Raw genomic sequence first — 72,089 nt, 5'->3', positions numbered from 1 at the left:
GGAAAGTCGATAAGCCTTTAAAAGAATTCTTCATTATTCTCAAGAAAAAGAATGAAAAGGAGAGATACCCTATGCTTTTCAACAAAGATGGCATCAAAGTTGAAACCCTTGAAGAGAATCTACAAATAACCCACAAATTCTACACTGATATATTTATCTCCCCTCCTATTAGATCTTTAGAGAGGTCAGAGGCCTGTGCTCGTATAGCCAGATGTAGAAAAAAAGTTATCCCCAAGTCCATAGTTGCCATGTTAGAGGGGGACTTCACCATTGAAGAGGTCAGCACCGTCATCGACTCTCTCAAGAATGGAAAGAGCTCGGGGCTCCTAGTTGAGTTTTACAAAACCTTTAAGGAGTGGCTTCTTCACCCCTTATTGGAAGTATGGGAGGAAGTAGTACATTTTGGTGGCCTCCCTCTATCCAACAATTTAACTAATTTATAAAAGAGAGGAGAAGGACATCCTAGCCAATTGGAGGCCTCTCACCATGTTATCCACAACCTACAAGAAAAAGAATGAAAAGGAGACTGTTTACTTACATGAATTCATGGATTGAGAAGGAACAAAAAGTAGGTTTATATTAGATGCCATCATAGCCGTGTGGGGGAAGGATTTGAACATGCTCAAAAATCTAATCTCAAGATTCTTCTTCAAAATTGATTTTGATAAAGCCTATGATAGACTTGAATGGATTTCATTCTTCAGTCCTTCCATGACATGGGTCTTGGGCACCAGTTCATTAGATTCATCAAAACACTGTTTGACAATGCTCGTGCTAGGGTTGCCATTAGTGGTCACCTATCGGAGGCCTTTTGCCTTAAGAGATCGATTAGACAAGGGCGCCCTCTTCCTTCTCTCCTATTTGTCATAGGTAGAGATGCTTAGGTAGAGATGCTTTATGGTGGCTAGTGGAGATGATGCTTTATGGTGGCTAGTGGAGATGATGCTATCAAGTCAGGATCCGTACGGCTATCCACCTGAATGAAGGACAACTTTGCCTTCAACAATTTGTTGATGACACCAACATATGGTCCACAATGATCATCAATCCATTTCCTCTCTTTGGAGTTGCATGTCCACCTTCTGCCTTGCTTCAAGTTTTGTCATCAACCGTAGAAACTGGTATCAAAACTCTTCTCAAATAACCCCCTACTTGGCTTTTAGAACAAGGTTGCATAATTATCCCTGACCCCATGGGATTTGGAGTTTCGATTCACCAAAGATGGCAATGGGCGCTTAAGAAGGTTCAACAAAGGTTTGATAGATGGAAAGCATGTCAGCAAAATCTAGCTGGTAGACTGGTGGTCTTGAAGCGCATTCTTCAAGTTTTGCCATCAACTGTAGAAACTAGTATCAAAACTCTTCTCAAATAACCCCCTACTTGGTTTTTAGAACAAGGTTACATAATTATCCCCGACCTCACACTCGATATTGTTCTCTTTGGCTCTAAAAACTTTATCCAACCTCACCTCTTTAAAAAGCTCATGCACTTTCTAAGAAAAGCATCCAGACTTGGGTTGATATCTGGCTCTAAAAGTTTCATCTTGACTCGATATGGTTCTCTTTGGCTCTAAAAACTTTATCCAGCCTCACCTCTTTAAAAGAGCTCATGCACTTTCTAAGAGAGGAGTCAGGACTCGGGATGACATTTGGCACTTCGATCACAAAAGATGGCTTACTAGATTTGAAATCCTAGTAGTGTTCAGGGTAAATGCTCAGGATTTGGACCTTATCCAGGATAGAATGAACTTTTGGGATCCTCTCCGCTGCCCTCTCATCCAGGTCAGAGGTCCCCCTGTCCTTCATTCGCTTAGCTGGCCCCTTCAATCCAATTTGCTGCCCATTCCTTCCTTTCCTCCTCCCCCCTATCTCTATGTCAAACTCAATGATAAATGGTTCATTAACTCGCATAGAAGTTACTAGAAATTCAGGCTTCAATATATATGGCCTAAAAGGATAGCTTCTAAAAAGTCATGCTTCATGTGGCACAAAGCTCTCTAGCCAAACTAGCATGCTACTAAGATTAGTATAGGGTTTGACCTCTATCCCAGATGCAAAAGAGAGGAGGAATTTGTAGCCCACCTTTTCATTAACTGTGAATGGAAATCCACCATATTAGATTCCGTGTGCATTAAGCATGTCCATCCTAGTGCTCTCAATTGGAAAGAAATCCTATTGGGTGAAGCTAATGGTTGTTCTACTAAACTGTGAAATATCGAATTTTTTGTATTTTTTTAGATAAAAGAATTATTGGATCTAAAGAAGAAAACGTGCTTGGCCACTATCTTGTCACTCTTGAGAGTCAAAGAATTGCTGATACGTTGGAAGCAGGCTAGGCCTACATACGGCAGAAGGAAGTAATTGAGGATGCTGTCTCCTCCTTGATTATTAAAAGAAAGAAGCTATTGTTTGCTGATCTGGATGCTCACGATGAGGAGCTTGCACAATACATTTGCCAACTAACCAAGGTTGCAGAGAGTATCGACAAAGAGTGAATGAAGCCTTCTGTTTTTTTTTCTGTTAATGAAGTTTAAGCTTCTTCGTTTAAAAAGCTTTATGTGTTTTTTCTCTACTTCTATTTTCTAACTTTAAAAAAAAAAGCAAAAGAAAAAAACTAAATACTCTTTTCATGGCCTTAAAAAGGAAAAACAAACGCAAAGGCCTATCCATGGCAGCGTTTTGCAGTAGCTGCAGCGGCGGGCGCGGGCGCGGGGGGGCGGGGCGGGGCGGGGCGGGGTCCGGGAAATCGAATTATATTATGACTCGAATCTTCTCATTTAGCGTGCGATGAGCCACCAACAGCAGCCAGTCGCCGGCTGCTGCGCCACCGCAGAGCTGCGCGTGAACAGAGTCGCTCAGCATTTGCCGTCTTTCTGAAATATTTTCTCCCCCGTTTTTCTGGGCTCTTCTTTGTCGAAGGCTAAATGGCTTCTGAAGCCTTCAACTTTCTGGGCTTTGCAGGATCAACAATGGCAAGAGCTCCCTGCTCCCCTACACTAGCGCGGATAAAAAGCCATGTAGCAGCAGACCTATGGAAGGACTCCTTCACGGACCCCTCCGAGTGCTGTGACAACCCAAAAAGCAAAGTAAGTTTTGCCACTTCATCATTTCTGCACTGCACAGAGATGGGGAAAGGAAACGGAGCATAGCGGTGCCATTTCATTGTTTGATATCAGGCTGACCAGTGAATTGTGTGTGTGCGCATGTGGGCATGAACACACACACGTGTGTGTGTGTGAGTGATACAGTCAAGTCCAAGGTGCCCAGATTTCAATCCTAAAGTGGAATCCCTACGGATAGACGGCTTGTACACTCCGAGTTGGGTTAAAGACAGACAAGAACTCGAGAAAACAGAAGAGTCTTCTATGGGGATGCGCAAAGGAAAAGAAGAAGAAGATGGTGGTTGGGAGTTGTTTAGTTCACTAGAGGAGCCTTCAGTTGAGAACGTTGCATGCCTTTTGTACAAGTACACAAAGGAGAGAAACCTGGCATATGCGCTCCACTTGCATGCCTACATGCACAAGAGTGGGCTAGAAGCTCACAGATTACTTGGAAATTTGCTTGTCTCATTGCTGGTGGAAGTTGGAAGAATGCGCGATGCTCAACAGGTTTTTGACAGGTTGGTGTATCGGAACAATTGTTCCTGGAACTCTCTCATCACAGGATATGTTAACCATGGCGAGTCATCGCAGGCTCTCATCCTATACCAGACAATGCAACATGATGATTCTGTACATCCTAGTGGATATACTTTTGTGGCCTTATTGAAGGCTTGTGCTCAGCTCAAGGACATGGAAAGAGGCGGCAAAATACATGCAGAGATTGCCATAAAAGGGTTGTTGGAAACAAACATTTTTATTGGCAGCTCCTTGGTCCATATGTATTCTAAGTGTGGCTTGCTTGCAAAAGCACAGGAAGTGTTTGACAAGCTTCTAGTTCGAGACACAGTCTTGTGGAATGCACTGATCACAGGGTATGCTGAGCATGGGCATGGTGAGGAAGCACTGAACTGTTTTGAACAGATGCAATTGGAGGGCGTCTTTCCAAATGATGTTACCTTTGTTTGCAGCTTAAAAGCTTGTGGCAGCATAAGAGCCACAGAGAAGGGCCGAGAAATACATGCTGAGATTGCCAAAAAAGGATTGTTGGAAAGAGATCTTGTTGTTGGCAGCACTTTGATTGATATGTATGCTAAATGTGGCTTGCTTGTAGAAGCACAGGAAGTTTTTGACAAGCTTGCAGTTCGAGACACAGTCTCTTGGAGTGCGTTAATGGCTGGATATGCTGAGCACGGGTGTGGTGAGAAAGCACTTAATTGTTTTGAACAAATGCAATTGGAGGGTGTCTCTAGAGATGCTTTTGCATTTGCTTGCAGCTTGAAAGCGTGTGGCAGCATAGGAGCTATAGACAAGGGCCAAGAAATACATGCTGAGATAATCAGAAAGGGGTTTGAAAAAGATCTTGTTGTTGGCAGCACGTTGGTTGATATGTATGCTAAATGTGGCTTGCTTGCAAAAGCACATGAAGTGTTTGACAAGCTTCCAGTTCGAGACATAGTCTTGTGGAGTGCGCTTATTGCAGGATATGCCGAGCATGGCTGTGGTGAGGAAGCACTAAACTGTTTCGAGCAGATGCGACTAGAAGGCATCTCTCCAGATGTTGTCACCTTTGCTTGCATCTTGAAAGCTTGTGGCAGCATAGGAGCCACAGACAAGGGCAGAGATATACATGCTATGATTGCCAGAAAAGGCTTGGAAGGAGATCTTTTTGTTGGAAACACCTTGGTTGATATGTATGGTAAATGTGGCTTGGTTGCAAAAGCACAAGAAGCATTTGACAAGCTTCTGGTTCGAGACAGGGTCTCATGGAATGCACTAATTGCAGGATATGCGGAACATGGACATGCTGAAGAAGCACTGAACTGTTTCAACAACATGCAGCTGGAGGGCATCTCACCAAATGCTATTACCTTTGTATGCAGCTTAAAAGCATGTGGCAGCATAGGAACTACAGACAAGGGCCAAGAAATACATGCTGAGATTGCAAGAAAGGGACTGGAAAGAGATCTTGTTATTGGCGGCACCTTGGTCCATATGTATGCTAAATGTGGCTTGCTTGTAGAAGCACAGGAAGTTTTTGAGAAGCTTCCTGTTCGACACACAGTCTCATGGAATGCACTAATTGCAGGATATGCCCAGCTAGGAGAAAGTGAAAACGTTTTCCATGCCTTTGACAGAATGATAGGAGAAGGTGAAAAGCCAGATTTGGTCACATTCCTTAGTGTTCTCCATGCATGCTGTCATGCAGGTTTAGTGGATCAGGGCCAGATGTATTTTGTGGCCATGAGCAAAGACTATGGCATCATCCCAAGTATTGAGCACCACACTTGCATGGTTGATCTCCTTGGCCGTGCAGGGCAATTAGGTAAAGCAGTAGTGATGATCAAGAAGATGCCATACCATCCTGATCGTGCGGTGTGGCATACTATGTTAGGTGCTTGTCAAAAGTGGGGCAATGTGGAGCTTGGGAGACTGGCCTTTGAACATGCAGTGCATTTGGACGAAAAGGATGCGGCAGCTTATGTTTGTATGTGTAACATCTATGCAAATGCTGGCATGTGGGAGGATGCAAACAAGGTTGAGGCAATGAGAGTGAGAAAACAAGCATGGAAGCAGCCAGGACATTGTTGGTGGACTGATGCCGAGGGAACTGTGCGCTCGTTTTTTGTTGGAGATACAAGGCATTCTCAAAGCAAAAACTTGTATGCAAAGCTAGAAGATCTTTCCTCCAAAATGAGGGAGGAAGGCCATGTTCCAGGTTTGCGATGGGTGTCACAGCATGTTTCTGATGGTGCAAAGAAAGATGTGTTATGTCAGCACAGTGAGAAGTTGGCTATTGTGTGTGCCCTTATTAATACACCCAAGGGGACACCCATACATGTTGTCAAAAATCTACGGGTTTGCAACGACTGCCATTCAGCCATAGCGCTTATATCAAAGATAGAGCAGCGAAATTTTTTTGTTAAAGATGCAAACTGCCTTCACGTTTTTGAGCAGGGAATGTGTTATTGTGGGGACTGTTGGTGACTGTATTGCAACTGCGGTAACCTATGCCCCTCTTACTTGAAATGTTGATGCCAGCATTATGGAGAGGCATGTTGCATCATGTGAGGAGGATGAAAGTGAGCTGGATCACGTGTATTGCCTGCATGGGACGTCCATCTTGTCGTTTGTTTTGACCCACTCACAGGTGCTCAAGCCCATGGTATTTTCAGTCAGCCCATTCTGAAAAGTGATGTAGAATTCATTGAGCCATATCTCACCAAGCCTTCTCAGTCTCCGTTCTCTTGAAGAGTTTATTGAAGGAGATCTGCTTGTTGGGTGAGCCATCATTGAAGTCATCTAGGCAGTGATTGTTGTGTGTGATGGCCTGATGAAATCTAGGTTGAAGTTCTCATCCAACAGTGGCTTAGCCACAAGGCAAAAGCACATGAGCTATGTTACTCCATTTGTCATTAGGACAATTGAGACAGTGAGGATTCAGATGGCTCAGGTCGGGCAGCAGCATGCAATGAAGTACCAACGTATCCAACCAATGCCATGTTAACAACTGAACGGCTCTTATTGGTGGTGTTCCTGTCACCCTCAAGGAGAGCATTATCAACGAATACCTACATCATCCAAACAAGGATGTAGGCACAATGAACGCTGGCCAAGATGCACATGTCCTCCTCAACATCACCAAGAAAAGGCTACACCATCTCCTTGATAGCTGATGCAAAAGTGGTGCCCTTCCTCTACTGCATGATTAACCTCAAATGCTCTAGTAGCTATTGCACGTGATGAAGGGTGGATCCACAAACAAAGTTAGACTGCATGATTAATAACTATTTGTGTTAAGATTGTAAGCAACAAATAAAGATTAAAACAACAAGAAATAAACAACAACCTACTGCTTTGATTTACATAACCTTGTTGCTCACAACCTTGCTCCTATGAAAATAAACATCAACACATCAAGACAAAACATAAACAAACCTTAAACTTATGATCATTACTCACATAAAGACAAAACATAGATAAACCCTAAACCTATGATCATTACTCGCAAGAATTTGATGCGACTTTAGATCAAGATAGCTATCTATGGTGTAGAGAAGATTGTAAGCAACAAATAAAAATTAAAACAAGAAGAATTAAATAGCAACCTACTACTTTGATTAATACAACCTTGTTTCTATGAAAATAAACAGTAACACATTAAGACAAAACATAAAAAAATCCTAAACATATGATCATTACTCACATCAAGACAAAACATAGACAAACCTTAAATCTATGAACATTACTCACAGGAATTTAATGCCACTTCAGATCAAGATAGCTATTTGTGGTGTAGAGAAGAGAAAGTTCATGTGAGAAAACGGACATAACTCACTGAGGTTTTATTGAAAAGAGATGAAATTTTATGAGGAGAGATCTATGGTGGAGAACAACATACCTGTAAAATTTCACGAAGAAAGAACCAGAGTTGCAAAAAATATGACGAAATTGAATTCCTCTAAGAAAAAGGGGAGAAATGGACAGGTAGTGAAATGCAAAAGGAGGGAAAGTAGAAAGTTAAACAGAAAAAATAAAATTCGGTTTTCAAACTTCCATGTGCTGACCACAAGGTACATCTGACATAAAAGAATAGTTTATGACAAGAAATATGACATTTCTCTATTTTTAAAAGTTATGGGCTCTATTATTTTATTGTCCTAAGAGATTTGGGCAAAGATATGACAAAAAGATCCATGTTACATGGATCTAGAATCCCAGCTCTCTCATTGGTCAGGTCAATCTTTCTTTATTCACTCCTAAAGGGAAAAAATAGAGAGTCCATATTTCTCCTAATGTAAAATGTTCTTCCAAGTTGTATGGCTCTAGTACTTTTATTATCTCAACCATCAAAGGTCATATTAACAATGTGAGTGGAGACCCTCTTCTCTTGGATTTATGAATAGATGTTGGCTCTTCTCTGATTGATGATGATAGAGCTTTCTCATATAAGAGATGCTTTACCCATTTTTAGGATATAGCCCCTTCTATGGCGTTGTAGGCTTCTCTTCTTCATCATCTAATAGTTGGTACTATCACTGGTGGTTGTGTGTGTTAGGCTACTTCTTCATTGAAGGATAATGTGGACAGATCCTTCTTCTCCACGTGATGAGATTGTTCCTTGATCACCACATCATGACTAACATTTATCTTCTTTGCCTCCATGTCCTCCAGGCCATATAGTCATCAGTACTCCTTTGACTCCACGTGATGAGGTTGTTCCTTGATCACCACATCACGACTAACATTTATCTTCTTTGCCTCCATGTCCTCCAGGCCATATAGTCATCGGTACCCCTTTGACTCCATGGACATGTTGGATCTAGAGTAGGGCTTGTGTTCACATCAACCCCTATTGCAATTATTCACAATGCATATGCATCAAGAATGGACCTAATCTTTAACTTCTAGAGAGTGTCATTTGTCCCATCCAACTTTCCATCACCAAAGGGAGGATGGGCACGACAGCTACGTCATTTGCAAGTTGGGCCATCTCTCCAAATCAGCCTTCGAATAGCAAATTATCAAAACAAGCTTTACTTAGAGCCTAAGCTCTAATACCATGTAAGAAAACACAATAGTGGAAGTAGGATCTTCACAATACAAAGCACTGAATTACCAAGAAAAAAGTGGAGAGTAAACAATATTACTACTTGCAAACTTTGATTACAAATTGATGGCACATGTGTGTTTTGCATGCAAGGAGCTTTGATGGCACATGTGTGTTTTGCATGCAAGGAGCTTTGATGGCGATCTAGATAAACTTTGGATGGAGGATGTTTTGCTTACAAGAGTGCTTGAACCAACGAAATTAATGATGCACAAAGGCTGCCAAACTGGTCTATATATAGTGCCCAGGATTGGCATGGACATAGGATTGGCCACGTCGACCAACCCATGACTTGGTCCAAAATGACCAGCTGATCGACTGGGACCATATTAGTTTATAGCACAGTCTTGTAAGGCCCAAAAAGACTGCACAATTCCTTTGGCCAACTAAGACCATTTGGATCTTCAAACAAGCCTCACAACCCGAGAACAATGTATTCTCGGTGAGTGAGTGCTCACTAATGCGGTCACATAGCCTGCACAAGCATGCATCCTACTTGATAGAGTACCAAGTCTACATAAGCCACATTTGCATCCAGTGTTTAAACTGGAAACTTTCAGATGCCTGAGTGCTCATCACAATGGTTACTCCTTATAGAGGGGAGCTTACAAAATAGAGCACATCCATCACCTTGCACAGTAACAACACGAGGTGGAGCGTTGAGCAATGTTTTTCCAACAACTTGTACCACAATGGCCAGCTTTATCTTTAAGCTCTTTTCGATGGTGGTGCACATTCTCTATGTGGTCTTAATCTTTGTTAATCTTAGGAGTGGGTGTCTTAGTTGGAATAATGGAGTTGTGGTTAGATTTTAATGCGACCAAGTTCTCGTGGGAGTTTCACGGTCAAGCTCAAAGATGTAACAAACCCTAACAAACAATGGAAAGGAAGAATCATAGAGTTCAGAAGATGCACCAATAGTATGAGTACAATAACAGAGGCTTTCATTCAACATGTTTATATGCAAGAAGATATTCGAGTACATCATGACAACTTCAGTGCAAGAAATAAGCCTAACAATAAGTTTATATCTATGTGCTTTGTGTTCTTGTGCTATGAGTCCATGGTTATTAGATAGAGTTTTAATACAAGCATGTTTTTTGCTTGCAGCTTTATATCCATCTACTTTGCATGAATGGTAGATTGTAGAGTGTTTAAGCAGAAAGCTAACTGTTTTACATGCAAAGATAGGTGCCTTGATCTATGACAACAAGAGTGCAAGTGAATTGACATCTCAGAATGTTTACTTTTATGATTGATTGTATGTAGTGCAGAGACATAGTTTGGAGTACATTCCACTACCACCGTTGTCTAGCCAGGAATGGTATAATTCTACCCTTAGACATGTCAGAAGCATGTAGGGTCAATATAAAAACTGATGTTCATGGTGCCATGAAAACCTCCACAAGCTTTAGATTAGTTGGTTAATTTGTTCCACAAATTGATGTTCATGGTGCCATGAAACTCTCCACAAACCAACTTTTGTATGATAGGTACTTCATTGCAAGACAAACTTTGTGCATTTTCTTCAAGTATAGGAGGTGGCGACTTCTACAAGGGGAGTGGCTTAGCTTGGACCAAGACATCCAAGATGGCACACATTCAGCACTCATTGATATGGTTATTCTTTGGGAGTGTCATGACCCCTTTTAGTGTTAATGTAAAGAGTCATTGGCCCCTTAGTTTTTTGAGGCAGGAAATCCAACTAATGTCCAATGATCCCCCTTGTAACTTCTATTTCAAGTTGGATGGTAGGAAGGTTGGGAGTTGGAGTGAACATTGCAAAATATGCAAGCAGTGTGTTGCTCCACACATCCTTGAGATTGTGGAGTTAATGTAATTCTTATTCTTCCAAGTGAATATAAGAAGCTGTTTCTCTAAAAGTGTTGTAAATTTAATTTTAATTCATTTTAATAAAGTCGTGGTTTTTTAAGTCTAATGTGTTTCAAAGCCATGAATATGTAAGAAAATAATGATAAGCATAAGTAAGTACAAACGTAAATATAAATATATATTTAAGTACAAGTCGGATAACATCTCTGCAAGCACTACCATTGTCCTGACCTCCTATGAAGAGCACATCCCTTTTGCTATTTACATTTTGAACTCTATTGTTGAAGAGCCTGAGGATAATGACACCCATGTTCTCCCACTGGTGGAATACATAGACAGAGAGCCAGAAGAGACCACTCTAGACCTTGTAGTTGATTCCAGAACTAGATCTGGAGGCACCCTTGTAGAAGGAGCTCGAAGAAGCAGAGAAGGTAACTTCCTTTTACCAGATGCTTCCCAAATTTGATATATAGAGCCCTCTATGGCATGTAAACCCCACACATGTGATCCCATGCCCATCAAGGCCTGTAAGGGCACTATCCAAAGGCTCACGTGAGAAGGCCTGGTTTTTGCAGATCCAAGCCTCCTCACGCGAGCCTTTGGACAGTGCCCTTACAGACCTCTGATGGGCATAGGATCACATGTGTGGGGTCTACATGCCATAGAGGCCACATATATCAAATTTGGGGCCATTCTATAAAAAAAATCTTCCTCTCCCATGCATTGCATGATTGATGCTGACATTAATTTTTATTGGTGCGTAGGAAATTGTGTATCTTGATGAATTTGCATCGACGTAGAGTGGAAAGTCTGGGGGCCAAGGAAGGGTTCAAGACTTTGCGCTAAAGGAGTACATTGGCAAACTTGCCAATGATGTGTTAGTCTTCCACAAGAGTTGCTCTCCAGGGTATGGGGAGAACTTTTTGAAGCTTAAAGCACTTACAAGGGTGCTTCATTCAAACTTATTCTAACTAATTCAAGTTTGGAAAAAGTTGTTCTACTTCAACACTCAAAGTTGCTTTATTTGTTCTCGACTCAAAGGTGAGGCCCCTCACATTCTGTGGTGGCCCGTGGCATTATTGCGGGGGTATAGGATCCCACCATCATCAGGGCAAAGCTTGAAGGGTTCCATGTTTTGATTCTAGCCATCAAGGCAGCTTCAGAGTCTGGAGAGCCTAGTAGTAAGAAGCCTAGGATATAGCCATGATGACTATGTAACTTTGATGACTATGTAATTTTTTATGCTATGAATGGAAATTTGGGTTGCGGAGTTTTTTTGTTTAATATGTGTCTTGTAATGTATTTTATTAGTCGACTCAAGGAAATAAATTCAAATTACACACGTAACTTAAATGAAAATTATAGCCATTTGAAGACACAAATAAATTAACAAATTATATAAACTCAAATTAAAAGAGACTTATTTGCAACACAAGATAAGAGCAAAAATTTTGTATATTTATCAAGATATACATCGAGCTTTACATAGGTTTTGAGAATTACATTCATGCGAGATATATAAAAACATAACTAAAGATCCTAGGCCAGAGGACCTCTCTAGCGTCACATGAATCGCACCAACTGCATGTCCTTTTCAGTGATGTGGTGACCCTCTTCACACGAACAGCTGCAAACACCATGTCAGCAAAAATATCCACTAAGTATGCCTCCGTAGCCTCCTAGAGTGCCTCCAAGGCCTTACCTATCCACCACATAGATAGTGGTGGGCTTGATGCTGCGCAAACCCAGAACCTCCTGTCATGACAGAGTTGCAGATCCTGCAAGATCTCTCACACCACACATTGGAAGGACAACTTCGGCATGAGCACCTAGACCATCTTTTGGTATTGCTTAATCTCACGGAGGGACATAGTGCCAAGCCTCCACCTGTGCTTGCGATGTTGCCATTGGATCAACTCAAGAGACTTCTGGAACCTCCTAATCTCATGAAGAGTGGTGGTGCCTGGTCTCCATCTTCTCTTTTTATGTGTAGGTGGAGGAACATTACTAGTTGGAGCAACGAGAGCATCTTTCCTATTTGGAGAAGCTTAACCTTCATCATTGTTGATGTTAGTACGTTCACTAGATCCAAATGAATGAGCTGGTGTCTTGGTAGGCATCCTCTTTGCTCTTTGCTTAGTACGTGCCATAATCACAAGCTAGAAGGAATGGAGAAAAATGGAGGAATGGAGAGAAATGAAAGAAGTGCCTTCATTTATAAATGGAACTTACTATAAGTTATTGACACTTACTTTTTAAAAATAGCAAACACTCATTTTGAAACTCTCTTTTGGGTTGTCAACCATTCTGTATGATATTCTCTAGCCATGCTATTTTCATATCTTACTTTCCTCACTTCATATATTGTCCCGCGAACAGCTTCACGAACAGCTTCTGTACATTGGATTTGGACTTTAACACTTTGTCCTCATACCTTATCTATATTCTCCTATACCATCATTGGAGTAACTGCCTCATAGGATTGGAATCATTGATGCCACCTCCATGCGCTGGTGCTTTTTGGAATCCGCATATCAAGCTTGCCAATGAGATTGCTCCATGACTTAGGTGGACCATATCACCATACTTCCTTGCTCAGCAAAGTATGGACCATGAGACTCAAGTATGTGCTGCATTCAAAAACACACGATCCACAGTTAAACTCAAAATATTACATTCACATTTTAATTGTAAAAACAAAATGGAGACCACTCTGACCATAGTGTGTAATGCAATTTGAAGTCCATGCCTCTGTCATTGAGTTATGAAAGTTTACAACCGCCTCTTTAAATGCATTGGCATCATCAAAATTGAATGTCATCTTTTGTAAAAGTGGTGCCAATTTATCGAGTGCAATCCACACATTTGCCTTGCTATCCGCATCGATCCTCCATTTCTCCGATCAAGGACAGCCATGTGTAGTTTTTTCCATGCTTCGTACTTCTCTAGTTGTTTTACAAGCAACTTACCATCTACATCTCGTGGTGGAGACAAGAATTTCCTAGCCTTCACTCCCCCAAAACACGGTTTGCATGGCAAATTTCCACTCTTTCCTGACTTTTTCTCATCCTTTTTTATTTCTACTTGGCCCCAGTGCAACATAAGACTTGTTCTACCTTCTTGCATGTTGCATCAACATCTGAAGCAGGTTGCATCCTGTAGGCAAAACACACGTACTCAAACACCAACTTCTATGTTATCTTAACTATACAATGCAAGGTGCAAAACTGGACCCTTGTTAAGGGTATTTCTAAAATAGGATCCCACTAAGGATTTAATAACACCAACATTCCATTCCTTTGAACACATTGGTCACGTGTTGGAGCACCACGTTGTCCTATCCTTGCAATCAATTGTTTCTTCCCATCCTTGCCTTTCTTTCTAGATTGCATGCAATATAAGCAAGGGAACTCAGTTGGTGTGCTGAATTTGAAACACCAAATATACATTTCATTCAAATCGCCAGCAAGATGCCATTCTACCTCATATTCACCAAATCCATCGACATGCAAAACTTCACCATCTGGTATCTCTGTTAGGTTTTAAAAAATCTTAAGTACTTCATGGTCCTCCTTTGGTACCTCAAATGCAGCAAGGATCCAATGCCCTATTTATTAGTGTCAAGCTAACATGTTCAAGCTTTTGGCCCTTTAACGACTTCACTCTCATCAAGCTTCAAAACAAATTGAAGCTTACCTCTGCACTCTTCGATAGACATGTTGTAGAACTTCACCATTGCTTCTTGTAGCTTACATACATCTAATATAAAGTTATTGTCTACATGCAATTTGAAGGGCACTTTCTTTGATCCAGACTTAAGCATCTGTGTCTATTCCAAATGTATTGGCTCACCAATTGTGTTTAAGACTTTTGCATTAAGATCTTTCCATGCCTGTTTCACATGGAACGGTTTAGGGATGGGCACCACCCATCTCTTGTTAAGAACAACCTTAAACCCTACATCCAATTACTTATAAATCATAGCATAGGATTCGGAGCTAATCCCTACCTTGTCACATATGCCTTGAGCATGTAGTTGTGAAGGTATTGCTTACTTCCTTCAAGTGTACTCTTGCAGCATCATCACCAATGGTTTTGAATTTGGGGTTTTCCAATGCAGACTTCACCATACCTTTGCTTAGGACCTTTGTAATTTCATCATCAATCTCTTCACTTGGGTTGAAAAACATATTCTTCATGTTTGCACATTGTGCATAGACTCGTTGATTATATTGCCCACTCCCTTTGGTCAACCCATGAAGTGGTTTGAGAAACCTCACATGCTCACATGCTTCTTTGGTTTTCGTTGAGGTTCTAACAACAACAGTATTTGTGCAAGCATTGCTACCATCTTTTTTTTTCTCCTTCTCCAAACCCTACATTTTGCAATGCAGCTCTTCATTTTCTACCTCGACAACATGCACCACATTTTCCATAGCATGCATTGCATCTTGTAGACTGTGATACTCTCTCTCCTTTTCACTTAGTGATTTTGTGAGCTCCTTGATTCTTGCATCCATGCCCATCATGGTGCACTGATGAAAAGGTGTGTAAACACTATGAGCTTACATTGCTAGCCTCTTAGTGTATCCCTAGCCTCTTAGTGTATCCCTATAACCCTGCATTGCCTTCACACACATACTTAATGAAACATGTAAGCCCACTAAATTGTCGAGGTCTTTGGTGGTTAATTGGATCAGGTGGATAAAGATGTAAGCCCACTAAATTGTGGAGTTCTTTGGGTAATTGGATTGGGTGGATAAATACACCCCTCAACCCAAAGATTGACTGTTTTTTCCCTGCATTTCTCTCTTGTTGCATTATCTCTAGTTGCTTTTTAGTTGTTGTCGTTCTCTTGTATATAGCGGTGCATACTCAGCCTCCAATTGGAAGTGAATGTCTCTCTTCCTGTTCCGACCAACATCCTAAAATTAGCATTTGGACAAACCACAGTTATTAACAAAAAATTAGCTTTGGACAAAACACAGCTATCTATTAACAAGAAATTAGATTTTATACATTTGTACAACTCAAAAATTTAACAAATAACACAACTTTAACAAAAAATAACGTTATTGAACACAACGTTAACCATATATAACCTACAACTAAATCATAACTTTTAATCAAAATAACACACTAGTTTTAGCAAAAAACATAGAAATAATATCATGATACTCAACTATTGACTTCAATTTCACATATGACTAAATTACATTTAGAATAATAAGATAGTCAATAGGAAAGCAAACTTTATTAAACACAACCATTAACCCCAAATTAGCTTTTATACATTTGTATAACTCAAAAAAATAATAAATAACACAGCTTAAATGAGAAATAACATTATTGAACATGATATATAGACTTCAATATATCCCAGAACTAAATCATAGCTATTAATCAACAATTATATTTCACCACTTTTCCTTGATTCATGGAAGAGACAAAAATCCCTTAAGGGGCAAAATGGAGAGTCCATATTTCTCCTAATGTGTTATTTTTCCATTATCAAGTTCTTTCCATTATTACGAGACATTGAAAATAAAAGGGGCCTTGTATTAAGAGAAAAATCATTAGCACTAATTCAAAAAAGGACCTAGTATTAAGAGGGAAATCATTAGCACTAATTGAAAAAAGGACCTTGTATTAAGAGGGAAATCATTAGCACTAATTGAAAAAAGGACCTTGTATTAAGAGGGAAATCATTAGCGTACTAATTTAAAAAAATAGACCAAACGGGAGGAAGGATTGACCATTTTTTTGCTACCTCTAAACTTCACCTCTCCTCCACCATATCCAACTTTTTACCCCTTTCTAGACCCACTTTCTTACACCCACTTTTATACAATTATGACTGTCACACCTTTTTGTCACTTTGTAAACGAATTTTTGGATGGGTTCCAAAAATAACTTTTTGTGTTTCTTTCCCAAAAAATGATACTTCGTATCATATGATTTTTTATTTTTCACATAGATTTAATAGTTTGTTCTCTTTATACAGCTCACCCTCCTACATTAGTCTTTCCATGATCTTCCATATTAGTCTTTCCACAATCTTGCATATTAGTCTTCTACAATCTTCCATATTAGTCTTTCCACACAATCTTCCATATTAGTCTTTCTATAATCTTCCATATTAGTCTTTCCACAATCTTCCATATTCATATTTCACACGGATCACCCTACATTAGTCTTTCCACAAAATTCCATATTCATATTCATAATGGCTTCAATTCACAACAATGTTGGCTAAAAGTTATATCAACAAACAACTATGTTCTTCACAAGATAAAACAAGATTTTAAGGTGGTTCTTAGATCTTTATGCAACCATCAGCAATCAGACCACATAAAGTTCACATGAGGGTAGTATCAAATGTGCAATAGAAAGGACAACTTGGTCACAAGAATTAGACCGCATAGAGTTCACGTGAGGGTACTATCAAACATGCAATGAAAGGACAACTTGGTTTTAAGTAAACAAAGGATTTGTTAAGGTTGGGTGGTAAGTCTTCTACTTTAAAAACTTGTGAAATATGAAAAATGTAAACATAATTTAATGGGGTGGAGGACAACTAGCTAAAATAAAGACCAAAGCATACTTTAAAATAAAAGGCAAAGAAAGTAAAGATTAGAGTATACCAAAAAAAGGTAAAATAAACGGGTCCTTGGCACAACATGACCACACAAATAGGGAAGATGAACCCCCTTGAGATTTAGCCTCAACGCCGATGCATTGTGTATGCCAAATGTGATGTGTTCCAAATTGTTACTCATAAGCTTCCACTTGTGGTTGATGGACGTACAAGTCTTGCATGGTGGTGACCCCCTTTGTGATGTTGTAATCTAATGATGTAATAATAGGGACACAATCTAATGTAATGTACACAATCAAAGGCCAATGGGAAGTAATATAACCTTTGCTACTAGGAATTCCAACCCCATTGATTATGCCACCATTAGAGTGCTCCAATGGGAAGGAAGCTAACCTTTGCTACTAGGACTCCCAACCCCATTGATTACACCAGCATCAGTGTGCTCTTCTCCAATGTTGAGTACTCCATCGACTCTCAATCCTTGATTAATAAACCCACTGGTACGTGCACTTATAGCATTGCCAATACCAACATCAAATTTAGGTTTCACATCAATCATTAAGAAATTATAGAATTTTTACCTACCATCATGGACACTTGCATGTTAATAGGGTTCCTCGGCTCCTCACAACAACCCACAATGCCCTTGTTGCGCCTCCCATCATCAAAGGGAAATTTAAACATAAATAATTTTTTTTAGTAGAGAATATCATTGGCTAAGAGATTTGGAATTAAAAATAATGGAGTTTTCAAAGGACATAGTATTATCAGAGTGACATTTTAGACATTGAAAATGAAAGAAATGAAAAACTATAAAGAGTTAAAATTTGGGGCACCTTTGATTATCATGAGTTGATCATGCAGCATTTGGTAGGCCATAGTAGGAGATATGTCATCTTGGTAGGGAAATAAAGTTATACTAACCCCCCTTTGGAAGGTGGGATAGCTAAAAAGAAAAAGAACTAAGAGACTTGGGCACCTTCTCATTTTGTGTAGGTCCACCATGACCATCACAACTCCACTTATTCAACTTCCCTATCTTAATTATTAGAACTCTAGTCTTGCACTTATGAGGTCCTTTTTTAGTCTAAATCTCCCCTAATGACACATTTTTACCATTAACATCATTGAAATATGGATATATAATCATAATATCTAAAATTTTAATTTACTAGGGGGGAAATTGTGACTTAGAGAAATTTTAAAAGTTTAACCCCAAGGGAAGAGGGTATGTGCATATATGTGTGCATGTACGATAAATAGAAAAATTTTATTTAATCTCGGGAACTCTATTTGGACCTCAAAAGAAAGTTAATTTTTAGGTACAAGAAGTTGGAAGGGAAACCCTGAAAAGAAGGTAGAAATCTTTTGAAAAAAAGTTATTTCGAACCCAAATATATTCATGTAACATCTCAAAATTTATCACCCAAATATTTTAAGAACTTCTATAAGGATAGAATGTGAAGAAAACTCCCTAACTAGCCAAAAATGAGAGAAGGGTCATATTAGAGCTTTTTAGTAAAAAGACTAAAGTGAATTTAAACTAGATATCGTATGTCATACCCAAGTGAATTAGATCTTGGGTAAATGAAATTTGGTTACCTAGAGATTCTCATAGTGTAATTTTGACCATATGAGATCACCAAGCCATGTCTTTTAAGAATATAAAGGTGTCCACTTTACTAAAGTTATAGGAGTTTATAAGGGGAGTTTTTAAAAAACATTACTTAAAGATATAGATAATGATGCACACTAAGTGCAAGCACTAAGCAATATTAAGGAACTAATATAAAGAGCTAAAATCACTATTGAAAAGAATAATGATAAGCATAAAAAACATTTCTTAAAGATGGATAATGATGCACACTAAGTGCAAGCACTAAGAAATATTAAGGAACTAATCTAAAGAGCTAAAATCACTATTGAGCTAATAGAATAACGACAAGAATAAAAAAGATTAAATGTAACTTGCAAGAGCTTTTCCACAAAGGCCATAGATTAGCTTAAAATCTGTTAAGTAAATCGTTATACATCCTTCTAGCTGACAAAGTGTATCTACCTTAAAATCTACTAAGTACATCCTTATACATCCTTCTATAGCTCACAAAGTGTATCTACCTTAAAATCTACTAAGTACATCCTTCTATAGCTCACAAAGTGCATCTACCTTAACCTCGTTGCTTTAGTCTCATGCTAGTTGCATAGCCTATGTTGCCTATGCTTTTTAAATATAACCTATCAAGATCTACTCCTTTAGTAATTTATTCCTTTAGGAGTTTAACCTTAGGCTAGACCATTATCACTCACATAGACTACTAAACAAACTCCACTAAGACTCTATACATAGCATGGGTGATTTTCTCACATTTTTTTACAAGCAAGATGGCTCATTGAAATTGCTCCTCCTTTTCTCCACTTTTGATGCCCACCAATTCACCTTTGCAATTCTACAAGCTAAGCTATGGCTCTAAGGAAGAATTCAAGAAGTGGGGATTAAAAGATATGCATATTAAGTTGTGCGTATTTTGCAAAGTAGTAGCATCAGGCAGGGGGTTGGCTTGCATTGATGGTAGTGGGGAAGCAATGTGTTTTGGGAGGATAAATGGGGAGAATTTACCAAAGGGTTGAATTACCATGATTCTAATCACAATAATAGGTCCTAAGATTGTAAGCTAGTTGTGACCAAGGTTTAGTAAGGAGGTTGAAAGGGGTAGGAAGAAGACATGACAAAGAGGGGGGACCATTAAGTTGGTTCATTGACATGGTGGGGCAAGAAGCATATTTTTTGTACGAATAAACTAATCAAGGGTTATAGCAAGGATACATGGGGTGAGGTCCTCTTAATAAGCATTTATCCTTGCATGCAAAAGTGAATTTGACTCGCTAATTTTATCAATCAACCCAACCTATGTAAAATCCATTGCCCCCTTATCTCATCCTTTTCATACAATATATTAATGCCATAGTAGACTAAGTGCTTGAAAAAGGTCTTTTTGTTCCTACCTTAAGCAAGACATTATGAGGAGTTGAGTTCATGGTTCGGTCAAAGGGTGTTTTGGACCATCGATTTTTTATCTTTTTTATTTATTACATTTTAAAAAGGTAATGTTATTCTATAAAGCTAAATCACATGCATTTAATTTTATTTATAGATATTCTTTAAAAGTGGCTAAAATTGAAAATGATTGCTCGACAATGTAATCTATTTTTCCCCCCTTAATTTGAATCTTGACATGCCACAGCATGATGCTAAGAATTGAAGTTGAGTTGAAATGTATAAACAATTCTATGCAATTTTTGTCAATCTCAACGGCGCGGCAGGGGGCTTGATTTTAAAAAAAAAAACTGTAGGCACTCTTTACTATTATTGATTTTTCTTTTTAGATACATTATTATTATATTTTTAATGCTAGATTTTACATTCACTACAAGAAATCTCTCTCTCTCTCTCTCTCTCTCTCTCTCTCTCTCTCTCTCTCTCTCTCTCTCTCTCTCTCTCTCTCTCTCACCTCCTTTATATTATAAACATGATCTTACCTTCATTTTTTGACATCAAATTCTACTTGTCTCTTCTATAATTGTGCAAGAAGTGATCTCTCAAATTAGAGAAATGTGGGAAAAGGGTTGTGGACACATTAATGGTAATGAATTTATAAAATTGAAACTAATAAGTTCTAGATTTCCTCATTGTTGAAATTATATCTACTTTCATATGCTTACAAGCTATGATAGCAATATCCTAGGAGAAAAAACAATGGCTCAAGTAGCTATGAGGTAAAGGTTTATATATATAGTTTATAGTGATTGATCACACTGTGTTTGGTAGCTACTCAAAAGAAAAGCATGTTTTTACCTTCAAATATAGTAGGCAAGTGACCAAGGATGTCACATGTTGGTGAGAAACTCAACACCTTGGTGATATTATCACCACTTATGCCATAGACATGTATTAAGTAATTAGTCAATTAATCCTTTTTTAAGATCATATTTCCTTAGCATCACTCAAGAATATGTCTATCAAATATAGGTCACACCGATAGTCACTATAGTGCTAAACTTTGGAATAGTGATAACCTTATCTTACCTCAAGTTCATTCAGTGATGATAAACTTAGGTTTCAAGTTGAAATAGTACTAAACTTATTCTACCTCAAGCTAAATTGGTGCTAATATAAAGTTATTGTAAACTAAATTAGAGCAAGCCATGTATATATTAATATGAGAAGGCAAATATAATTATGGTGATTATACCCTATTTTGATCAAATGTGTAGGGATTAGATATTGTATGCATTTATTATTGGATTTAAAATCTTAACTAATTTGATCAAATGATATAAAATAAAAAAATATGACTTTTTATTTGAGAAAATGGAGATTACTAAGTTTTTTAGATTGATTAATGGGGCATGAAGAACCCATTAACTTGTCTAAGTCTCTCTAGCAAACCCAACTTATTATCCACTAAATAAGCTTAATCTAATTATCAATTAATCTATAAGAGAATTTAATTGACAAGGCCATCAATAATTGAATTATTTGACACAACAAAGCATACTGTTGAAGGAGGAAGGAAGAAGGAAAGAACATGTTGAAGTTCAGAAGGAAGGAGGAAACCAAAAAGTTAGCTCAGTTAAGGATAACGACATCTAGGAAACAGTGCTCAACCTAAGAGAGGCGTATATATTTTGCCTTATAAATTTGGAAGCAAGGGACAACCACCTAAAGAATCATCTGAATATGAGATTTCCTACTCTAGGTATATCTCAAGAATGCGGGGCACAATCCCTAAAGTAATACAAAGTGTACATGCACCATAACCTCATCAAATGACAGCCCTCCATGTATATCTCAAGATGGGGGGTCCATGGCGGCCGGCACAAGCCTGGCCCATGTTATGACCTATGGCATGGATTCCATTGAACTATGCATTCACAAACAATTGTCTTACCATTCTTGTTGACAACCCAATGTTGTCAACAACCACAACCACTCAAACGACAAGCTTCGGCATGAAAAAGACCCTCATTTTTTAATCTCAACCACTAAAGTGAAAACATGTCAAAGAAAGAAGTTCAGTTAGAGCACATGTCCCATGCACGACATCACTTGCATATTTCACTGAGGGCATCACATTTTTTTAGATCTTTCACCTCACAATATGCATCGACACATGCACTTGCAACTAATCTCATCAACGATAACTCTCTAGATACATCTTTGGATGGGGGGACCATGGCAGGCGTAAGCCTAATGGCCTATGGTACAACCCATTACCTAGAGAACCATCGACCTTATAGGTATCTCCAAAGAGCTTCAATGAATACAACCTCTACATTTAACTTCAACAAACACAACCTCACCCTAGCCGACACATTAGCCACGAAGAAGCCCAATCTCACCCTAGCCTGACACATTAGCCATGAAGAAGCCCAATCTCTAAGTATAAAATTATGAGACCTAGGAGTAATATCATTTTATTCCAAGAAATTTATGAACCACCATCTACCCATACAAATCATTCAATGGTAGTCCTGGCACTAATTCACTAATCAAAAGACTTGGCATGTTTCCTAACCGCATGATTTTGAAAGGCCTAAGCCATTTCCACAATAGAAGGATGCCTTACATGAAGAACCTTCTACATCAATATACCTTTCATGTTGCCTCTACCACTAGGGCTACCCAACGATTATCACCAAGGCTACCCTAAGATTATCACCAACATGCCCTGCATTCGATTGTAGAAATCCGCCACTTAACCTCACATGCCAACTTCATGGCATATCATGGACTACCCACACCTCTCTAACCTAACATCAACTTCATCCACATGCCCTGGGACACAAGGACATGGTCACGCCATTAGGAAGGGGTGTATGTTAATGACTTCACATGTTAACATGGTTTCAGTCACCCAACCTATCATAAGACATGTTACCATTTTATCGGCTCAAATGGGCATTTCTCTTTTGTAAGATGACATTGGAATTTATAAAGCAGCCTTATCGATAAGAAAATTAACTAAATTTGTGTACATACTTGCCTTTGACTAGACCTAGTGGCCTGAGACTATTTTTAAGTTTTTTCTAGAGGCCTAGTGTGAAAGCTAGTCACCTGTATAAAAGTTATTTTTGTTATTGAGCAATACACATTCGTTCCCTTGTAATAGAATACTTATAAGATCTCTTCTTCTCCCCACTAAATCTTGCTTACTTGATGGATGCTTGTTGTTACTAGACAGGTTTGACTACTGTAGGTTTCTCCCTCTTTTATGGGGGGGAGCCACCATGAAGGCTATCTCCTTCTTGCTGTCAAAATTATGGGAAGTATGCACAACAGAAGAAATAGTTGATGGCAAGATAGAGCAACATATATGAGAGAGAGCAAGAACACAAGATGTATAGAAAGCTTCTATATTACCTTCTATTTCAGCCACTCCAAAGTTGGCTTAACCTTCACCTTCAAGTGTTGTGTTACTTGTGTTAAAAAAAGTGAGGCCTCTTGCCCTTTATATAGGGTCCACCAAGGGCTAGGGTTGGGCCAACCCTAGATCCCTTTTCCACCCACATGCCCACTTTATTTGGGGTGTGTTCACACCTACATTACCTCTTTCTCTCACCCTTTACCACTTGTGCATCATATATTTCAACACTTGCCTCCATCCAAGAAAAGGAATATCTACCTTCACCCCCTTAGCAAAGGAGCATTCTTGTGTGACAATGGAGTGAGGATGCCATAGGAGGACCAAGCGCACCCAGGTTGGAAGTTGCATTTATAGCTCTATGGCAAAGTAACAAATGACACTTGATTCGGCAAGGCTAAGCTAAGCTTTGGATTGAAGTAATTAGGTCCTAGAGGCCAATCAAATAAATATTAAAGGAGAGATATCACTTTATATACAAAGACACACAAGAGTTTAGAGATGTTGATCTGGTGAATGTTTTAATCAATTTAACCAAGGTCAATGTGTTCAATGGTCAACTATGGAAGCAGTCAATAAAAGTGCCAAGGATGCAAATCTACTACAAGAGCAAGGTGTATGGAAAATAATAGAAAAGAGATTAAGCACAATCGCAGGCTCTAACTCATGGATAAGTGTCCAGCATCAATTCTAAGGTCAAATATGCTGATTAGAGGTAGATTGATAGTCTACATCAACCAAAGGCTAGTTTTCCACAATAAAATGGGTATTTGTAATAAACGGAACTAGGGTACACCCAAGGAAATGCGTAGGCATTATTTGTTAAATTGGGAGCTTATAGAACAAGGAGCTAGAGACTATACTATTAAGATGTAAGTTTTGGGCGCCAAACAAGTGTGGACACCTATAGTTGTATATAAGTCGAGATCTTTTGGGTTAATTACAATTCTACATACTATTTTGAACTTGGGAGCTCATATTCTCTCTTCCCTCTTGTTGACTACTTGGATCTCATGCTTGTGTGTGTGCTTCTTTGTACTTTCATACGTTCATAGTGCTTTCTTCTGAGTTGTTTGTGGGAAGTGGGAAGTGGTACCGCCTAAGGGAGAAGCTTGCAAAAGTGTGGGAAGCTTACAGAAATTTGGGAAGCTTCCATTTATTTCTCTTAGTAGGTGAACTTCTCTAATGCTGAAATCTCACTTTGGGATGAACTGAACTTAGGGTTGGGAGTGCATGAGACATGAGAGATAAGAGAAAGTGAACCATAAGAGAGGAGAAGAAGCTGACTAGAGAAGGTGTGGAGAAAGAGAAAGGTTTTGAGAGGTCATTGGGAAAGAGGGTTTCTTAATTCTTTGTTCCTTATGAAGAAGGGCTTTCACCTCCTTTGAAGGTGGTGTGAACTTTAATGGTGCATACTCTACATAAGATATCTAGAAGCGGTTTGAATGGTTATGCTCCACAAAAGATATCTAGAAGCAGTCTCTCTGTATAGTTTTGTGGGGCTCATTGGTGAGAATGCCTCGACCCATGGAATGAGTCTTTCCTATTTTCAAGGATTACCCTTGCATATATAAATGTGATGCGTTTCCCAATCATTAACCAGTCTTGTGTCTTACATCATATAAGGTCTTCCAAGGATTATGGTGTAAAACCCTCTTCTCTAGAAATCCATCACCATGAATGGGTGGTGGAAGCTTCACTCAAAGGTCTTAACCTTCAATCTTAGAGGAGATATTAGTCATGTGTCAACAAGCTTGACCATAAGTATTTTGCCTACAAGTGGTGAGCTTCCCTACTAGGCCTCCTAGTAATCCTTTGTGATTATACTGACACTAGCACCACCATACAACCGCAAAGACCGTCATTTCTTTATAAATGACAATTAAGTGGTGCTCATTTTTTTACTTTTGAAAGTAGTGTCTGAGCTTGTTCATGGAACCTTTTGGCTATCCTTTGGTTTTGGGTATGGAAGGAGAGTGCTCATCATGGTACAACTCATCCTTCTCCTCTTCAAGGTCACAACAGTGTTGGCTCTTAAGTTTCCAGTCATCCAGGAATATAAATATTCTCTTCAAAGTTGAGAGTTTCCTTACAAAAGAGAACTTACCAAGACTCTGACTTCCAACAAGGACAAAAAGGTTGTGAGACCTGCTATGTCCTAAGGCCGTCAATATTTGTACTCACTTGGTTTAGGCTCATTTGGAGGTGGGTTTGGACCTACCAATGTGTAAGGATGCACATTGAGTCTACCCTAGGAGGTAGTGCCATTTTAATGGGATCAAAATGAAGTTTTTGCCAATCACCTTGGAGAAAATATCATGGTGACTATGATGACCCATGGAAGTCCAACTTTCACCTCCCACTCACTACATCTAGAAATGTGGGGTCTAGGTGAATTAGTTCCAGAGGTAGAGGATCTAGAACTGGATCTTTTTGTGGCCTCTTATGAATGGTTATGGGTTCTTTTAAGGCCTTTGTTGGTAGGCTCCAATTTTGACTCAATAATTCTTTGATTGGCTCTGGAATGTGCAAATTTGGGGTCTATGGTTTGTATTCGACCACTTGCTCAAGGACAGGTGTTCACCATTGTGTATGTGAAAATATGGTTTTGCTTGCTTGACCTACCGTAAGGAAAGTCTACAGACTTACTGCACATAAAGTGGCCTTACTCTACGCTTAATGTTAAATAAGGAAAGTCTACAGACTTACTGCACATAATTGCTTAAGACTAGTAATAGAGGATGGACCATTTTTAAGTTTGGCTAGCTTAGTGTGAAAACTAGTCATTTTTATATGTCATTTACAACACATTCATTCCCTTGCAATAGTTTTCTTGTGAGCTCTCTTTCTTCTCTCTTCTTGCTTGCTTGTATGCTTTCGAATTCAGCTTACTTGAATAGGTTTGATTGTAGGTTTCCCAATTCCATTAGCTTTTTCTTCCATTGACTTTTGTGAACCATGGTGAAGGTCCATCTGTCCTTGTCTCCCTTCACCCCTTTGGGAAAAGGAGCATTTTGGTGTAACAACGAAGGGAGGATGCAATGGTTGGATGAGCTAGCACACCCACAATGGGAAGTTATAATTGTGACTCAAAGGCAAGACCCAACGACATATGCTTCGATAAGGCTAAGGTAAGCTCTTAACATGAACATATTTGGTGCCGTTGTTGAGAACTAGTCTATCTAGGGCTTAGCTCCATTTTTTCATCCATTCAAAGCTATTGGGTTTACCCAATATTGCTCGGTGTTGATTAGGAAGTCACTCTGAAAAACATAAAATTTTAGGGCCATTGGATATGCTTATTTGTTTGTTTAAATTTGATTTGAAGTTTATTTTACATTAGAGTAGTCTATTTCATCTATTGGGGTAAGGCAAAACCCTAGTTCTTTGGTGATTTGCATGAAATTGGAGCCTAAGAGGCTTGTAATTTCATTTCTTTGAGCCAAGGATTCACTTAGCAATTTGCATTAGGGCATTCTATTTTCATCTATTGTTAGGGCAAAGCCCTAGTCTCATTAGGAAATTTTGGAGGTCATTTGTAGGGCCTTGTAAGAAATTCACAAAATCTTATTTTCTCTCTCTAGAAAAAATTTTCAAAAGATATCCTCATTAAATGTGTACTTCACAAGAAATTATCGCAAGTTACAAAAAAGTGGATCTGACAAGGTATTGAAATATGTGCACTAGCTACACATCGCTCTCAACTTTTTGGGTTCGCAAAAGGCATTCATGTCATCATATGGCACCTTTTTCAAAAATTTCATGCTACTCTTCTAACAATCTACACTTAATGGTAGTTTGGTGTAGAATTTGGTGCTTTTGACATCACCATTGCGTCCAGAGTGGCCAAAATCGCCCAAAATGACTTTTGAATCACTTTTAAATTGGACACCCGGCGAAGAGGAAGAAACGACCAAAATAAGGGGAGAATTGACTTATAGCCAACTGACGCACATAGAGAAGGCCTTGGCCTTTTGGCCACTTGGCCAAGGCCTCTGTGCGCATCAATTAGCTGAGTCAGTTCTCCCCTTGTTTTGGTCGTTTCTACCTCTCCGAGTGTCCGATTTAAGTGATTCAAAAGTCATTTTGGGGGTTTTTGGCCACTTTGGACGCAATGGCGATGTCAAAAGCACCAAATTCTACACCAAAATATCATCAAAAGAAATGTATAGACTCAAGTGTCTACAAAGTTTAGCTTCAAAGTGCTCTTTCTTATCCCAATGATGACGTAAGCTGTATTTAATAAAGTAACTCTACCTCATTTGAAACAATACCCCCATTGAATGTGTACTTGACCGTTCTTAAAAAAGATACCCTTATTGAATGTGAACGTGACAATTTTTTGAATTTTTTCAATGAATTGAGCTATTTTTCAACTTTACATTGGCTTCTTCCTCATTGGTTGCACTCTATTTTATCTCTCCTCTAAAAGGCCCTCCAAATGACCTCCAAAATGTCCTAATGTCTTTGGTGGTTTACATAAAATTAGAGCCCGCTTATAATTTCATTACTTTGAGCCAAAGGATTATCTTAGCAATTGTGATTGGGAGTGGAATCCACTTCTTAAACATGAGCATTGAGTTCCATTAGGTTTAATTAGATAAAAGCTACCCTGTATTGGTGCCACTATTGGCTGCTTCTTGTTGACATAGCTCAAAGTGGTGCCACTATTGGCTGCTTCTTATTGAGCCATAATATATATAAATCACCAAAGTGAAAGAAAAAGCCACTAGTGGAAACTCACGTCATAACATTCAACCCAATTGGAATCACTACAAGCATGAAATTGAACATCACTCCCCTTAGCATAGAATAAGCCAAGGGACTAAGTGCTCTATAAGTATTTGAATACTCGCTTAGTAACGTGCCAATGCTTACTTATGGAACTGTGCATAAACTTGCTCAACCCAATTGGAATCACTACAAGCATGAAATTGAACATCACTACAAGCATGAAATTGAACATCACTCCCCTTAGCATAGAATAAGCCAAGGGACTAAGTGCTCTATAAGTATTTGAATACTCGCTTAGTAACGTGCCAATGCTTACTTATGGAACTGTGCATAAACTTGCTCAACTAGGAGACCCCAGACTATATGTCTAGCCTTGTATTACATAGATAGATGAGGCACCCAACAACGTGATGATAAAGTGATACATCAAATGGTTCACTTGCATCCTGGACACTAAGCCTAACACATGTCTCTATTAGTGTAGTAATAGGCTTATAGTCTTCAATACCAAACCGTGTAAGCAACCTATGTATGTAATTTGATTGTAACATCACAATACCATCATCACATTGTGCATAAACTGTATGCCCAAACCTGGAGTAGTCATTAATAAAAGTCACAAAGTAGAGATATCCCTCAATCGATGGGACCACATACATCACTATGTATAAGCTATAATTTCTAGACAACCCTAATTGATTCTTTTTCAGGAATGATGTCCATTGCATCTTGCCCAAAATGCACCCCTCACATACATGTTTGACAAGGGCATCAAGCTTTGGCAACTCTGACACCATCTCTTACCTTTTAAGGTGCAACAAACTACCAAAATAAAGTGGGCATGCCATAACTCCACATCACTCATAGCACATGTGCTAGTAGCATAATAAGTATTAAGTGTCAATCTCTCATACATGTCCAACATGTAAAGCCCATGGCTTTTGGAGTACCGGATATCACAGTGGTGTCTCCATCACTCTGATCATGAATTGTATATCTGTCTCATCAACAAATCTAAGGCTTGCCCTATAGTGGCAGAGGCTTACAATTTCTTTTTGATGCATAGCACAAACAAGACTTCCGAGAGAGTGATTGTCCTACCATTTGTAGTAGTGATTAACCTTACCAACTCCTTTTATTGGGGATACAAGGAGTAGTGAGTGAGTAACCTTACCAACTCCTTTTATCAGCACATAAAGTGCATCCCAAGCATGCTTCATAGCTTTACACGATCCTTTTGACTGAAAATGCCACTAATTCATGTGCCTATGTATCCAGAAGACATGTTGAGGATGATGTTTGAAATGGGAAGGGGGCTTGCAACCAACGTAGCACCTAGAGGCTCCAAGTTGGGCAAAACGAAGCCAATCCACATCTCAAGGATTATGATCAAATTTGACAAAAGTGGAGATCCCATTGAGTACATAGAGAAGTTTGATTAAATTTGTGAGGCCATGGGATGGATTGATGATCCCACCAAGAGTTGCTCATTTGGACTTTTCCTTAAAGGCAAAGTAAGCCAACAATTTAGGTCATTGAATCCACTAGAAAAGGCTAGCTCTACGAGGTCTTGAGACACACTTTCATAGTTTAATTCTTGTGTAGTGGAGCCAGATGGAGCACCATTGCATAGGTCTATAACCTTAAGCAGCAAGAGGAGGGAAAAACCATGCAGGACTATATTGCTAGAACTAAGTATATCCATGCGAGATGTAGCACCCATGAAAGACTAGATTATCTATGATATATAATTGATCTTAAGAGAAAGAGGCTTCACGACCATCTCTATAGGTCTAAGCACTACATCTTTGATGAGTAATGTTGTTTCCATGCAAGGAAATACACTTGGTAGATAACTAGCAAGACAAGGATATAAAAGTCATCCATCCAAACCAAGAATAGCGGGACACATCATCCAAAGCCTCAATAGCTAAGGGTGCCCAACTAGCATAGCTAGAATCCTAGTTTAAGAACATGAGCACGGATAAGTTGACAGAGAATCTATCATAATTTTTTAGGCCAGCAATGGGCAGAGATAGCCCCAAGGGCAGCCCCCAAGCTAGGCCCCATCCAACACCTCAAGTAGGACACCCACATTTATTCCAATGAAGAGATATGGATTGGTCTGTAATTTTTTACCAAAATTATATAAGTATAGAGTGTCCAATGCTAAGGCCTAGACAATAACAATATTGTGTTCATTCCCCACCACCATGGGAACCACCATACAACTTATTCTTGGTACTAAGGAAACCCGGCATCACAACCTATGCTCCTGATGCCAAAGAAACCCACCGCTAGCTCTACCATCCATACCAAATTCTTCTCAACTGGTGCATAACCTAGTGCCCATTCATCAAAACCCTCTATTGAGAGGTATACGCCACCAATGCCATATAAACCTCCGATATTACCACCCTGATTGGTTCCTCATGGAGCTGCACTAGTATAATAGTACTCGATAACATTGAACTTGATTGGTTCACACGATAGCTCTAAAGTTGCCTCCCTCACGCAAAGACAACCAGCAATCTCCCATTTAAACCAACTCTTCCCAACAAAGAGAAGAAACCCATTGAATATGAAATCCTTCTAAAGAAACTTAAAGAGTATCTCAACCCCATGTTGGAAAAAGAGAAAAGCCTAAGAGCTTGTACAGAAGGTGCAAGCTAAACTAGAGCTAGTACTTAAGTAAGTCGTTGAGTACAAATCACTAACCCTACTTGAGCTAATCCCTAACCCCATCCTAGAGCCAATCATAGAACCAATGAGAGAAACTTAGTGCCAACCAAAGGCCTTGATAGAAACTGTAACCATTCTTAAGAGGCCGCAAAAAGAGCCAACTTCGGAGCCTCTATCTCTGGAACCAATCTGACCAGATTCTGCAGATATAGTGAATGAGAGGACTCAATGGGAGGTGAAAGTTGGCCACCCATGGGTCATCATAGTCACCATAATATTTTCTTCAATGTAATAGGTGGTGACGACTTCATTTCTCTGACGTGATAGGTGACAACTTCATTTCAACACCTTCAAAGGCATCACCTCCTAGGGAAGGATGAGTGCGCATCCCCTATGCATTAGCAGGTCCAAGCCCACTTCCAAGGAAGTACAAGTTAAGTGAGTGTGAATATCGCACGAGGAACATAGTAGGCCTCATAGCCTTCTTATCCTCTGTTATGGCTCGCCCAAACCCTCATTGAAACACATCCAACAAGAAGAGTACCTGGCGAACCGCAACTTTCTTGGCTTTATTTCCGATAGAGCCGAGCTCGTAACCCCTGAGGTCTCCAAGCTCCACAATTCCTTGAGAAACAATTCCACCGCACCTCCTGCGAAGAGCGTTGTCACACCGCCACATTTCACTACGTATACTCGTCCCTCCTCTCACCTCACTTCACTCACACACACTCACTAGCATGGATTAGAGAGAGATTAGCAAGAGGATTAGCAAGAGCAAGACTCTATTGCACAATGGGAGAGTTTTTTGTATTATGAGAGATTTTCACTTACATACATGGCCATAAGTGTTCACACTCACTAAAACTATGGCCAACCGGGACTTTAGGCTCATAAGAGACCTAATGCTATTAAAATGACTACTCTCATAATATATCCATGAAGTACATCACTTGGGACTTCATCCTACCTTGCTACCACACGCTCTTGAAGTAGAAATCGCCATAAGTATTCCATCGAACCATTACGGGCGCCAATCCAAGTTGTAGATTTGGACATCGTTGCTTCATATCTTGAATGTATGACATTTTGGTGTGTCTATCTTGACTCTTTGATGTAATATAATGGCATTAGCTCTTATTAAACCTAGAAATGGGTTAACATTCCACCCTTCTTGATGCCGATCACGTCCTCGCTCGTGAAGATCTTTGTGTGGGGAGAATTAACAAGCTTTGTTGATGAGTGACGTTCAATGGTCCTTGTTCCTCCAGAAGGAATGAGAAAGGCTAGTTATTGAAAAGGTTAGAGATTAGCGGGAATTCCTAACGAGGTAGGGGTTTTTGGGAGTGATTGCATTTTTATATTTTTGTGAGCATTTTTTTTATTTGGGGGTATATTTTTTGCTCACTTTGTTTTTGGCAATAATAAACAGAGTTACATGTTATTTGTGTTAGTTTGGGAAACTAAGAGATGTTAATAATAGGGGAGAAGAGAAGGAAGGATCCGGAGGAACGTAGACAAAATCATCAGAACGAGATTGTGATTCTCAGTTCCTCATCTAATTCATTGAAGCAACATTCATCAATTGAAGAATTTCAAAGCCTTCAATGATGTCCCTTTTTGTGGCAGGATTATTTTCTAATGTTGTTGAGTAGGATATCTTCTTGTATGCTTCTTCCCATGTGATTTTTATGATTTTATGTATATTTAAGTGTTCTATGAAGTAGATATACATAAAGTACATGAAATGAGTCAAATAGACTCTTATTGAGCTGTTGTTGCTTATTGAAGTAACCACTTATTGGTGGGCCATGAAAGTATTACGTCAACTTGCAAGACTAATATATATATCTTCACTAAGGATTAACGATCAATCTGTTGTGAAGACTTACGTTTTCATTTGGAGAGGTTTGCAATTCAAAGGAAAATTCCAGGCGATGGGTTGTACCATTGACTAGGCTTTTGCCCACCATGTCCCCCCCATCTGGAGATGTACCTGGATAGTTGTCGATGATGAGGCTTTGGTGCAAATATTCTCCAGTGCATGAGTAAGGATATATACTCATGCTACATTAACTTAGCCAAAAGAATAGGAAGCTATAAGCTTAACAAAAATGTATTGACTATTGAAGATCGTTGGGAGGTTCTTGTATTCTACCATTTTTAGATAGCCCATTTGTGTGACTCCCTTGTGTTTTTGTCTTTTCTTTTTTTCTTTCTTTTTTTTATATTTTTCTTTTGTTACCACCTTGCGAGCAACAAGTTCTTGTGGCCACTCTCCTTTTTTAGAGAATAGGTTCTTATGTCTACTGCATAGCTTCAGCACTCATGCTTCTCATCTCCAGAGGGGAGCATTATGAGTTTTTCCTTGATGCGCTCATAAGTCTCCGTTTGACGTGGAGATTTATTTTTGAATTTTTGGCTCAAGTGTTGTCAAGGCAGTAGGTACAGGTTCTAGTTGGTTGCCATTGGTGTTGACTGAACATGCAAGCTCTTGTGTATGTATTGAATGCACGAGATGGGTTGAGTGGCTTTGCTTGGGCCTCCTTTCTTGTTGAACTTTAGGTGAAGTTTTTGGAATTGAAGTCGGTGGTGAGACTTTCTTCACTGTGTTCGATCTTAGCAACCATATGATGGGATTTCCATCATAATATCCTTGTTCTTGAAGCACGTGCACAGGCACCCATCTTTGATGAACATTATGAATTGGTGGTTGATGCTTTTGGAGCTGAGGTTTATTGCTTTGTGCAGGCTTCAGTGACTTCTTGATGCGCTTAGGAATCCAAGCTTTGGTATTACCTTGGTAGTACCCTTGAGCTTGCAGTAATGATTTTGGTACCCACACTTGTTGAGTGGTTGGAGTTCTCTGAGAAACTCGCATAGGCTCTTGTGGGGACAATGTTGTGGAGTACTTTTATTCTTCTTTGTCCTTTGCGTTTTGCATTAAGGAAGAGGCTTTGATGATCAAGGCACCCAAATTGGATTGGCACCTTCATAGTAACCTTGAGCTACAAGTAGCTTCTTCTCCACCCACATTTTGATACCATTAAAATACCTTGATTTTGGTTGTCATGGTGGAGTTTTCTTTTTGGCTGAAGAGGAAGGTTTGGGGCCCTCCTTCATGTTGGTTGGCACTAAGGTTACGGGTTTGAGACTAATGGGCATTTTTTATGATGAGGCTAGATGCTAACGATGAGGCTTTTGAGCATGCAATCCGCTCTTTTGGCGAGGTTGGTTGATGTGAAGAGGCGTTGGCTCCGAGGCTTTTCCTTGAGTTTCTTGTCAGAGTAAGAGCGGAATGCTTGAGGAACTTCTTCAAGAGTGACTATCGATGGAGAGGTTTTGACATTGGAAATAGAAACTCTTTCTCTTGTTGGTGAATATGGAGTTGGAGAAGTAGATGGTAAGTCGAAGTTGGCTGTTAATGTAGGAGCTATGTTTTCATGTAGAGGGGAAGAGGCTTGTAGCTTTTCACATCTGCTTCCAACACATAATCAACCACAAAAATCTTACACATAAGGAGGTTAGATTTTATATATAGTTTTTGTTTGAAATACCCCAAACATGGCATGTTCATGTCTATTGTGAATGGAATTCTTTTAGGATGAGCCTTGAGTGTTGGTTGACCTAACAAATTTCATAACTCGAGAGTCATGAAATTGTGTTATCTTTGTGGATAAAGCCGCGTGCTTGGATTGTGTTGATTTTATTGTAAAGTTCAAATCGAACCACAACTCTTAGAATATTCTGAGTAAGATATATTGAGAGTTCTAGCTACTACAAGGCCTCCTCTTGTAAGAGCAATTTCACAATGCCTGCAAGAGTGTTCAAGGGGACTGTTTGCATAGATTCATCAATTGAATACCATGAGTCACGTACCCAAGTTCCACCAAGGATGACATCATATTCAAGGCAATCTGGGATTGCATGGAAGTCAAATTCCACAATTTGATCGATTGTTTAAGTAGCATCGCTAAAGCAACCTGGAACTTCAATGTTTTCTTCATTTGCACCTTTCGCAAGAGAATTTTCTTTAGGGATGATTGCAGGTTAGCCCAATGATACCCAAGTTTCTATTGTTACAAGGTTATGGCTTGCTCAAGGGCTAATCAATGCGCATTTACACTTAACCTTATATCCCACAAGAAAATCTAACCATACCATGATAGAATCCTCAAGCGAAACCATGGAAGTTTCAATTTTCGTTTCAGCTTTAGTTCTCGTTTTGGTTTCATATTCCCATTCACTATCATCCTCTTCTTGGCTCTCAACTTATCCTCTCAGTCATGGTCTGTGTAGCTCTTGAGATCTTGGTACAACTCATGGGGTTAGCCTTTAAAGGTGCAAGGACTAAAGCTATGCTAGTCCACGAGAGAAGAGTACTCCTCCAAATGAGGATTTGAGAGACTGGTTAAATTTCGAAAGGGATTCATCGAATTCCTCATGTGCTATTTCAACTGCATCATTCATGCAATCTTTCTCTGATGAATCTTCTTGGCCTAATAATTTCATTTCTGTTGAACATTGGGATTTGTCGTGGTGACCAAAGGTTTTGCAATGCAGTACAGAAAGATAGGCCTAGGGCACGTACATTAGGGATTGGGGTGGAAGCCCGTTATAGCCTTAGGATGCCTAGCACATTTTTCTCTGGGTCAAACAAAGATTTGTTTGCCTTAATTTGCTTAGGCGCGAAGCGCACGTGAATGACCTCTTAGAGAATTTTTTGAAAAAAGTACGTGCCACTGGTGTCTCAGATGGAAGCCGAGGTCTCAAAAGCGCATGTGAACGCCCTCTTTGGAAGGACTTTTCCAGAAAAAGTGCATGCTAGTAATATCCCAAATGGAAGAGGAAATCTCAAAACGTATTTTCCATCACAGTCTCAAGATTTTTTTTTTAAATCCAAAAATATTTTTCCATTTTCGCAGCCGGTTTTTGAATGTGTTCCAAAAGGAATTTGGAAAAACGTTGTATGAGAGAGTTGTAGTATTTTTGAAAAAACGTTGTATGAGAGAGTTGTAGTATTCTTGGAGTACTACAACTTTGTCTCTCTGACTTTTTTAGGATTTTGTCGTTTAGACACTCAAAAAGTAGCCTGAATATGGTGCGTGGTCTTTTTCAGGCTATTTTGGGCAATTGTGCTTGGCCCGTTTTTTGCCTCGATTTTCGAGTCAAACTTTGAGGCTGCTAGTCGGAGGCCAAACAATGGATTTTGCCCTCAGATGCTTATACCAATTTTGAAGAGCTCGATGCAGGCTTTCTGATGAGCACTAGACCGCGTTCATCGGACTCACGGTTTAGGAGATACAGGCCTCCAAACATGGCTGTTTTTAATACCTTTTTTTTTCCACGGTGAGTGTGCACATGATAAGCCTTGAACTCTAGCCCATGTGTAGATATGTAACCTAGCTCTCCCTACTCCAATGTATAAGTATTATCTTCATCAGGAAGAATGATAAAAAAACACAAACCCAAAAACCCAAAAACCCAACAAGAAACATTAAAAAACAACAAAAAACACACATGTGCATATGCACACCACTCCATGCATGTACTCACATTCACGTCCATGCACTTGCACATGCATATTCGCACGTGCACCACCCCACACACCCATTTACACATGCACATGTCCTTACACCCCCTGTGCACCTCACACACCTCCATTCGCACTTTGCACGTGTACATCATCATGCATGCACCACACCCCCATAGGCACCACCACCACATACATGTTTCACATGTACATCACCATGCATGCACCACACACCCATAGGCACCACCCCCACGTGCACACCCTCTTACCCTTTCCCATGCAATCGTGCACACTCGCATCCACACCTACACATTCACCTGCATGCACATGCACATGTGCACATACACTTATATTCACGTATTTGCACGTGCACACACGTTCACTTATGTACGTGCACATTGCACACACACCCATATCCCCTCGCATGCACATATGTATTAATTTTCTTGTGCACAACCTCGTACGTGCACACTTGCCACACCCCCTTGCATGTACATGTGCACCCTATAAATATTCATGTGCACGTGCACACACATTTTCGCATGTGCACACACCCTAATACAATTTCCCACTCACTCACACATGTTCACACACTTACACTACTCGTCACACATGCACCTTGCCCCTTTACATTTGCATTTCCACATGCGTGTATACCTCACGTGTGTACCCACGTTCACACATTCACTGCATGTACGCACACATTTGCACACGCACGCGCCCATGTATTTGCACCCACAAGTACACTTTACATGCCTACATGCAAGTGCACCTGTGTACATTCATGTGCACACACACTTATCCCCATGCGCAATGCCCCTGCCCCTCTCAAAAAAATAATCCCCCCTTTTCTCTTTCCCCTCTTTTTCTTTCCCCCACTTCTTTTCTTTCTCTTTTAAAAAAAACTCATCTCATTTAAATAGAATATATATATATAGCATCCCCTTCTTTTCCATTTTTATTTTATCTTTTGTTTTTTTCTTTATTATTTTCTTTTACCCCTCCCCTTTTTCTTTTTCTTTCTCTTTTTATTTAGTATAATTAAAAGATCGTATCTTTTTCTTTTCTCTTTTTGTATTATTATAGAAAACCTTAAAATATTTAAAAATAAAATTAAATAAGTACTAAATTAATTAATTAATATTAAGTTTTAAAAACACCTGCATGCCCCAAATATTTACATTAAAACCCCCTATGTTCTCGCAAACGCCCCCCCCCCCCCTCTCACCCCCTCCCCCTCCCAACCATGTCACTAGCATGCCCGCAAGGCACCCGGAAAACCATACCCACTAGTAACTTCACACCCCCGTCACATCTGCCCCCACCACCTAAGCTACAAGCCCTCCCACCAACCCCGAACCTGGCACTACCGCAAGTAACCAACTGGCACACCAACATGGATGCCGGCAACAAGGCGAACAAGAACCCACCTGTGAAAAGAAGACCGCTACAGCCATTATGGCAAAAGCGACAATCAATGCAACGTCGACATCCCCATCCTCTCGACAATATCCACTTTACCCTTCTTTTACTGCTTATTTTGCCTCCCACCACTGAGTGGGTAGAGCGCTCCCTACGATGGGTAGACTACTTTGTTCGGGTAGAGTGCTCCGCATGATGGGTAGAGTTAGTACAATTGGATTGTTTGTAGGAAGTCCAAATGCATCCTTCGGACACTCCAAAACCATGCGCTCCTCATGCCACTACAGACATACACCTGGCACTAACAAGGCGTTGTCCACATTACAAATGTGCACTTAAACCTAAGGACGTAATACAAATGTGCACTTAAACCTAAGGACGTAATCTATTACGCACAAGGAACCTTCGTGCACACATCATGGCAGAACGACACCACATCCATTTGCCACCGGCACTTGGAACCGAACTGTCCTGCCTACCTCGTGGCTCATTCAGCACCTATCCATACACATATACCTTTCATCAATCACATCCATGGTCTCCACCATATCTTATCAAGGCGCTCCGACATTGGATCCAATCTTGCATGCATCAAGAACACCTTACATGTTTGCCTGCTCTCCAATTGTTTTTCTTAGTCTCGCCTTCTTCATTGAGTCTTGTTCTTGTGCAGTCCAGTCCTCTTCCAATCTATGACTCACAATTTCGACGGTCTTCACACTCAACAATGATTCAATCCACCAGGCTCTGCATCTCCCTCCAAGGCACAAAACTTGCCTCCATCCGTGCTACTCAAGTGAGGTTGAGATGCTTAAAAGGTCAAAGCATCACTGCATGCCCAAGTTCCACATTGTTCAGCATTCCAACTTTTCAACCCCCCAAAGCCACAAACACTCTGTAATGCATCCTTCTTTCCACCGACAATGCCTTACTTTAAGCAAGCAGACCAAAGACCCACCAACGCTTCAAAAAGAGGCTCAAAAAGCGCCCTGATCCATTTGGCCATGTCCAGCAAGACACCCGTAGTTTGTGGTTTACAATTGTACCTATTGGACTAGGTGTCCTAAATTCTTCCATTCTCATGGACATCCCAATCTCATTCCCACTTGCCCTATCTACCAGCCTCGTTACACATGAACTCTCAAACCATGTGTAAGAGTTGAAGAAAGCAGACAAATAAGTGTCAAGGAAAGCAAAGTGTTGGAGTTTTCACCGGAACAAGCTTCTACATGGCCCAATACCCGTGTACGTCACTTGCAATGTCCATGGGCTCTCCATGTAACAGACACATAGACACTATTCTTTCACAAACATGCGTTGATCCTCATCTCTGATAGCCATCCAAGTACATTTCTGGATGGGGGGACCATGGCAGACGCAAGCCTCGCCCATGGGACAACCCATCGCCTAGACCTTCCACACTACCTCTATCCCAAGTGCTCAACAACGCTAAATCCCTCGAGCCCCAAAGAGACCAAGCAAGTCCATTGCAGTTGTGGGCATAGCCATGCATAAAGAGCCGCTACCATGCCCCAAACAGTGTCATTATCTCGACTCCCTCAAAAAAGGGATGTCAAGTAAATGTCGAAGAAAGCAATAAAGAGAGTCGAAGAAAGCAATTGAGTTGAAAAAGTCTTCATGCTGGAGAAGTTCACACACTGGCACACCTTCCACCCATTGCCCGTGCACATCACTTGCGTATTTCACTATGAGCGTCACAATTTTTTTAATTCTCTCGTCGCATGGCACACATATAGTTGCACCTACAACTAACCTCCTCAACAACAACCCTCTAAGTATATCTCTGGATAGGGGGACCATGGAAAACACAAGTCTAGCCCATAGTACGACCCATTGCCTAGAGAACCCTTGACCTTGTAGGTACCTCCAAAGCGCTTCAATGCATATAACCCTCAACCTTGTAGGTACCTTCAAAGTGCTTCAATGCATATAACCTCTCCTTCGACTTCAATTCAACACCAACGCCACTTCTGCCTCGCCAACATATTCGTCACGTGAAGAAGCCTAATCTCTAAAAGCAAGCATCACACTATGAGATGCCAACATAATACCCTGTTGCACCAAGACATCCCGAACAACCATCTACCCATGCCAATCATTCCATGGCATCCTAGCACTCATTTTGTCAATCACAAAGTGCGGTCTACTTTTACCTCATAATGAAGACTTCCACAACCTCTATCACTTTCCATGCTGCCTCGACAAGGTGCCTACCATTCGACTGCAAATCAGTCCCGAACTATACCATTGACTCTCAACCGCCAACTTCGTGGCATATCTTGGATCGTTCAGATCTTCCACCCTGGAAGCAACTTCACCACTGACTTGGGTAGGTGAATATGCCTCAACAGTGAGTGACTCTTCTTCTCCCTCTTTATCTTGAAATAACTATATGAACCTGAGGTTCAAAGCACCGCCAAAGCCAAGTGGCAAAATAGTTTAACGCAAACCTAGAGGTGTTGAACTTGGATTTCATCTCTTTTTAGGCAATTAAGAGTTAGGCGCTCGTTGGGGCTGCCCAAGTTAATGTTTGCACCTTATATGGGTAAAAAGCGACCTTCGGAACTATCAATCGGTCTCATGAGCTGTTTTAACCCCTTAAAAGATGCTAATAAACCACTCTCTTAGTTGGTGGGAAAATTATTTTAATAGGAAGCAAGATTTAATGAGACATGAGAAAATAATCAAAGTAATGTACTAATTGTAACAAGCATCATACGAGAGTTACCACCTACAAAACACATTTGCAAACGTCAATCAATCAGATATCTTAAGGGCACAAAGTAGTGGATAGCAAATTGGCCAAGGCCAAGCAACTAGCAAGGTGAGCAAGTCGGCAATCTTCCATGATGAGGGTTGTCTCATAGCCAGAAAAGCATCCTTGGAAACACCACAAGCACAAAAATTCTATCATAAGTTCATGAGGTGGAAGACACCTTGCAACGGGACCCTTAAAAGGCAGTTGCAAACAAAGTTGAGGACCATATGAGCATCATGTGAGGAGACTTAGTTACCACCTACAAAACACATTTGCAAACGTCAATCAATCAGATATCTTAAGGGCACAAAGTAGTGGATAGCAAATTGGCCAAGGTCAAGCAACTAGCAAGGTGAGCAAATCGGCAATCTTCCAAGATCAGGGTCGTGTCATGGCCAGAAAAACATCGCTGGAAACACCACAAGCACAAAAATTCTATCAGAGGTTCATGAGGTGGAAGACACGTTGAGGCTGAATTATCAGAGTTCGAGGATAGCCTGGGTTCAAGCCAGACTTAATAAAAGAGAAGACTGGAAAGCCAGGACAGACAATTAAGACACTAGATGCTACACCAGTCGTCACACGAAGTAAATGCCGTCTCCTGCATAAGAATTAGTAATGACCTACCAGTTGTTACTCTTGATACAAAAGAATAAAGACCTTCCATGTTGCAACAATAAGAAAAACTAAATGGGAGATCTCTCAAGAACTCACATGAGCACAGTTAAACCAAAATGGAATAGGGCTTCAGCAAAAATGTCTCACTAGCATGGAGACAACAAAAAATATTGTACTTGTGGTTTGAAAGACCGAGACCTTAAAGAACATTCCACGCACACCCCCCCCCTTTTTTCTCCTCCGTGCATACTCTCCCAAAAAAATACAGTGTCTTCACATACAACTTGTTAGCCAACCTCTGACCTCTAATCCTAAGGTAAAATAATCCTGCAGAAAACAGGCTTTGACGGTGTTCCAAAATCATACAAGGAAATATAGGTAGGTGCTATGTGTCAAAACCCAAAAGTCCCTATCCTCAATGTAAGCATCCAACTTCCCAATTGCTATGTGGTTGCTCTTGCAACACAAGCCACCACCACAGCTGCGCCCAAGAGTGAGAAACCGCAAGGATGCTTTGGAAAAAATGTAGTGTTCTTTCAATCAAGTACCTCTTTGCATTCAACTGCTCTAAACACTCTTTTGCCCATCAACTTTCAATTGTTCTGCTGCTTCTAAACACTCTTTTGCCCTTTGGACTTTGGACTGTAGATAAAAGCTGCCTGATTGGGCATTCTTCTCAAAGAGATTTTCGTATCTCTGCATAGAGCACAAAATAAATCATGTTAGGATTAACCAATAGTATATCAAGTGCATACCACAAATCCTGCAGTAGGAAGATAAGAGTACAGCCACTAAAAGCATGAAAAAGATAAGAGAGGGCACCCACCTGTAGCATCTCCTCCACGGTCGTCTTCTCAGTTATGCCCAATACCATTCTTGCTTCATTTTCTGTCATTGCCTTAGATGATTTAGACACAGCATTCCGCACCGTTTCTTGTGCAACTCCCGACTTTGATGCATCTGAAACAAGCTCACAACAAGGCGCAACCCACCATCATGTATCTTCAAAACATCAAAATAGCTGAGAGCAGTTTAAAACACAAGAATTTAGACTATGTTAGCTTCCATATCCATAGAATCTTGAGTCCAGTATATAGATAAATCTACTGTGATGCACTGTGACTTACTAACTAGAGCTTGGCGATAAGCTTGAGAAAATGCTCTCAACAAAACTCCTGATCCTAGAACCACCAGATTTGCAATGATTTTACCTGCCTGCAGCATAAAACACAAGTATACACATCTCTCTCTCTCTCTCTCTCTCTCTCTCTCTCTCTCTCTCTCTCATTTTTGGGATTTACAGGAATTTATCGGCGTATATCAGTATTTTACAGATATATGGACTTTTGGACAAAATTTGGAAATATGAGGTTATCCAAGATTGGGTTCCGGGTACCCTGGGAGGTGCCTAAGAACAGGATTCAAGCTATGGATTACATGGAGCATGCGCTGACAGGTTATTGAATTGACTGGAAGCCTGAAGGTCATTTGTGTGGAAAACAGGTCCAAAACAGGTTATTTGAGCATGTTCACATCATTTTTACTGAGGGTGGACATATTTATTATAATAGGCCAGACAGCTTATCATTTGGGCCCCTCGTGATCCTGGCTTGCAAAGAAACAATGCAGAAAGCCAAAAAGCAGGTGCATGTGCGTGTATATATATATATATATATATATATACACGCACATATATTCAATGGCTGTGTGGGTGTGCATAGAGGATATTTTAAATTATCACCGGCTCCCGCTACATCGCCATCAACTGTACCTCTATCCGTACTGTTCATGTACTGCTGTACAATTCTGTACATGATGTGGCTGTACCCGCATGCTGCTGACTGTGCCGACTGTACCATGCGTCCATACACCTGTGCAGACTGATGACATGGTGTCCATACTTTTTGTACCTGTAGTTTATGGCAATTGTACTTGTGTACATACTTGTACCAACCTGCTGAAGTACCGGCTGCGCTTGATGGAGGTTGTCATGGCTGTCTTTCTTTTGGCCGCTGCCCGTACCTAGACACCACCATTTATGAGAGTTATGGAGATTGAAGACAAGTTCCACGCTTTCGTGGATTTCATGGGTTTACAAGAAACCGATGATTTGTGGATATCTGTTTGAGATATTATTATTGTATTTTGGATAACTTGGTGCTAAACACAAGAAGCAAACCCAAAGCTTGTTCAGACAAATACTCCTTGGTAATATGACAAAAATTCGGGGGGAGGGGGGGGGGGGGGCCGGGGCCGGGTTGGCGCATTGCGGTTCCAGTGTGGTATCTAGTTCTCATGTGTGCCTGTGATTTAAAGTGGATGAGTGAGTGCCTTTAGGTTGAGTGTTTAATTGCAGTAATAATTGTGTGTGAACTCCCCCGGATATGTGCGTGCATGGGTATGAGAGTTGAGGGTAAATAGAGGCTTCCATGGCTGGTCTTATCTTCCTATAAACAATTAGCTGTGCATACAAGGCGCACATGGAGCTTCCTGCAAGCTGCCAATTTCTATGTCATGCATTATAGTCTCCACTTCAAAATTATGACTGCCCACAAAGTTCTTTCACCAGCCAAAAAAAAACATGGAAAATAAATAGTCACCTTCTTCAGTCATACACTTGACAAGATAGTGCAAATGGTGCAAACGCAGTGTAATTCGGTATTAACTAGGCCGCCAACCCGGCTTTCCAGGCATGGACGCAGCTGCAGCCCTTTCCCCATTCCCTCCACCGCGGAGGGCAGCCAATGTGCACGGGGTGTCAATGTGACACTGAGTGTTGGTTGCACAGTATACTCAACATGGACTCAATATAAATAAAATACCACCTTTGCAATATACACCATCACCAGCCAAACTGGAATGAAACAGACTTCTCAGACATTTGACAGCACTACATCCATAGGACATGGGTTCAACTCCCATACATAATATATAGAGAAACTACTTTCTCTCCCTGAGAAAGAAGCTTATTACTGCCACTCTCACCTATCACGAGGAATTCTATGAGGCAGCTTCATGTTTCATCACAATCAGAGAGGAAGGCCTTCGCCAACCCACTTGTTTCTTGTATTCCTTTCATGTGTTTTTTTGTTCACACTAATTTTGCCTCCACTGCTCCATGCAGAGGTTCTCTTGACTAATAGAAACAACCATGGGGCCCCAGGTGGGGGAGAGGAGGGTGTGGGTTATTTATGGAAAGTTGACCACCTGCAACCATGGCAAAGCCCACGGTTGCCTTATATATACCTAGATGAATCCAGGAACATGCCCAAATTCACCTTATCAAAAAGTGCAATTTATAACTTCATGGTAGTCATCCACAAGACAATAAACCATCAACTCCACTAACGTCATCAGTGCCCAAAAGCGGGTGTAGAACTTGGTATCAATATATGCTCCCACACACACCCCACGCGCGCACGGTGCGCACCCCCCACGGTTGCCTTACTTTCTTGATCTAGGATGCCCATAGATTGATGTCCATCCCAATGAGACTGCGAAACTTATTGAAGACGGGGTACCCAAATGATCCTCCAATGTTGGAAATATGGTTCATCCCCAGATGGACTCCCTACATGCTTGTATCTGGCCCATTTATAAGGGCCCTGCATTGAATATTTTTTCAGCATTTTATGATTTTTTGTCCAAGTTGGCCTGTAGGACCTGGCCGACCAGGTCATGAGGACCTATATAATATGTGCCTCATTTCTCATCATTGTTCTCTCTGATTTCAGCCCTGATTTGTACATACGAGCAGTCACGTGCCTCCCTCATGTTGAACCTTCCTTCATATTTAGGTTCTTGAGACCTATGTTTTCCTTCATGAACCTGTTGTTTACAGATTTCAGCACATAAAAACCTGCGTTTTCAGATCTGGGAGCTGCGTTTTCTCAGTGGTGCTGCGTTTTCTTTAATCAGGCTGTGTTTTTTCTACACAGAGCTGTGTTTTCAGCAGCCATTAAATCTTGGAGAACCATTTCTTTTCTCCTCTTCTGGTTTTTTTGTAACGGGAGGCGGACGCGTGTATTGGAATCGTATAAATGTAAACAAGATTCTGAGCACTTAACACTTGAGCATTACAACCACAAAGCTGAAAATGACAGTACACCACATAAAGGGGCCGATGGTAGGCTGACCCCCCCCTTTAGGTTATATTACCAAAAGAGTCTGCAAAGTACAAGATTACGGGTGCCTGGGGATTCACCACCAGCCTGCACCTGATTCTTCCAAATACATCATGAATGAATACATTTCAAACAAGAGAATCTATAGGTACATCCGCCCTACACACAGGTACATCCGCCCTGCACAAGCCTCTTCACATGTACATCCGCCCTGCACAAGAGTATCACAATCCTCACAGGTACTCCACCCTGCACAAGATGTAAATGGATCTTTAGGCCCTGTTTCCACGCGAGAAACTAATCCAGAAACCTGTGTTCTCCGCGAGCAAGTGTCCCCAATGCTTGCCCTAAGCACCTATTACACCAGGAATCCTTGAGACACATCCATGCTCACATATTCCATTGCTGTCCGGCCTGTTTTGTGCAATAACCAGTCCAAAACAGCAACTTTCTATCGCGAGAAATCCACCTGTAAGGGGTCCTACAGCCCTGTGGAGGTCCCTAGAGCTGTCCTGTACTGTCCAAGTTGACTTTGGACACCTGTAACCAGCCCAAAACTCGCAATAACCAGAAATTGCAGGTCTGAAATTTACCAACCAGCCCTTTAGAAGAGTGTGGGGATCGTTATCCAAGCTTGTGTGAGTCCGGGAAGCAAGCAACCAGCCCTGTAGCAACTCCCAAAGCTCCAACCAGCTCTCCAATGTGTTGAATGATGAATAAAACAGCCCAAAAGGCCTCTTGAGGGAGGCGCCTTTTTCCAGTGCCACCTAAGGGGCTTGGTGGGTACACATACTGGCTGACATGTGTCCCCATAAGGTGTCCAGGTAGGTGTCCAGCCCATAGTGTTCCATTTGTCCTGTTTGTATAAGTTTAGGTCCAACCAAATGGGAAATGGCCATAAGCTGTCCGGACTTCATTAATTTTGGTCCAACCAAATGCGAACGCATTATAAGTTGTCCAGCCACTTATTAATGAGTGTGGACCTGCAAACCAATAAACTTTAGTAGTAAATGAAATAAGCTGTAAATTGAGTGTGGACGCACTTACCACCTGCAAAACCCATAAGCCCACAGTTTTAGGCCCAAACAGGAGTGCGCACACGTGTCTACAAGGTGCCCGGGCGTCCCCGGTCCCTCGGACTTCACAAGCCAAAATAACAAGCATTGTCCAGGCAGCAAGACAATGTCACACAAAGTAAAATAAAGTTATGGCATGCATCATTTATGCATTGTGCACATGTAAACTTGGAGAACCACCTATCATCATTCTTGTACTTGAAAATATTCCGCCTGCCATCATAACACACCATGTGTGCATGGCCGGAATCCACACGAGCACCACCCGAAAGTCCACAAATGTCCTGCCATGTCCTTGGACTCATATGCATCCACTCATATGATCCATACACATGCCCAGGTATAATACATACATGCATCCGCATGTTTCTAGGCCTGACACGCATCCGCATGTCCCTAGAATATAGGGGTTTGTGACATCCCCCCGGCTTCTAATCAGTTGACCACAACTGAAAAGCCTCCAGATAGGCCTTCAAAAGATCTGGGTAATCCTCGAAGTAGGCCTCATCCATCCATTTCGCATCCAAAGCTGAATAATTCTTGGAACTTCACAAGGTACCTACGAACAAGTTTGCCTCCCGCAAGCTTTGGTTCCTTGTGAAAAACAATCTGTTCAGGTTGAAGAATCTCTTCCAGCTCATCCACCTCGGGTGGGTCTTCCAAAACCGGTTCAAACGGTGTCGGTCCCACATAAGGCCTCAATAGGCTCACATGAAAAGCATTATGCATGTTCCAATGATCTGGGAGTACAAGCCGAAATGCAACATCATTGATCTTCTCCAAGATCTGAAAAGGTCCATAATACCTGTTGGAAAGTTTAGGGTACTTTCCCTCTTTCCCTGGTCTCTTCCGAAGGCGTGTCTTTTCAAATTTCAGCAAGACCCAATCACCTTGTTTGAATTGTACATCCCTTCTATGCTTATCAGCTGCCTTTTTATTCTTGGTTTGAGACCTCTCTATGGCTGTCCGTACGTGTGCAAATGCAGTATCCAAGTCTCTGACATACTCATCTGCTGCAAAAATCTCATTCTTTGTACGAAGGATGGGTGGTAGTACCACCTTGCCATAGATAATCTCAAAGGGCGCCTTGCCCGTAGAAGTATGTACCGTATTGTTGTAGGCAAACTCCAAAAGTGGTAAATACTTCTCCCAATCCGATTTGCGGTCGGATACATAAGATTTCAGCAAGTCGAGGACGGCTGAATTTGCTATTTCACTTTGCCCATCTGTCTGTGGATGGTAAGCTGATGAGAAGTTCAGCTTTGTACCCATATTGTCAAACAATGCACGCCAAAATAAGCTTGTGGTTCTAGGATCTCTATCCCCCACAATAGATTTAGGCATGCCATGGTGTTTGAATATCTTTGCCAAAAACATCCTAGCCATATGATCTGGCTTTATTGTCTTGCGCACGGGAATGAAATGTGCCTGCTTGCTAAACCTGTCAATGATGGTCCAAATAGCATCATTTCCTTGTGGCGTCCTTGGCAAATCCATAATGAAATCCATAGCAATGCTTTCCCATGGTTCATTTGGTATAGGCAAAGGCTGAAGCAATCCAGGTGTCTTATGTCGATCAAACTTGACCTTTTGACATACCATACATTCACGTACATATGCTTCAATATCCTTGCGAATATCTGGCCAAAAGAAATACCTCTCCAAAGCTTGTGTTGTGGCCAAAATGCCTCTATGACCTGCATATGGAGGAGCATGGCACTCATCCATAACCTTATGGCGAAGGTTCTTTACCACACACATACGATTTTGCATCATGAGATATCCATCTCTTATGACATAAGATGGGACAGCAATACCCTCTTGCAAATCAGCCCATACATGTGCAAAATCCTCATCCATATGATAAGTATTACGCATATCCGATAAGTCCTCATGGTATGCAACTGTAATAGCATGAACCTGTGGTCGTCTAGATAAGGCATCTGCCACCACATTCTTTTTCCCTGGAGTGTGTAAAATCTGAAAATGAAACATTGAGAGGAAATTTGCCCATCTCATATGCTTCTCTGAGAGCTTACTTTGAGTCAAAAAGTATTTCAAACTTTGATGATCAGTTTTGAACATAAAATCAGCCCCTAAAAGATAGTGTTTCCAAATAGTAAGGGCATGAATTACAGCCAACAACTCCTTCTCATAAACCTGTAAGTGAAGCTCTGCATGTTGCAAGCGTTTGCTCTCATAGGCAATGGCATGTCCTTCTTGGTTCAAAACAGCCCCTATGCAGTCCCCACATGCATCACATTCCACCACAAAAGGTTTGTGCAAATCCGGAATAATGAGTACCGGTCCCGAGATGATTGCACTCTTCAACTTTTGAAAGGCATCTCTCTCTTCTTGTGTCCATTTAAAGATTGCTTTCTTCTTCGTTAAGTCATGTAACGGAGCAGCAATGAAGGCAAAATGCTTGACGAACCTCCTGTAGTAAGCACATAAACCAAGGAAGCTCCTCACTTCATGGACTGATTTCAGCTCTGGCCATTCTTGCATGGCTTGTATCTTTGCGGGCTCCATGCGCACACCATCCTTTGATACAATGTGACCAAGATAGTGAATCTCTAGGAGGAAGAATTCACTCTTTTTTGCATTTATGTAGAGCTGATTTTTCTTAAGCTCTTTAAACACAATAGCCAGGTGCTCACGATGTTGGGCTTCATTCTTTGAGAATACAATAATGTCATCAAAGAATATACCTGTGAACTTTCTATGCTTTCTGAACACCCTGTCCATCATCCTGTTGAAGGTAGTGGGTGCATTTGTAAGGCCAAAAGGCACCACCAAAAACTCATAAAGACCAAAGGCTGTCCTAAATGCAGTCTTGTGTACATCTTGAGGTGCCACTCTCACTTGATGATACCCACTCTTGAGGTCTATTCGGCTGAAACATGCCGAACCTTCAAGCTTGTCCAAGATGTCATCAATGCGCGGAATCGGAAACCGATTCTTGATGGTTATCTTATTGAGGGCACGGTAATCAACACACATCCTGTAAGTACCATCCTTCTTTTGAACAAGAAGTACCGGCGAGCAATATGGCGAGGAACTAGGTCGAATCAAACCCTTTTCCAAAAGTTCATTCACCTGTGCCATAATCTCTTCTTGTTGACTAGCACTCACCCTGTATGGTGGCCTATTAGGTGGAGAGCTACCGGGAATTAGATCTATGCAATGATCTTCCGGCCTCTCTGGTGGCAACCTTGCTGGCAAAGCATTTGCAAAACAATCTTTGAACTCATTCAAAAAGTTAAGCTTGTCTTGATCTAATGTACTAACATCAACACTAGAATGTTCAATGGTATCACGTACAAAAACCAAGTAAGAACAAGCTGATTTCTTTATTGCCTTATTAATTTGTACATGGCTTACAAGAGGTATGGTACTTCCAGTAGTACCAGCATCTATAGAGTGCTCACGCAAAGCTGATTTTCTTCTCTTTGTAAGCCTTAATAGGCTCTAAACGGTGATGCCAGGGCATCCCCAACAAAACATCACAACCTGTAAGAGGAGCCACTAAAAAGCTCTCATAGTCGAGGTAGTCCTGTATTTGTACACGGAGCTTACCAATGACCGGAATTACATCAACCTGTTTGCCCTCAAAGGCGGCATCTGCATTCATTTGCATTCCCATGTCTTCCACATTGAGACCTATGGCGGCTGTACGGATATAAAGTTATCTGTGGAAGCATCATCAAAAAGAAACAAAGCAGGCTGATCCTTCAATTTGCCCCAAGCCTTGCATATGACTCTACTCTTGGACTCATGCCCTGTATTACCTTGCACATCGGGTACAACATTCACAAGAGGCTTTTCCACATTAGGCTCAACATTCTTAGGATTCTGTGGGCATTTAGGATATATATGATCTTTACTGCCACACTTAAAGCATTTTCCAGCCTTCCTATACTCTTCCAATTGCTGTTTTGAGAGCCCAAAATTGTGGCGTTTACCCCCCGGCTTCTTTTCGGAGTCATCCTTTGCATCTCGGCCATCTTTGGGAGCATTCTTAGGTGGCTGTCCACCCTTTTTCTGGTCATAACCAGCCCTGAATTTGCTCTTGTTTTGACCTGCAAATGGCTTATTTGTGGGTGCTTTTATGTGCAAGTTCTCTGCAATCATGGCTGAGTGTATAAGCTCTTGTATGGTCTTATTTGGGTACACTCCCAAGCTTTGTTGAATGATGTGATGGAGCCCCGATTCAAACTTTCTCTTCTTCTCGTCCTCTCCAATCTTCATGAAGGGAGTAACCTTGAGAAGGACTTTCCAAAACTTTGCTATGTATGAAGCAACGGACTCTCCCTCATCTTGGGACAGCCAATCCCACTCCTTGCGTACATCCTTTGCAAAGTTTGGTGGTAAGAATTGATCATAAAACTGAATTTTGAAAGAAGACCAAGTTGGGGCAGCACTTCCATCAAGTATTTTTGCAAGCCACCAATCACTTGCCGTATCTTTGAGATGCATTCCCACATGCCTGAGCATAGACTTTTCCGAAAAGTCTTCATTGCAAAAAGCTATCTCAAACTGTCTAATGAAAGCAAGTGCTTTGGTAGAGTCCATCCGTCCCTGAAAGTTTTCAAACTTTACATCCTTGTCACCGGACTTGAACTCTCGAGGCTTCTTCCTTCTATATGCATCCCTATGTACATCCTGTTCATCTGCATGATGATGATGCCGCCATCAAGATTCACGATCCCTCTTCGTTCTCTCTTGAGCCACACTCTCCAAATGAGTGGAAAGCTCAACACGAGAACGGATATGTCTTCTTGGAGCAAAGCGGGAATGAGTAGAGGATCCCTCATCCTTACTCTTCTCTTGACCTGCATCAAGCCTAGCACCAGGGACTCTTGTCCTTTCAGCATTTGGTACTTGCTGTGCTCTTTCTGCTTGTTGTGTATCATGTGCATCACCACGGGCAGCCATGAGGGGTGGCTTCTTGAAAGCCAAACTACCATCTGCTTCAGTGTATACATCACCCTTAACCATTAGGTATGCAAGTGCAAGCTCTCGGGGTTTCTCAACATCCATTTCCTTTGCAATTGCTTCAAAAGTGACTTCATGGACCGAAGCCTTTGCCTTCGCAGCCAACACCTTTTGTACATCCGGGTCATTTTTCAATGACCTAAGCTCTTCGGTTTCAGCCCTATAGCGTCGCACTTGACGCCTCAAAGATTCCAAATCAGAATGCATAGTGTCATGAGTACCTGCATCTCCATAGACATCATTGCCTCTTGCATCCCTTGTACCATGAAATTCACGGTCCTGTGTGTTCTCTACACTGTCAATGTGGCTGTCCATGACACTCAAATCAGGTCACCACTTATGATTCCAAGCCTCAGACCGTTTTCCAATGAGGAGAAAAACTGTGCTCTGATACCAATGTAACGGGAGGCGGACGCGTGTATTGGAATCGTATAAATGTGAACAAGATTCTGAGCACTTAACACTTGAGCATTACAACCACAAAGCTGAAAATGACAGTACACCACATAAAGGGGCCGATGGTAGGCTGACCCCCCCCCCTTTAGGTTATATTACCAAAAGAGTCTGCAAAGTACAAGATTACGGGTGCCTGGGGATTCACCACCAGCCTGCACCTGATTCTTCCAAATACATCATGAATGAATACATTTCAAACAAGAGAATCTGTAGGTACATCCGCCCTACACACAGGTACATCCGCCCTGCACAAGCCTCTTCACAGGTACATCCGCCCTGCACAAGAGTATCACAATCCTCACAGGTACTCCGCCCTGCACAAGATGTAAATGGATCTTTAGGTCCTGTTTCCACGCGAGAAACTAATCCAGAAACCTGTGTTCTCCGCGAGCAAGTGTCCCCAATGCTTGCCCTAAGCACCTGTTACACCAGGAATCCTTGAGACACATCCATGCTCACATATTCCATTGCTGTCCGGCCTGTTTTGTGCAATAACCAGTCCAAAACAGCAACTTTCTATCGCGAGAAATCCACCTGTAAGGGGTCCTACAGCCCTGTGGAGGTCCCTAGAGCTGTCCTGTACTGTCCAAGTTGACTTTGGACACCTGTAACCAGCCCAAAACTCGCAATAACCAGAAATTGCAGGTCTGAAATTTACCAACCAGCCCTTTAGAAGAGTGTGGGGATCGTTATCCAAGCTTGTGTGAGTCCGGGAAGCAAGCAACCAGCCCTGTAGCAACTCCCAAAGCTCCAACCAGCTCTCCAATGTGTTGAATGATGAATAAAACAGCCCAAAAGGCCTCTTGAGGGAGGCGCCTTTTTCCAGTGCCACCTAAGGGGCTTGGTGGGTACACATACTGGCTGACATGTGTCCCCATAAGGTGTCCAGGTAGGTGTCCAGCCCATAGTGTTCCATTTGTCCTGTTTGTATAAGTTTAGGTCCAACCAAATGGGAAATGGCCATAAGCTGTCCGGACTTCATTAATTTTGGTCCAACCAAATGCGAACGCATTATAAGTTGTCCAGCCACTTATTAATGAGTGTGGACCTGCAAACCAATAAACTTTAGTAGTAAATGAAATAAGTTGTAAATTGAGTGTGGACGCACTTACCACCTGCAAAACCCATAAGCCCACAGTTTTAGGCCCAAACAGGAGTGCACACACGTGTCTACAAGGTGCCCGGGCGTCCCCGGTCCCTCGGACTTCACAAGCCAAAATAACAAGCATTGTCCAGGCAGCAAGACAATGTCACACAAAGTAAAATAAAGTTATGGCGTGCATCATTTATGCATTGTGCACATGTAAACTTGGAGAACCACCTATCATCATTCTTGTACTTGAAAATATTCCGCCTGCCATCATAACACACCATGTGTGCATGGCCGGAATCCACACGAGCACCGCCCGAAAGTCCACAAATGTCCTGCCATGTCCTTGGACTCATATGCATCCACTCATATGATCCATACACATGCCCAGGTATAATACATACATGCATCCGCATGTTTCTAGGCCTGACACGCATCCGCATGTGTCATGGCCCTGTGAAAATGGAACAGTACAAGTGTGGGCATGGTGGTTGCAGAGTCAGAATATTTTATGATTCACATGGGGGGTGCCCGGACAGAGTTTAAGATGTGTGGACATCCCTAGGTGTGAAGGGGGGAACTAGAAACATTAAGTTCTAATGTTTATTAAAGTTTGCCCCTAGGCCTTAGTGGCCCTAGGAACTTATTAAAGTTTGGGGCCCTAGGGATTAATTTTGGGGAGGAGCCACTTTTGGAGTAGTGCTTCTCTCTCCTCCCTCTCTCTCTAGCTTTTTGGGAAGGGAATCGTGGAGTTTCTTCAAGCGCATGTAGACAAAACGTGGGAAGGTGGAAGAGCAAGTCGACTGCAGATTTGGAGGGCTGTGGCTGTTTTTCTGAGTGTAAATCAGCCGTACAGCACTGTACGGCCAGATCTGTGCAAGTACACTCTCTCTCTTTCTCTTTGGTACAAGCTGTGAGACTTCTTCACTGCTGGACTGGCTGCGCACAGGCCCTACACAGGCTGTACAGTCAGATTTTCAGCAAGTACAGTACTGTACGGCTGCCGTACAGTGTACGGGCAGCCAGGTACAGCAAGTACAGTTGCTGCAGGGGTGCTGACAGGTGCTGGACAGGTGCTGGACAGGCCTGGTTACTCAAATTCAGGCGACCAGAATCAGGACAGCCGACTGTTTGTGCAAGTACAACTCCTGGCACGTATCCCGAGGCGGTACAGACGGGTACAGTGCTGATTTTCAGATCTGTATTTTCAAGGACAGCATAAGAGTGGACATCAGGAGGAGGATACAGGCAAGTACAAGCACACGTGTGAAGCAGGGTTGTGGATACAAGTGCCTGCAAGTACAGATTGGTGCTGTTGCTTCCTCCAGTGTTGTTTCACGAGCTGAACTTGGTCAGCCCTGTTTCTGTTCATCTATCTCTCTTTCTACTGCTTGATGTCTGTTGCAGATATGTGTTATCTGGCCCCTTGTGAGAGGAGGGGTATGGCAGATTGACAAGGGTTGAGACAGAGATTGGACAGCACATGTATGTTTGAGCTGAGAAGATGTATCATGCACTTGAGTTATGCCAGATGTATGCCCATGGCTGGCCTGCTTAGTGATCTTGGCTGATCAGAGGGAGGCACAGTGTGTTGTTTGAAGACACAGATCTGTGTGCATAGATCCTCTGTGCTGAGAAGGATTTGTGGGCCGTCAGATTGGACTTACAGGTGTAAACTCTTGGCTGATCTTTGTGTTGTACTCAGCCATTCATTTTATTATAATTGAATAAAGAAATACCGCAAGGGGCGCCAAGCTTTGGGGCCAACAGGTGTCGCTGTGTTTTCAGATTTGGGCACTCTAGCTCCAATCTGTGTTCTTTTCACATCTAGACTACAAGTGGACGGGTGATTGCTAATCTACCGCACTCTGGTTTTCTATCAGAGGCCGGTTTCAAGGTTCCGTTGCCGGGACACATCGTCGACTTTCTCAAGGAGGCGAGTCCGTGGTTGCTTTGGTTGGGACAATCGCCAACTTTCCTAAGGGGGCGAGCTTGTGGTTGTCTCATGAGAGTCGCATCAAAAGCTTCAACATGAGGAAAGTGAAAAGGAAGTGCAGGACACAATACAGGATTTTGTGTCTTTGCCTATATGAGGTGAAGAGCAAGAGCTGAAGATGAAGTTCAGGAGAAAAGACACCAAGGACAAGAAGTAGTCGGCCAGGAACAAGAAGCAGTTGAAGTGTTATGGTGCAGGAGATGCGTTGAAGGCTATGGCTTTCGACAGTTTGTCACCGGTGATATCTTCATAGAGGCTTCATGGGTTCGGAAGACAGTTTCTTTCTATGTTTAGCAGTGGTGATCTACTATGCTTCATCGAGGACTTGTGCTTACCACTTGGGTGGAGTGCAAGCAAGTTTTGGGTGCCTGAGGATGTATCAGATGAGGCTCAGATGGAAGTAGAGGAACTTGACGAGGTTCTTATTCCTGAGCATATACTGGCACATAAGGAAAGAAAGGTACAGGGTAAGGTTTCCCGTCGCTATCCTGTGAAGTTCAAGAGCTGTTCACTGATGGATACGAAGTGGATGGAGGAGGTTCACTGATGGATGCGAAGTGGATGGAGGAGGGTGACTTAGCAGATTCACCTCAGGAGTTGCAGCTTTATCTTGATGCCTATGAGTTGGAGTCGACTCTTGTTACGGCTCATTCAGGTTCAGCAGAGCATGGGTCTGGAGCATTGCCTGATGCTCAAGAGGGGGGTAGCACCTCCGCTCCCTTGTTACAGACAGGCTCATTTGTTATCTAGGAGTCGCTTGGTGACATCTTTGTATTCACCCAAAGGTACTGAGGCTGACAGTACATCTGCTTATGGGACTTCTATGATTTTGTGTTCTAGACACATGAGATGACGGAAAAGTTGGGTATGGTTCACAGTCGCGCGCACCTGGAACTCTAACTGCAACTATGGATAACTCTATGGAGGACATAAGTCTTGCGAGCAGTCCTAGAGTTGGTTTGGTTCATGGAAATATGGATCGAACTCTGTTTGTGCATGTATGCATACACTTTTTGAGGTAGAGGTATTTTTGTATTCTGGTGCCATTGGATCCTGGTACCATTGAGAATACATTGGGAAATACTCTGCATTGTGTCATGTGCTGCATGTATGTTGGTATGATACATCAAGTGCTTTATTATGTTCATGGATGCACCATTGGGTGTAACTCCTGCGGGATGGCCATGAGACATATGTGGGAAAGTACTTGGTAGATGTAGTGTTTGGATGCATTGAGTGCTTGCATATGCTCATGTTGTACCATCAGTCATGGGTCCTGTGGGATGCCCATGGGCGTAAGGCTTGCGAGCAGCCCTTAGACTGTTACTTGGGAGTAGGTAGGGCATTTTGAGCAGCATATTGTTTGCGAATGCATATGTGTGTGTCATGCATATGTGTGCCATATGTAGAATGACGCATGGTTTTATTTTTGGCTAACACAGTTAACGTGTTTCCATTTGGTTTTAGACTTTTGCTGTAGGTTCTGAAGTAACAAGCAAGAGGACAGTGTGGCTTATTGTGCAAGATGATTGTTTTATCACCCAGATGCATTGGAAGGCCATTGTTTTTGCCATATGGGGTATCTTTGCTCATGAGATGCTTTACTGTGCCATTGAGTGCAATCGAGGACGCTTGCCATTTTTCAAGAGGGGGGTATGTCACAACCCTGTGTTTTTCTCTGGACAAGATGCAAATGTGCACGGGGACATGGTGGACAGTGTGAATGGCATCAGGTTGGAGTCAAAAAGGGAGCCCATGTGTGGACAACCCCATGTGTGAAAGGGGGCAAAGAAATTTTAACTTAAAAGGTTTTAAAAACCTTTAAAGTCATTTTTAATGCCTTTTATGAAGAAAACGTGGCCCATAAGCTATTTTGGGGCCACGTGTGCTTTTTAGGAAAAAGGAGGGGCTGCCAGGAGGAGAGGCGCCTAACTCTTGTTGGGTGGTGTGCTTCTTCGCTGAGGAAGGCTGGCGGGCAGCGCATGAGAGAGGAGAGCTTTTCTGGAAACAGGGCGCATACAGGCTGCTGGCGTGGAGAGCTTTTCTGAAAACAGGCAGGCTGCAGGGCTGCGCTTCAGCTTTCTCTTGTTTTTTGGAGAGAGTTGCAAGCAGGCAAAGCTGTTGTGTATGCAGGCGCAGCTGAATTCAGGCTCTGAACTGACTCTTGAAGAGGGAAGCTACTGGCTGGTGTGTTGCACAAAAGGACAGAAACACAGATCCTTTTTCTTCTCTCTTTGGTTTTTTGGGGGATAAGCTGGCTGCTGTGCTGCAGAGTACACAGGCGCTTGCAGGTTCTTTCTTTTCTTCCTCTCTCCTTTGCTTTTGGCAAGAAGATGGTTGTCAGTTGGGAAGTGTGAGTTGTGAGAAGGGAACACAAGGCTGGACAGCAGGTTCTCTCACAAGTATTCTCCCTCTTCCGGCTGCAAGACAAGAGGACAAGGCAATTCGGGGCTTTTCCTCGAGTCTTTTCTTCCTTGTGGAAAGCGACATAAAGACTGTAAGTCTCTCTTTCTTTGTGAGCAAGTGGGACTGCAGGTGATGTCTTTCGGAGTCTCTCTTTTCACTGGCTTAAGACTGTTCTAGAGTGGTTCTCTCTAGCCCTTTGTGAGAGGAAGGGTTTGGCAGTTCAGAGGGTGGAAACAGGACAATTTATGGGCTGTTTTTGTTTGACTGCAAATTCAGCAATGTGCTTGGGTTTTTGGCTGCAAGTACAGGTCACTTGAATATGTTTCTTGGCATGGGAGTGATGCAAGCTCGCATGGCTGCGTGCTCATGGAGCAGATTGTTTTCTTCCTGCTAGAAAGGAACAGTGGGACCTACAGTCATGGGCATCTCTATGTTGCCAGATGTTTCATGAGGGAACAGGTACCTAGATGTATGGAAACAGGATAGAAGTTTCAAAGGGAAACAGGCCTAAGGGTTTCATGTGGAAACAGGTCGTAGGTTTTCTCGAAGAAACATGTTTTTGGGTTTCTCCACGAGATAGGTCACATGCAGGCAGAAGGTACAGGAGTGGACACATGTTTGGTACAGCCTTGCTACTGATAGGACAGGGGACAGGGAATCCATGACAGAGATGGATAGTACCCTTGGAAGGTAGAGAGGGTTTGTACAGGTGTGTCGACTGTATGGTATGCTGTGCTGTGATACTCTTTTGAGAGACAGTTTGGGAGTCTGTGTTGTGATGCAGGAGCACTGGATGTGTCAGGGTGTGATGCTGTTCATAGTGTGAGAGGCTATGGATGGTTGTGGCAGCCTTGATCATGGGAGAAAGCTTCTGTATGCAGATTCAATGTGAAAGAGCCTTTTGATATGAACAATGGCTGGACTTGATTGGGGATACCGTGTGGACAAGAAGCCAGATGCAGGTTCTTTGCAGGCTTCAGGGGTTCCATTTAGACGGCTGAGTTCCCAGCCTTATATTGTAATCAAAGCTCTTATAATCAATTAAAGAAATACCGCAAGGGGCGCCACTGCGATTTGGGGCCAATCGGTGTCTGTGTACTATTTGCAGGAGCACTCTAGCTCCCCCTGTTTGTTTTCCTTTTCTAGGTCTTCAATGGCGTTGAAGTGTTTTATGTGCGAGTGTTTGTTTTACCGCCCTTTTCTATCAGAGGCCGGTTTACAGCATGTCCCTAGAATATAGGGGTTTGTGACATTTTTCCCACCCTCCCAGCCTGCATTCCTCCTCCTCCATCCTCATACTAACTGTGCTCAGTTTTAGAGGAGGTCTAGCTGTTTCTAGCCCTATTTAGAGAGGAGGATTCTACGTTTGGAGGATATGGCTTCAGGAGATCAATATTCTAACTTCTCTGGACTACTTTTTTCCTCCAAGGGAATCCTGTCCCCTACTTCTTAGGCTACCACTTCATCAGTACCCCCTCCCTCCACCCCTTTGGTGGTTCCCCCATCCTTTCCTGCAACCACTTCTTCTCTTGTTCCTCCCCTCCCACAAAACCTCTCCCCTTCTTTCTCTCATGTTCCATCCTACACTCCTCCCCAAATCAATGATTCCATGAAGCTTACAACCACCAATTATTATACTTGGTCCTTTTATACCCAATTGCTTCTTGAAGGTGCTGCTGTTTGGACATCAGTTATGACACCTGCCTTGGTGGATCTAGCTTTTCGGAGAGTTTTGGATGCTCGTGCACGCCTCATCATCATTCATTGCATGACTCCTACCATACATGCACAGTTTATTTCTACAAGGAGTAACAGTGCTTTGCTTGATGTGATGGTTCTCGGGCAGCCAAAGCCAAAGCCAAATACAAAGCCAAAGATAACTCTCAAGATTCATTCTGACAAGGATTCTAATAAGAATAAAGACAAGGAAAAGGTGAAGAACGAGGGCAATGCCAAAGTGGCATACATGGCAGTTACAGATTCTCCCCCTACCTCTCCACAGGATACTTTCCTCGTGATCATAGATATAACTTCTTCCACAGAGGTTAGTGACACACTGCCAAAGATTGAGTGGGTTAGTGACAGTGGTGCTTCCACCCATATGACCAAACATTCTCATATTTTGGAGGATTACCAGCCACTCTCTTCTTCGGTTCGCATTGGATATGGCTCTTACTAGCCCGTTCTTGGTATTGATAATGTTTCTCTTGGTTCCTCTACTACTCCATAGCTATTGCTCGGAACCCGGTCGTCCATGCCCGGACCAAGCACATAGAGATACAATATCACTTTGTACGTGAGAAGATCTTGGCTGGTGACATCTTGCTACTTTATTGTTCGACGGAGGACAATGCAGCAGACCTCTTCACGAAGTCTCTACCTCCTCAAGCTATGCTCCGGCGGCACTCCAGCTCCCTGGGGTTGGTTCCAAGGCTAGGAGTTAAGAGGGGGTGTTAGAAGTCATCTCCTGTCTATACATATACACCAGGGCCTCTGTTGTGGGTTTGCCCGCCCGTATTAGGTGTTTTCTCATTTTTCCCCACTACATATTTTTTACCCATTTTTCCCTATTTTTCATGGTGTGGGTGGCTGCCCTATGCTGGCAAGATGACCCAGAAGCTGGCCGACTGCACTCGTGTGCATATGTTCATTCCCTGGAGTAGGCCGACTAGTTCTGTTCAGGTCGTGGACCTTTTTTTGGCTGGCCAACTGCTCCCGTCAGTTGGACGGGAACAACTACGGCATATGGAAGGTTATGATGGAATCTGTTCTAGAGTCATACGACCTTGCTGATTTCATCGTTGTTGGGGTTCCACGGCCGAAGGTAGAGGAAGGGGAGTTACCGTCGATTCGAAAGGACCGCGAGAGGCACAAGCACAGTTGTGGACCTCTACAAAATCACCACTTTCTGCTCACATATTCCCTCATTCTCACATCCATCAACTATTCTCTCCTTTTCAAGTCTTAGTCTCTATTGATGAGACCTCTTTGTGGCATTCACGCTTTGATCATGTACCTGTTTCTGCTTTGAAGAACATTTCTTCCCAACAATGGTTTACCTAAGCTCCGACACTACCACATATATGGTTGTCTTGCATGATGGGCAAACATCACAGAGATGCTTTTCCAAAGGAGGCTACACATCGGGCTACATGAAAGCTCGAGCTTATACATGCAAACTTGGCTGGACCTATGGAGGTTGAGTCCCTTGGTGGAGCTAAGTATTTTACTCGAAAAGTGTGGGTTATGTTTTTTGGCTCAGAAGTCTGATGTTTTTGTCAGTTTTAGGACTTGGATAGCCATGGTTGAGAATCAGTCTCACTTTACAGTTTCGTTCTTCCGAATTGACAATAGTGGTGAGTTTGTACCCTTTGATGAGTTTCTTGCATTGAAAGGCATTCAACGGCAGACAATAGTTCCTTATCCTGCTTAGTAGAATGGAATAGTTGAGAGGAAAAATCAAACAATGAAGGAGATGGCGAGATCTTTATTGCATCATTTTGGTTCATTGCTCTACCTCAACAACACTTGTCCGGATATCTCTTCTGCCTTGAGTATTCTCAATCAGTTCTCCTCTGCGGCTCAACGGTCTCATTGGCAAGCTGCTTCGCAGGTTCTTCAGTATATTCGTGGCACATCCATTTATGGTATCACTTATTCCAGTGGTTCTGATTTGGTGGGATTCACAGATGTTGATTGGAATGGTTGTGTTGATTCTCAGCGATCTACTTCTAGATATTATTTTCTACTTGGATCTAGAATGGTTTCTTGGAAGTCTCAAAAACAGAGGACAGTTGCTACATCATCTATTGAGGCTGAGTATAAGTCCTACCTTCGCTCCACGATTGAAGCTTTGTGGATTCATCAGATTCTAGAGTTTGGAACATTTATGTTGTACACAAGATTCTCCTCTCACAATTTTCTCAGACTCCCAGAGTGCTATTGTTTTGGCACAGAAGCCAGTGATTCGTGGTCGATCCAAACAGATCGAAGTTCATTATCATTTTGTTCGAGATTGGATCGAACTTGGTCTTCTTCTCTTCGTGTATTGTTCTACCAAGGACAACCTTGCAAACCTCTTCACCAAACCGCTCCCTCGTGCTTCTTTAAAGGTCTTACTTTAGCGTGCCGACGTTGGTCCGCCCATTTGGCGCTGAAGAGGAGGTGTTGGAAATATTGTTCATCCCCAAATGGACTCCCTGTATGCTTGTATATGGCCCATTTATAAGGCCCTGCAACGCATATTTTCTCTGCTATTTTTGCACCATTTTTGGATGCCTTTTTAGCACTTTTTTCAGCATTTTATGGATTTTTTGTCCAGGTCAGGCTATAGGACCTAGCCGACCAGCTCATGATGAGGACCTATATAATAGGTGCCTCATTCCTCATCGTTGTTATCTCTGATTTCAGCCCTAACTTGTCCTCGTGGTGTACCTTCATACATATTCAGGTTCTTGATCATCTGCAATCTACTGTCTACACATATATGCTGTTTTATTCTCCGTTTTCAAGCACATATTTCTCACATCCAACATCAATGAGGAAGTGAAAACATGGGGTGCCACCTTTTCATAAATGTATCCATCCACTTATTATAGGTTGCATGTAGAGACGTATTGAAAGGTGGATCTCACAAGGGAGCCCAAGACATGCATGGTATGACAGAGGAACGAGCTTTACTCATAGTTCAGGTTATACTACAAAGGACACTCAATTGTCTGTTCAGAGGGGTCTTCCATCCTCTACGCAAAGTCACTGAGTATGGAAGGCAGGTCCACAAGACCGCTTGGTCAAGACAGGTCCCATAACAGCATTTGCTCTAGGCATCATCTACTATCATCAATGTGTACTTTTTGGTTTCATGAGCCATTTTGGCCTTCCCCAAACATTTATAAAACTTTCCTTCTTTCTTTCTGCAGACATGGCACACCTGTGTCAAAAAATATCTACATAACTGATCCTAAGCTATAATAATCACATAATGACAGCGGCACCAACTTCAAAGTCCCAGCAATGCATTTTTGGAGCTTAATGATTTGCAATGAGTATGCCACATGCTGCACAAGTACAACCCTCAAAATCATCGCGTCACACTCTTGATGTACCACCAATATTGTTGCTTTCCTCCATGTGCTCTTGCGGTTTCTTTTAGGGTTTATGTGTCTATGTTGAATAAGCTAATGGGATCCAGTATTTGTATTTGATTCATCCATCCACATACATAGAGGTTGATCTATATCTACATGCATGTACGCATCTATGCATAAGCATACATGCATGCATGTATACCGACATACATACATACAAGTAAAAGCCCTCACAAAAAGCTTGCTGAGTAATACATGAAGAGCTACATGCCTGGTAATTTTTCATCCACAAAATGTTTGAAGAAAATTAAGCGAACACCAAAATCCTTCACGTTAAAATGGTTGAAAAAACAGCTAAAGCTAGAAATCACGACGGAAATTTTGATTTATTAAACAGGGTTAACAGCGATTGTATGATCGGAAAGAGAATTTCTGAATTCAAGAAATTGTGAAAGCGTACCATTTGGTAGGCTCGCACAGAAACGAAATTGCTAAAGGAGGCCCAAAGCTTTCAAGGTCTTCTTCTGCAGTGCTCAGCCCTACTTTCCTTCACTTGCAACCAAGCTCTTCATATACATACAATTTAGGTCGGTTGAATTTTGCAAAAAACTCAAATCAACGCTTTTCAAATGGAAATTTTATTATTTTCTCCCAAAAGGTAATATATATTTGCTTTTTAAACATAACTTAATAATATATGGGACCAAAATTTGTTTGCACATTAATTAATTAGTTGAGCCAAAAGCAACCTTAGTCTCATTTAATTAATAATGTGAGCGCAACCTTGGGCTGAGTCAAGTTACGTCTAAAATCGCGTATAAAAGGTGGCCCGTTTTTTTTTTTCTTTGTCGCTGCACACGGCCATTGGCCTCAAACAACGAGAGAGAGATAGAGAATTTTTCCGCCTGGTCACCTGGTGCTCGCTCTTTTTTTCCACCTACTGCTCGGTCGCGCTGGCTGGTGCTCCACTGGGTGGCTGGGTATCTTAGGCTTACCTAAGGTATTAAAACCTTAGCCAAGCCTAAGTTATTAATTAATTAATCAGACTCGTTAGGGCTTGATTAATTAATTAATACAATGGCTTGAATATGGCCTTAATTAATTAATACAATGGCCTTAATACATGTTTATTGGCTTGGCTTGATTATTTGAATAAGTAACCAAATTTACTTGAAGACCTATCACTAAGTGAAGGTTTTTTTTTTTAATGCGATACTTTTTTAAAGGTGCAAGGATCGAACTCAAGACTCATGCTTCTCGGCTTGAGCCTATTACCACTTGGGCTAGAGCTCACAGGCAAATTTCTTCAAGCTGCAAGGAAATAATTTTTTTCATCGTGTTTCAAAGATATACTTATTTGATCCACCTTGATATAAGCACCCCAGTAAAAAAAACTTAGATACAAGCACCCTAATAAAAAGATCTCTTGAACCTCTTACATGAATCATCTTTCTTGGAATGTAGAAGGGGTGAAAAATGTTATTAGATCTTGGGGGGGTACTTAGAAGTGCTTTCTTTGATAGGGGAAAGAGGATGTAATGATATAGGTAGGGTGGATTTAGGAGTGCGTTTAAGTTGTCAAGTTTTTGCTTGTGATATAATCTTGCAAACATATGGATTTGGTGCCATGCATTCTCCATGGGATTTATGCAAGTAGAAGGATAGAATATAATTTTAAAATGTGTTGGATGTACAAGAAACGACCTTGCCATGTAGTATAATGGGAGAATTTAATAAGTGTGAGACATTTGGAGAGAGAGAGAGAGAGAGACACTAGTAGGAATTCCAAAATAATTTTGGATATCAAGGGAAGGTATTAAAGAAATGCATCCATCAATGAGCACGGCCATTAATGATATCCTTTAAATATGAAGGAATTAGAAAAAAATTTGAGGGTTCACTTAAAAATCAATAACTTTCTTTTAAACATTAAAGGTGTATGAAGACTTCGAGCACATTTAGACTACGCCTAGAGTTTCTTCTGTCTTTAAATATTTCTTCTTCCTAAAGGAGTATAAGAAGACTTTGAGGATATTTAGACTACACCTAGAGTTTCTTCTGCCTTTAAATATTTCTTCTTCCTAAAGGAGTATAAGAAGACTTTGAGGATATTTAGACTACACCTAGAGTTTCTTCTTCCTTTAAATGCTTCTTCTTCTTAAAGGAGCATAAGAAGACTTTGATGACATTTAGACTACACCTAGTTTCTTCTTCCTTTAAATATTTATTCTTCCTAAAGGAGTATAAGAAGACTTTGAAGACATTTAGACTACACTTAGGGTTTCTTCTTCCTTTAAATATTTCTTCTTCCTAAAGGAGTATAAGAAGACTTTGAGGACATTTAGAGTTTCTTCTTCCTCTAAGGATTTTGGATGTAAAACTTTTATAGAGTCGCATACTCTTTTTAATAGATTTTTAAGGATAGTAGTGGTGAGAGAAAGAAAGTTAATACTTTATTTTTACTAGGGGCTTTGGGGATGCAAGTTATGAATAGGATCTGGGGAAATGGGAGATAAAGAAGGCTAATAGTTATAGAGAAATGCTTGAGAATCCATGGGGGAAGATGGGGGACATTCAATCTAAAGGATTCTTTTAAGGTCAATCAATTAAGAAAATATATTGGACATGTTTTTGGTTTAAGTGGCTATGGCACTCCATGATATGAATTTTTTGCCAAGACTCTCCAGACTAGAATTGATGACTTCTTCCAAGCTGTACTTAGCAGTAATAGGTGGCAGTTAGGTGATTAAGGAAAATTGATATATACACCTAATCAAGAGGGGATCATCACCATGGATGTAGGTAAGTAGATTGGACAGATGAGCTCATCCATATAATCAAAGGTATATCTTAGGAGCGTTGCATGCTTCTCTACAGTGAGATTATAAAAGTGTTTAATCACTTTTAGTTAAAAAGCTAGATAAGGTTAAGCTTGTTTTAGCTTTTTAGTGTCAAATCACTAAATAGCGTTTAGTGTTTAGCTACATGCTTCTCTACATTGAGATTATGAAAGTGTTTAATCACTTTTAGTTAAAAAGCTAAAAATCTTAAACTTTGGTACTATTAAAAGGCTTTAAAATTGTTTAATTACTTTTAGTTAAAAAGCTAAACAAGCTTAAGCTTTGGTAGTATTAAAAGGCCTTGAAAAGTGGTCTGTTCACATTCTTTTGGCCTCTACATACTCAATCTTGGACATATCCAAGAGGTGGTTCTTGTGCAGAGCTTCAAGGTGCAACACTAGGAAATACACTAAAATAGCCTCAGATTTTTACTTTTATAGCATGTTTACAAATTTTAGCAAGCTACCAAGAAGTCAACAATAAAATATGAAATTCTTGAGTTCAATTGAATTAAATGTGCCACTTAGATTCTTGTATATATGAAGATTTTTGTGGGTCTGTTTCACCATCAAATAAAGTTTGAATTCATCTATCTTCTTAAGCGGGATTAACACCTTGAGCCAGGCCATTTATCTTCTACAAACTATGATGATAGATAATGAATTTTTACTACCTATTTTATTACTATTTTCATATTTAGAAAATCTTTGTTCTTTTACTTCTTTAAAAATCTATCATACCCCCCACCATTGTCAAGGTGTCAATGCCTATGGAGGTGCTTTCTACAAGTGATCTTCATCATTAGTAGACATCAAGAAATTCAAGAAGCTGGTGGGGAGTTAAATTTTTCTCAGCACTAGACTTGATATCAGCTTCACAGTTGGTTTTTTGAACAAGTGGAGCAAGTTTTCCAATAAGCCACAGGAGATTCATTGTTGGAAGAAAGGGATACAAGTACTAAGGTACATCAAAGGTACTCTTGAGTATGGCATTACTTACAATGCAGGTGACACTCTTATAGGTTGCTATGATTCAGATTGGACAAGGGATTGTGATTCCAGGAAATCAATTTCTGAATATTATTTTTTTGCTTAGTTCTGGTACTTTCTATTCGACCAGCAAGAAGCAGCCATTCTCTATCTATTGCACTTTGTTTTGCTATCTATCTTTTTGCTATGCTATATTCTTTTATGTCAACCCCATTTTGAGGTTAACTTAGCATCTCTTTGCTACATATAAGAGATAGAATAATAAGTGTCATGAAATGGCACTATAAAGGTTGTAATTATAAGAAAGGCTAGGCCATGCCCAAGCCTAAGTAACTCTTTTAAATATCTTTTTAAGCTTTGGGTGCCCAAGTGTGAATAAGGGCAAGTTGTATAAATACCAATTTCTCATAATGCAAAGACACAATCCCCCTTTGTGACAATTAAGTCTTGTGCTCCTTGCTCTCTTGTGTGTCTGTTGTATTGTTCATTGTACTTTGTTTTGCTATTTATCTTTTCGCTATGCTATATTTTTGAGGTTAACTTAGCATCTATGTGCTACATATGAGAGATAGCATAATAAGTGCCATGAAATAGAACTATAAAGGTTGTAATTATGAGAACAACAGGACATGCCCAAGCTTAAGTAACTATTTTGATCATTTTGTTCATCTCTTTTTATGTTTTGGGCGCCCAAGTGTGAATAAGGGCCACTTATATAAATTCCAATTTCTCATAATGCAAAATTCCCTTTGTGCTAATTGAGTCTTGTGCTTATCTCCTTGCTCTCTTGTGTGTCTATGGTGTGCAAGAGAGCTGAGAGGAGAGAGTACTCCATTTTTGGTGCATGTTCCTCTTGTGATTTTATTTATGAGTGCAACAGTAGAGAGGAGTGAGAGTCCTTGTATGGAGAATGGCAACCTCTTAGTGAGAGCTCGAGGAAGGAGGCAAAGGAGTAGAGCTAGCAACCACTAGTGCAACTTGAAGTCTTCAAGAGATACAAGCTTGGAGCCGAAAAGTTCCCACCACATGTTAAAGTAAGCATTGCATTCGAGGAGGGGTAGTGTAGCCATTAATGGTAGTGACTAGATTAACTAGCACCAAATAGATCTTCTCTTGCTTTCTCAAAGCTCTCTTTGCTTGCATGTGGTTAAGCAAAGGAAAAAGTTCTCTTTCATTTTGGATTCTAAGACAAATGGACTTACCATCTTTTTGAATCCACATCTCATGAGTATCATAATCTATTTGTGGATTATATTGGTGATGCTAAGGAATACCTAAGATCACACCTATTCTCTATAAGGACGCTATAAGGAAATCTTGGTTATTCATAGGATTGAATAATACGAATACCTAGATCTTTAACCTCTTTTGTGCAATTCACTTCGTGCTCGAGAATGTGGTTTTGACCTTAAACTGTGATGTGGTGGATTTAAGACCAAACATTCTCACAACTCTTTCACATATAACTTCATCATGTAGAACATCCATTTATGGTTCCTTTTACTTCTAAGCGAGAACGAACTTAAGTCTTGAACTTACCTTCAAAGTCAATTTGTTCATTTTCAAAATTATCCTCTTGCTTGGCATGACCTTTGTCATCTTCGTTTTCACAATTGTGTGCGTGGCTCTTGCATTTGATTTTTATTCTCCCACCTCTCGATTTTTATTCTTCTTTGGACTCGTGTGCATATTGACCCCCTTTGTTATGCCTGTAACACTTCACCAAATGAGGCTTGTGAGGCTCATTTTTAGTCTTTATAGATGTATTTGATTTATTCCCCTTTTCAGATGTATCTGGTTTATTGATGTTCACCTACGGCTAGTTGGTGCTACCATTTCCAAATGGTCTAGAGAAGAGTCTAAATCTAGGGTTTCTTCATGTAGATGGAACTGGTGATTTAAAATCCTTGGGAGAACCACTTTTGTTCTCACAATTGATAGCTAAAAATGTGGTAGTGCTATGGGAATGAGGGCGAAACATATTCACTTCGACTCTAATGGTTGGCTTTAAACTTGCAAACTTTCTTCTTTGCTCTTTTTCTTGCACTTTCTAAAGCTTGAAGCTACAACTGTCTACGTAAGCAGATAATTCTCTAGCTACCTAAGAATATCCCACTTACTACCTAGATTTGCTTTTATAAGTTGGTGGTAGAAAATCTTTCTTGATCATGAAAAGCTATCTAAGACTTGTTTACACCTACTTTGTTTAGTGAAATTCCACCAAAGGGATGCACTCCTAATCAAATGGTTACTAGCATTCTTGACTTTATCCTTCTCTGAGAATTTCTCCCTAAATAAATAATTGTCAAGTTGGATCAACCATGCAAGTACTACATGTGCAACATTTTTGCCTTCATAATCCTGAAAAGTAAATGCCTTCTTACTGATCTTACGCTCCTTCTTAGACTCTTGAGATTTAATGGTAGCCCCCACTATCCTACAAATATGGTCCTCCTCAGAGTTTGAAAAGTAAATGCCTTCTTGCTAATCTTACTCTCCTTCTTAGACTCTTGAGATTTAATGGTATAGCCAGCACTATTCTACGAATATGATCCTCCTTAGAGCCTAAAGAATCTAATCCTGAAGATGCTTGTCATTGTCTTTTGTGTGAAACTTATCTTTCCAAATCTTCCCTAGGCTCCTCTCGCTCAATAACTGAGCTTGAAATGTGTCCAATTGCCCTTGGGGCCTGTTTCAACTCGTACAATGCCTTCTTTAGCTTGCAAACTTTTTTTCCTGATCTGGGCATCTCAAAACTCGGTGGCTAATGAGCTACATATGCCTCTTCCTTGAGATGTCTATTTAGAAATAATGATTTGACATCCATATGTGAAGAATTGGCCTCATTGTTTATGAGCAACCAAGGCAAGTACCGCCCTGATAATTGTCATGAGAACTATGGGAGCAAAGGTTTCAATAAAGTTGAAACCCTCCACTTGTGAAAATCCCTATGCAACCAACCTAGCTTTCTATTTTTCAAGTGAGCCATAAGCCTTATACGTAGATTTCTAAAGCCATTTGGTACCAATTACCTTCCTATTTAGTGGTCAGTCACCTAACTCCTAGGTGTTGTTCTTCATGATATTGTCATACTCCAACTGTATTATAGCTTTACACTTTGGATTTGCTAAGACTTCGTCCAAGGTGGCTGGCTCCTTGATTGTTCCCATTATCTTAGCCATCACATCGACAAATGAGATCAAATGCTCTCCTCTATTCCTCTATTCTCCTTGATCTCCATGGTCCATCTATTGAAGATTATGGCATCTTAGGTATTGGGTTGAACTTATCAAAGAGCTGTTGTGTCCACTTTGGAAGTGGCTTTCTATGTGGTGCGGTAGAGCAAGCTAGTGTGGTGTGTGAGAGTCTTGGCATTGCCCTGGTAGGCATCATTAATGCCAAAGAAAAACATTAACATTTTGTCTTATTTCAGGGGTTACATGAGTTCTAAACCTAGTTTCATCTTATTTCTAGGGTTATGTGAGTTCTAAGCCCTATTTCCATTGGTTTAATAGCTAGCTCTTAAGCCACCATGGTTGTATGTCTAGGCTTCATTCTAGGAGGTACCCATGTATAGGATGGTTCCATGAATCCATAGGTTGGCACCCTAAAAGATGCTTCTCTCGATTGTTCTAGGTGCACAATGCATGAATGTGCTATTGAATATCCATATATTGGTGCTTCCTAACTCGTTTTTTCACTTGAGGCCCTATTGTCTCGGTTCTACACTCAATGAGGATAACCAACAACAAGCAACATGGGATCAAATGTGGGATGAAAACCTAGTGTATAGGATTAAATGTGGCATGAAAAGCTAGTGTATATTTAGCTTATCTACATCCTTAACCTTGCAGCATTTTACCACCATAAGTTATGAGTTCTTCCACAATTAAACGTATATTAGGACCTTCAAGAAGTCACAAATTTTAAAAAAAATCTACAGTTAACGAATTGTTATTCACCCTATAAAATAAATGGAATCATGGTGGAATTTTGGAGAGCGCAACTGATGTGCTTTTACTGGGAATTTTGGAGAGCGCAACTGATGTGCTTTTACTGTTGATGACTACTATCATCAACAAATTCATGTGTAAAACCTTGAGAAAATCTAAAAATAAACAAGAGAGAAAGTAGAGAGAGAAGACACTACACTAGGAGTCGGAATAGCCTTGGGTTACCCCTCCCTTCGAGTTATATTAGATAAAACCCTTTGGAGAAGTCTTGGGTACAAGTTCTTAGAGCTAGAGAGTTCTCTTGTCTTTATACATAGCTAAATTTATAGTTCTTACCCAAAATCACTTGAGAAAAGCGCTTTAAGACTCACTTATAGCCCAAAAAGTATCTTTTTAATAATAAAATCTCTTTTCTTTTTAGTATTTAAAAAGCTTTTAATCTTTTGCTTTCCACAAGCTAGTTGTATCATGCCAAGCCTATAAGGTGTCCCTGCACTACTAACCTACCACATGGTATTGCCACATCAGCATTGTCATGTCACCTTTTTTTAAAAAACACTTTTTTTTTGGGGCATTGCCCTGGTAGGCCTCGTTAATGCCAAAGAAAAATATTAAACATTTTGTCTTATTTCAGGGGTTACATGAGTTCTAAACCTAGTTTCATCTAATTTTTGGGGTTATGTGAGTTCTAAGCCCTATTTCCATTGGTTTAATAGCTAGCTCTTGAGCCGCCATGGTCGTATGTCTAGGTTTCATTCTACGAGGTACCCATGTATAGTATGGTCCCATGAATCCATAGGTTAGCACCCTAAAAGATGCTTCTCTCGATTGTTCTAGGTGTATAATGCATGAATGTGCTATCAAATATCCATATACTGGTGCTTCCTAACTCATTTGTTCACTTGAGGCCCTATTGTCTCGGTTCTACGCTCGGTGATAACTAACAACAAGCAACATGGGATCAAATGTGGTATGAAAACCTGTATAGGATTAAATGTGGCATGAAAAGCTAGGGTATATTTAGCTTGTCTACATCCTTAACCTTGCAACATTTTACCACCATAAGTTATGAGTACTTCCATAATTAAACATATATTAGGACCTTCAAGAAGTCATAAATTTCAAAAAAATTATATAGTTAACGAATTGTTATTCACCCTAGAAAATAGATGGAATCATGGTGGAATTATGGAGAGTGAAACTGATGTGCTTTTACTGGGATGACTACTATCGTCAGCCCTAATCTGATGAACTCTCCAACCATATTTGGAGTAGAGGTAGAGCGATGTCTTTATCACTAAGCTTATACTATTGGTGATAATATTTGTAATTTTTTTGCAAAATTGGGTACACACACATAATAAACACAAGTCAAAAAGAGCCAAAAGTTATTTTCACCTGGTACTTTGGAGGGCTTTTGGTACTCAAATTAGGGATGTGATTTTTAGGGCATTCTTGTAGCTTTTTAGGAAGGGATTCCCCTTGTTTTGGTCTTATGTTGTACCTTCCTTCCATAGTTTTCTCAGCCATTTCTAGGATCTCATCTATTATATCCATTATGATTGATATGTCACTAGTTTTTATCCCTCGTTCCTCATCCAAAGTGATCTAAATCAGAGGTTCCAAAATATCTTCAATCTTGGGATCATCCCAGTGTATCCCTGGTTTGTTTGCATCTCTCATCCTTTATGGGCTCGTGACACCCTTCAAGCTTTCTCCCTAAGTTTTTTAGTTTTGTTTGCAAGGAT

General features: G+C 41.0%; 2 protein-coding genes across 3 annotated transcripts; one reads left to right on the top strand and one right to left on the bottom strand.

The window, feature by feature from the left end:
* The first annotated feature begins 2,663 nt into the window (after nt 1-2,663).
* LOC147640773 (pentatricopeptide repeat-containing protein At3g26782, mitochondrial-like) lies at nt 2,664-6,484 on the top strand. Its single transcript, XM_086815057.1, has 2 exons — nt 2,664-3,085; nt 3,248-6,484. Exons 1-2 carry the CDS (start codon nt 2,924-2,926, stop codon nt 6,083-6,085), a joined length of 3,000 nt encoding a protein of 999 aa, XP_086671183.1. The 5' UTR covers nt 2,664-2,923; the 3' UTR covers nt 6,086-6,484.
* A 34,904-nt stretch (nt 6,485-41,388) lies between these two features.
* Nucleotides 41,389-63,177, bottom strand: LOC147640772 (mitochondrial import inner membrane translocase subunit PAM16 like 2-like). 2 transcript variants are annotated; one of them, XM_086815051.1, is made up of 4 exons: nt 63,020-63,177; nt 42,454-42,541; nt 42,153-42,286; nt 41,392-42,022 (listed from the first exon to the last, which is right to left on the bottom strand). In XM_086815051.1, exons 1-4 carry the CDS (start codon nt 63,020-63,022, stop codon nt 41,894-41,896), a joined length of 354 nt encoding a protein of 117 aa, XP_086671177.1. In that variant the 5' UTR covers nt 63,023-63,177; the 3' UTR covers nt 41,392-41,893. The 2 variants fall into 2 exon arrangements, with proteins under 2 accessions (XP_086671174.1, XP_086671177.1); XM_086815048.1 differs by lacking the exon at nt 63,020-63,177 and having other exon boundaries at nt 41,389-42,022; nt 42,454-42,550.
* Nucleotides 63,178-72,089: the final 8,912 nt, after the last annotated feature.

The sequence above is a fragment of the Cibotium barometz genome, chromosome 2, assembly GCF_041138505.1.
Source record: "Cibotium barometz isolate CiBa-2024 chromosome 2, ASM4113850v1, whole genome shotgun sequence".
Lineage (NCBI taxonomy): Eukaryota > Viridiplantae > Streptophyta > Polypodiopsida > Cyatheales > Cibotiaceae > Cibotium > Cibotium barometz.
Note: the sequence above shows the minus strand (reverse complement) of the source record. Positions and strands in the feature narration are given on the sequence as shown.

What these genes read in the sequence shown, in the direction of transcription:
- LOC147640773 (XM_086815057.1), top strand. Translation starts at nt 2,924, where the DNA reads ATGGCTTCTGAAGCCTTCAACTTTCTGGGCTTTGCAGGATCAACAATG. An exon ending in GTGACAACCCAAAAAGCAAA is followed by an intron (nt 3,086 to 3,247) that starts GTAAGTTTTGCC and finishes TGAGTGATACAG; the next exon opens with TCAAGTCCAAGGTGCCCAGA.
- LOC147640772 (XM_086815048.1), bottom strand. Translation starts at nt 42,550, where the DNA reads ATGCTGCAGGCAGGTAAAATCATTGCAAATCTGGTGGTTCTAGGATCA. An exon ending in TTATCGCCAAGCTCTAGTTA is followed by an intron (nt 42,287 to 42,453) that starts GTAAGTCACAGT and finishes AGCTTGTTTCAG; the next exon opens with ATGCATCAAAGTCGGGAGTT. An exon ending in CCGTGGAGGAGATGCTACAG is followed by an intron (nt 42,023 to 42,152) that starts GTGGGTGCCCTC and finishes TGCTCTATGCAG; the next exon opens with AGATACGAAAATCTCTTTGA.